The following is a 71,598-nucleotide window of genomic DNA, read 5'->3' as shown; positions in this document are numbered from 1 at the left end:
ATATTTTATCATGCTTCATGCATCATGAATATGCTATAGGGTGAGTGCATTAGTGTACACAAAGATGATGCATTGCATTTATCCTTGTACTTGGCATTGCTCCTTGTACATTGTTTATGTGAGACGGCATGGACTTCGTGAGGATTCATTAGCCCTCAGAGGAAAGACCTGGAACAGCCCTACGGGGACCAGGCACAATACAAAGACCTGGAACAGCCCTACGGGGACCAGGCACATGGTACTTAGGTACCCCAGATGAGATAGAGGGAGTTTTGATCCGTCCGGCCGAGGTGATGTGATTATGTGTTGCATTCCATGAGAGCATGTTTTATCACCTGTTATTTTACTATTCTACTCACTGGGCTATAGTAGCTCATCCCTCTCCCCTAACTCCAGTTGTGCAGGTTCAGAGGTCAGAGAGAACTCAGCAGGGTACAGGAAGAGTACAGAGTATTGTAATAGCTAGTGTGGACATGTAAATGTATAGAGATAATGTATATGTACAGTGTATGTACAATGTATAGAATGGTGCTTGATTTATAAGACTTGTAATCCCTTTGTGGAGTCACATGATCAGTTTATGTATGTTTCTTTATTCTTGTATGGTTATGAGTAAAACCAGGCTTAACATTATGAGTTTGATCCGCCTAGAGCCATGAGGAGCTCTAGTAGGGATTAGTAGAGCACAGAGAGAGTGCATGCACAGGTTAAGCCTTGGAATGAAGAAAAGGTTTATGTTTTCACAGCAAATGTATGATCAGGTATGGGATTTCACAGGTCTATAGACAGGATAGCAGGCTTACTACGGGTCCCGGCGACCTTAAGTCGATCTGGATCCTAGTGCCGGTGGCAGTTCGGTTTCCGGGCTGTTACACATTTGGGTATAAAACCCACATAAACCTAAACATGCATATCTACCCATACTCAACCATCAAAAACTTCATAAAACTTCATGAAAACACTAGGGAAGCAAGGATCTACACTTACCTCTTGAAGATCGAGAGTGGTGTGATCCCTAACTCGGAGGTGTGGAGAATCCAAGCTCCAAAAGCTCCAAGCTCCCAAAACTCCTTTTAAGCTTTAAATCTTCAAACACAAGGGTAGAAATCATGAAAAACTTGAGAGATGGGTAGAGAAAACACGAAAACGACCAAAAGAGCACAAGAACTCACCTGAGCTCGAGAATGGGAAGAAAACTCACCCATTTCCGATCTGAGGGCCCTTTATAGGTGGCCTGGTCGAAGACCTTCGGCAGCCTAACGTGCCCCCTAAACTCATGCATGTTCGGCGGCCGAACTTGACTTTCGGCGGCCGAACCTTGGCTCGTTCAAACAAGACTTTCGGAGGCCAAAGGCGCTCCCGAAGCCTTTCCATGTTCGGCGGCCGAACTTCACTTTCGGCGGCCGAACCTGGCAAACGCCTCCTTGGTCTTTTCCCTTTTCAAAACTCAATTCTTTTCCATTTAAAACCATGAAATCATGTGAAAAACATTTTAGAAGGCACATTTTACCCCTTCTAGAGAGATCCAACACCCTAGATTCCGCCGGAAGGCAGGAATCCCGATGCCGGATTCTAGCCGGGTATTACATTCTTCCCCCCTTACAAAAACATTCGTCCCCGAATGTTAAAACAACAAACACAAGCATGCAAGCAAGCAAGCGAATCCTAAAGCTTCTCTCCAAAGAGAGACACCAAACGCTGGAGTAAGAACTCCCAGGTTCCTAAACTCCACGAGCTTCTGCTGCGCTACTCTGATCCTTCTCTGTCTTCCTCCTTCTCTGCTCTTACTTTTCTCTTCTCATCTTCACTAACTGGCTTCTTCTCACTGCTAACCCAATCTAAGGCTAACTCTCACAGGTAGTACCCAGATTTCAGATCTATCTTGGAAAACAATCAGCTTCTACTAACTGTTCCAATAGATCGTCCATCCTACATGGGAATACCTGCCCTTGGTAGTGACCTTGTTTAACCGCTTACAGTCGTTACAAAGTCTCAAGGATGCATCCTTCGTTTCCCACAACCATACTGGAGCAATCCAGGGTGAGGTACTAGGTCGGACAAAACCCCCTGTCTACCAAGTCTCGCCTCTACTCTACTGCTACCTCTCTCTATGCAGGCGCCATCCTATAGGGAAGAGTAGAAATGGTTCTGCGTCCAGACACCACTCCTATACCGAACTCTAACTCCCTGACAGATGGTAAACCTGACAACTCGCCTGGGAAGACATCTAAGAACCCTCTCTCTAACAACTGGCACTGAGGCTGGTTCCCCGACCTGACTGTTGAACTCTCAACAAGAGCTAGAACCCTCTGACAACCCCTCCTACGCACCCTACGAACCTTACAGGCTGACATTAAACCTCTAGGCATCCCTACTGTGTCCCCTCAGAAGAAAATCTTTGACCCATCCTGTCCTCTGAACCTGACTACCTTGTTTCTGCAGACCAAGATAGCACCACGAGTAGAAAAACCAAATCCATCCCTCGATTGACGTCCAGACAATCAAGTCTAGGACCTCAAAGTCGAGTGGAAGGCATCTACTCCCAACTGACACAGAACTGAACCGGCAGACTGACTCTGCCACAGATGGATCACATTTGAGTCCACTGACCCAAAGAGAACACTCTAGCCTAGAAGCTATCACTCAACCTCTCGACGGCTCCTAGAGCAACTAAAGAAAGAGAAACTCACTAGGGTTCACAAAAACTTACACATCAGAACGTTCAAAAGTGAGCGTACCTGACACCACCATGTTTGATGTGTCTGCCTCCTGCTGAGCTTGGGTGAAGATCCGAGCTGAAGCTGACGGACCTTCTCCATGGGAACCTGAGGAATGAGGGGCTGACCCTCTTCCTCTGCCTCGACCACTAACCTGAAACACGGCTGGAGCTACTGGCTGAGCTGCTCTACCTGAAGCTGCTTGCTGGGACAGAGCCAACCTGGGCGCAGTAGGACACTCACGTGCTATGTGCCCCTCCTGTCTGCACCTGAAACATGCTGTCATTCCCGCGAGACAGACTCTCTTGTGCGGCCTTCCGCACCTCAAACATTTTGAACTGCCTGAGCCAAAGCTTGAGCCACCAAAACCCAAACTAGCCTTCAAATTCTGCCAAAACTTCTTCTTCTTACCCCTAAGGGTTCTGCCCCACTTCACTCTTCTAGTGGCGGCTGTACTCAGAGTGGAGGGATCAATCCCTCCTGAACCTGAAATTCTGGAATCCTGAGTTTGAGCATCCTCCTGAGAATCTCCCATACCTTCTTCTGGCACTCTGATTCCCAAATTGAAATCTCTTCTCTGAACATCCATCTCTACTTCCCTCATACTAGCTGACATCCTTCTTGGAGCCATTGCTTCTCTGCTTACATCAAAAGACCTTCCAGGGTCCCTTGATGTTCCCCATCTGCTAACTCCCCACGACTGCGCTCTAGGCAGAGCAGGGGGAAAGGTGTCCATACCTTCCCTCTCAGATGGAACTCCAGTCGATTCCACAGATCGACGAGCACCTCGCATTCTGGCTCCTCTGAAGAACAACACACGAGCATACAATCAATCATTAGCATCATATGGTTCATATGAAAACACATGAACCTACATACATGTCATACATACATAGCATATCATACATAACATTAATGCACATGCATAAAATCATGGCATTACACATCATCATCAAGACAGGACTCAACATCCTATCCTAGTGGACATGATCTTACTCTGAATCTTTCTTATTGTGCTTGCCCTTCTACGACCTCTAAGCCAACCTCTTTCCGATGTGCAACACACCGTACTCTCGAGGCCCAAGGCTCTGATACCATTCTGTAACGACCCGGAAACCGATACCCCTCTGTAACGGCCCGAACCGCCACCGGCGCTAGGATCCAGATCGGCTTAAGGCCGCCGGGACCCGTAGCAAGCTAACATACATACTGTTACCTGGTAAAATCCCATGCATGAACAAAACTTTAACATAAAACCTGTAAAACTGAACATACACCAAGCTTGATCCGTCTGCTAAAACATAACTGTGAACATAAACTTTCCCATGCTAGAGCCCTTATCAAATACTCTAGCTGGGTCAACATTACATACAACAAGCCTGGTTCTCAACTCAACATAAAAACATTACATAACCATGCATCAACAGGGATTAACCAGTCTATAGGGCCAAGCACACTCTAATCCATAAACATAAACTCTACTATCAGTTACATACATTATCTCAAATTACATTACATCAACTTATATTACATCAACTTATATTACATCAACTTATATTACATGTCCACTTCTAGAACTACTAGACTGCAACATAAACTATTACATATACATACAACTTGACTTTACCCTGCTGCCTCTGGACTCTCTCAAGCCTGCAAAACTGGGATTAGGGGAAAGGGATGAGCTAAAAAGCCCAGTGAGTAGAAACAGAGAAAACAGTTCATTCATTACATGCTTTCATGAAATGCATCATAACACAGAGAAATCACATAATTTTGTCCGCCTCGGGGCTTATGCAATATTTATTCCCCACGGACCCTGGTTTCTGAGAGTCTGTCTTTTTGCATGCATCTTTCCTCTCAGAGGATGGACATGACATCAAAAATCCCTCTGTCGGTGCCCGGCTCCCCCATAGGAGCTCACAAAGGCCTGTAACATACATGACATGGTGTCTGGTCCACAGAGAGCTCACATGGACTTTCCTACATGTACTTGTCCGGCTCTCAAAGGACTAAGACAAGACTCGTGACAGATATGGGCTATTGAAGTCGCCTCGGTCCACCCTTCCTCCATCAACATCAAATAATGCAATGCGTCATATTCGTGAAACTAGTGCAATCAACCTACTACATATAATCATGATGCATGAACATGCTTTAGGCATTAGATTTTGTGCATAAAAGATTAAGTTTAGTTCTACTCACCTCCTGGCAGACGCTGACTGACTCTGCAACTGCTAACACTACTGGCCTCCTCGGTCTCTCGGGTCCGATCCTACACAGGTGGACTCGAATGAGGTGCCAAACATATTCTAACAACTCATAAACAACTCCCCAAAAACCCCTCTAAACATCACTTAAACATGCATGGAAAACACCCAAGAAACGGCTGGACAGGGCACTTTCGGCGGCACCTTCGGCGGCCGAAAGTCCCTTCCAGAGACGAAACTCGGGTAGGTTCGGCGGCAGGTTCGGCGGCCGAAACCCTAGGACAGAAACGAAAGTCCCTCCTTCGGGGGCACATTCGGCAGCCTAAAGACTGCCTCCCATGCAGGTTCGGCGGCCGAAACTCCTTTCGGCGGCCGAACCTGGTCCCCTCTGGACGACAGGTCCGATTCTGCCAAGCCAAAAACCAAACTCAAATATACCCGAATCCTCACATACTCTCTCCCAATCATGCATACTCACTCCCACAAGCATAAAGGAGCATAAACTAACATAAACTCCTCAACACAAACATCACATAACATACATTTGGGTATAAAACCCACATAAACCTAAACATGCATATCTACCCATACTCAACCATCAAAAACTTCTTAAAACTTCATGAAAACACTAGGGAAGCAAGGATCTACACTTACCTCTTGAAGATCGAGAGTGGTGTGATCCCTAACTCGGAGGTGTGGAGAATCCAAGCTCCAAAAGCTCCAAGCTCCCAAAACTCCTTTTAAGCTTTAAATCTTCAAACACAAGGGTAGAAATCATGAAAAACTTGAGAGATGGGTAGAGAAAACACGAAAACGACCAAAAGAGCACAAGAACTCACCTGAGCTCGAGAATGGGAAGAAAACTCACCCATTTCCGATCTGAGGGCCCTTTATAGGTGGCCTGGTCGAAGACCTTCGGCAGCCTAACGTGCCCCCTAAACTCATGCATGTTCGGCGGCCGAACTTGACTTTCGGCAGCCGAACCTTGGCTCGTTCAAACAAGACTTTCGGAGGCCAAAGGCGCTCCCGAAGCCTTTCCATGTTCGGCGGCCGAACTTCACTTTCGGCGGCCGAACCTGGCAAACGCCTCCTTGGTCTTTTCCCTTTTCAAAACTCAATTCTTTTCCATTTAAAACCATGAAATCATGTGAAAAACATTTTAGAAGGCACATTTTACCCCTTCTAGAGAGATCCAACACCCTAGATTCCGCCGGAAGGCAGGAATCCCGATGCCGGATTCTAGCCGGGTATTACACTCCCAGACGCATTTTTCATACAGAGGTGATTCCAAGGGACTTTTACCATCGGGATATCCTTGTTCCTCTACTCTCTACCCTGTGTGTCCGCGATCCGTACTAACTGCTCAACATAGGTGAGATCCCCTGCGATCTCGACCTCTGGTTCCTTAAGACCCTCACTCGGATCCGACATGAACTCACACATCGTAGGAACATGGAAAAACCGAATGGAGCGCTTCCATTGAAGTAGGTAAAGCTAGCTTGTAGACTACATTCCCAATCCTTTACAGGATCTCAAAGGGTCCGATGTATCTTAAAGCTAATTTACCCTTCTACTCCTCCAGCAACTTCTGCTGCACACTCTGCTAAAACTTTTATCCCTTCTGGAACTCTACACACCTTCTACGAACATCTGTCTTACACTTCTGCTGACTCACAGCAGTTCTGATTGTTGCTCTAATCACCGATCTTGTCTCTACTGCAATACAGGATAACCTGTTAAGCGACTTCCGACTGAGGGCAGCTAACATCTCATCTGCCTCACCTAGTAGATACTGAATCTTAAAATCAGAGTCGCTAAGCACTTCTACCCATTACCTCTGCCTCATATTCATCTCTTCTTTTTTTTTTTACTCCAGATGTACCGCAAGCTCCTTTGATCTATAAAGATCGCACATTTGACCCCATATGGGTATTGTCTCCACATCTTACTGCCATTTCTAGATCATGTGTAGGATAATTCAACTCATGCTTCTTCAGCTGCCTAGAAACATAAGTAATTACCCTGCCACTTTGCATTAACACACAATCTAGTCCCACAAGGGATGCATCACATAACACTGTGAAATCCTTATTACGGGTAGACAGAGCCACCACTGGTACTGACGTCACCTTTTCTTAAGCTTTTCACAACTCTTTTTACACTGATCAGACCACACAACTTATGGTCCTTCTTGGTCCATCTGGTTAGAGGAGCTGCAACTTCTACAGAAGTCCTGACTGAACCTCCTATAGTAACCTGCCAGTGGGTTTAGGCTAGTTAGCTACAGCTTCCACCTTCTTGGGGTTCACTTTGATTCCTTTTTCTGATGCAACATACCCCAAGAATGAAATACTCCTCAACCAGCACTCACATCCGAAGAACTTGGCACACAAGCCATGTTCTTTCAAGGTCTGCAACACTATCTTCTGCTAATGGGCACTCTCCTCTGTGTTTTTGGAACTCACCATGGTGTTGCCAATACCGGAGTGATCCAGAATCCCACTAAACACTATGCTTATGAGATCCACAACTGCTATGGGGGCCTTTCTTAACCCGAACTGCATTACTAAGGATCCCTAGTGCCCATATCTCATCATGTACGCTATCTTCAGTTCATCTTCTATTCTTATTCTTAACTGATCGTACCTGGATTTCAGATCTATCTTGGAAAGACAACCGGCTACTGCTAGCTGGTCTCAAATAGATCGTCGATCCAAGGTAACGGATACTTCCTCTTGGTAGTGACTTTGTCCCACGACTTACAGTCGATACAAAGCCTTAAGGATTCATCCTTTGTTCAACTCTAGAGCACTCCAAAGGGAGGTACTCGGTCGGATGAAACCCTTGTCTACCAACTCTTGCAACTACTCTTTCTCTTTCTTTAACTCTACAGGTGCCATCCTGTAGGGAGTGATAAAGACGGGTTTGGTTCCCATCCGCACTTTAATTTCAAACTCTAGCAGGTGGTAAACCTGGCAACTTGTATGGGAAAACATCTAAGAATTCTCTGACTGCAGGCACTGAAACTGGTTCCCCCCCCAAACTGACTACCTGCTATGCTCCCCTACCAGGAGCAATAAACCCCTGACAACCTTTCCTGAACAGTCTACGAGCCTATAGGGCTGATATCAAACCTCTAGGCATCTCTACACTGTCCCCTCAAAAGACCACCTTTGATCCATCCTGATCTCTAAACAAGACTACCCTGCCTCTGCTATCTAAGGCAGTACTATGAGTAGCTAGCCAATCCACCCCTAGAATGACATCAAACAGTCACTCTAGAACCACTAGGTCAGCTGGAAGGCACCTACTCACAACAAACACTGAACTCTACTGGCAGACTGACTCTGCCACTGATGGATCACACTCGGGTCCGCTGACCCAAAGAAGACACTCTAATCCCAGAAGCTATCAAACCCAGACTCTCTATGGCTCTCAAAGCAATAAGGAAAGAGAAACATCAGGGTTCATAAAAGCAGACACATCCAAACATAAGGGAGTGAAAAGTACCTGTCACTGCCATGTCTGATGTATCAGCTTCCTGCTGCGTCATGGTGAAGATCCGTGCTGGAGCTGATGGACCTTCACTTGGAGAACCTGCGGAAGAAGGAACTCTCCCTCTTCCTCTGCCCTGCGCCATGGCTAGAGCTCCTAGCTGAGCCACTCTATCTGAAGCTGTCTGCTGGAACTGTGTTACCACGGTCGCGGTGGGACACTCACGTGCCATGTGCCCCTCCTGTCCGCACCTGAAACATGCAGTTGTCCCCACTAGACAGACTCCCTTGTGCGGCCTACCGCACCTCGAACATCTGGAGTTGGCCATACCAGAGCTCGAACCATCACCTATTCCCAAACCATACTTTATCTAGTTCCAGAACTTGTTCTTCTTTGATCTTCTCAGGCCTCTGTCTCCCTTCTTACTCTTTGTGACAGCCTCGCTCAGAGGGGAGAGATTAACATCACTCATTCCTGGAATTTTCAGACCCAAAGACTGTGCCACAGACTGTTTAATTGTCCCATGAATGATGGCACTAGCCTCCATCTTCCGTGCCATATCTACTATAGCATGGAAACTCTCCCTTTCTGCTGATTCTATCAAGGAGGAATACCTGAAATGGAGCCTCATGGTATACCTCCTAGCTTTCTTCTGGTCTGTATCAAAACCTTGTCCTGCAAACGGTAATAGTTCCAAAAACTTATCTGTAAACTCATCCACACTCATCTCTTCCGTTTGCCTCAACTGTTCAAACTCAATCAGCTTAAGCTCCCTTGAACTGTCTGGAAAAGCCCATCCTGCAAACTCATTGGCAAACTGCTCCCAGGAGAAGCTTTCCAACCTTGGGTCCACATAAGTTTTGAACCATTCTCTTGCCTTCTTGCATTTCAATGTGATGCCATCTGAATGGCTCTACTCTCACTTGCTCCCAACTCATCAGTTATCATCTTTACCGTTTTGAGATACTCAAAAGGGTCATCACCTGTTTCAAACTTTGGGGCATCCAACTTTAAGTAATCCGTCATCTTTACCTTACCCCCAACTGATGAGCTAGATTTGGATATCTGGACATCAGGGACACTTGGTTCTACTGGTGGTGGAGGAGGTGCAACATTCCCTGGGTTAGGGTTTGCTGAACCTGGATAGAATGATGAGGGTGGAAACATGGGATACTATGGGTAAAAGGGAGGATAGGGCATGAAGGTGGGATATGGGTAATAACTGAAGTAATCCGATGTACCTCCCATCGGATATCCTAAGCCCTGAGGATAGGATTGATACTGGGGTGGGTGAACAAAACCCGAGGCCTGAGCGCCTCCTTGGGACACGTCCATACCCTCTGCCGACATACTCATGCCCAAACTACTATCTCTTCTCTGATCCTCCTCTTCTGATTCCCTCTCATCAACTGACATTCTGCCCAGAACTGATCCCTTCCTGCTTGTATCAAAAGACCGCCTAGGGTCCCTTGATGTTCCTTCTCTGCTTGTCCTACAAGACCTTGCCCTTTGCAGAACAGGGGGATGGGCATCCATGCCCTCATTCTCTGGTGGAGCTCCAGTCAATCTAGCAGATTGACGAGTTCCTCTCATCCTGCTTCTGAAAAGCACAACATCACGCATAACATCAAATGATCCATGTGAAAACACATGAATTCACAACACATAGCATCTCATCATGGCATTCACATCATCATGCAAGACAGGACTACACATCCTATCCTAGTGGACATGATTTTTCCTATTGTGCTTGCCCTTCTATAAACTCTATGAGCCCGACACACTCTAGGTCCGACCATATGAACCTAGGGCTCTGATACCAATCTGTAACAGTCCGAAAACCAGACCGCTACCGGCGCTAGGATCCAGGTCGGCTTAAGGCTGCCGGGACCCGTAGCAAGCCTATCCTAAACACTGTGTACCTGATAAATCCCATACATGATCAAACATAAACATAAAAACTGAAAAACTTTTCTTCCCTTTATCAAGCTTGACCTGTATGCACTATGTCTGAACACATAGAACCCCTAGGGTCAGGATAACATAGTTCAGGCTTGGTTCAACAAAGTTCTCATCAAGAAACATAAAACAGGATACATGTACAAAGGGATTATCCACACACTAGGGCAAAGCACAACCCTATTCATCATTAAACATTACATGACTTACAATACATTACGTTAAATTACATCATGTCCACTATTATCTATTACATACACTTTACCCTAGCTGTTATCCCGTGCTAACTCTGATTGGCCCTGCAAAACTGAGAATTTGGGAGAGGGATGAGCTACTAAAGCCCAGTGAGCAGAACAATAATACAAATCCATTTAAAACATATGCTCTCATGAAATGCATCACATCACAAACATATCACATCAAGGATGAACTTGTCACCAATAGCCCTCTACATATCGTAATATGTCCAACTGTACCAGGGGCGATACGGCCTCACCTGGTATTCGCTTAAATAACTCATCTCATAACATGTCCAACTACACCAGGGGCGATACGGCCTCACCTAGTGTTCACTTACATATAACCTAGTGCCAGGGGCGACCTGGTCTTTCTATCTCGTATAATATCATCTCATCTAATATGAAGGGCTAAGGATCATCCAATATTCATCCACATCAACAACATATTATGCAATGCATCATATTCGTGAATACTAGTGCAATACAACTGATCAAGCATAATTTAGCCACATTTTTATTATCTTCTTTATTGCTTATTTACACATTTTTCAGTTTAATTTATAGTTTTTATCTTGTTTTTACAGAAAAGGAAGAATTTGGAAAATGGAAGAAAAAGTGCAGAAAATTTACAAAAGGATGGTTTGCCCAGTGATTTGCCCAAAAATCTGCTCCAATCACTGCCCAGATCAAGCTAAAGCAAATACCCAGAAGCAACAGACAGCAGTGATATGGGCAGGTGATTTGACCAAAACAATCGAAGATCACTGGCCAAAGCACTCGCAAAGGCATAGAGGACTGACTCACAGAGAAGCAATTTGCCCAGTGATTTGCCCAAACACTTGAAGAAACTGGTCAAATCGCCGGGCAAATCACTTTGACAGCAGAAAATTACAGCAGAGCGGGAAAATGGACAACAAACAGAAATCCAAATTTTCAGAAGTCCAAATCCAATCCAATCACTTCCAACACTAATCCAAGAGCCACGAAAGAACTTCTCATCCAAGGAAATCCAATTGCAATCAAATTCAACATCAAAAGAGGAGTCCAACATCAAATCGAAAAGGGATTTCAAAACCCTAGACAATTCTTCAGCTATAAAAGGGGAGTCTCAAAACCAGCAAGAGGAGTAGCTTCTGATCAGGAACTCAGCACCTTCTCCCTCGCCAGAAACTCTTCAGCTGTTCTTTCTTTTCTTTCTTTTCATCTCTTTTGTGTATTTTAGTCACCATGAGTGGCTAAATTCATTATTTTCTAGTTGAAGTTGAGAATATTCAGATTTGTGATGAATTGGGAGGTTTAATACTCCATTGTTGAACTCTTGTTGATTTCAATATTTATGCAATCTGGTCTTTTCAATAAATATTACTTGCTTTTAGAATCAATAAGGGCCCATTGCTTTTAAATTGCTTAAGTAATATTGTTTGAATGGTTTAGGTCCGTAATTGCTTAGGTTGTTCAAATACACTTTTAATCAGGTTGCATAATCTAAACTTGACCACGCGGTTGGCAAGGAGAGAATTGGGTTTCTCTAAGTCTTAATGCAATCAACAGTTGTGCGATGCTACAATGCCCCAAGGACGTTCCTTGGCAACTTGTTGATTAGTGTTTGATTAGCGAACGTTTCCTAATCAAACTAGAACTAAGGAGGAATTTGGTTGTGAGAAGCGTCTTCCATAACCAAAATTAATTTATTGAAATTAAATAGGAGTCTTTAATAAATCAATGATCAATTCTAAACAAACTGAATAAGACTCACACTTCAGCTAGAATCTTTTTCTTATTGAAATTTCTCATCTTTTTAAGTTATTGCTCTCTTTTGCCATTAGTTCACTATCATCAAAACAAAACCCCCCTCTTTTATTTACTTGTTATTTACTTTACCTTGGTCATTATTAGGAAGGTCTTTAGTGTCAATTCCCTGTGGTTCGACCCTATTGCCACTATCTGCAAATTTATTTGTTGATCGTTTAATAGGTTTATTTTTGACGGCTTCGACAACCGCCTATCAAAAATTGGCGCCGTTGCCGGGGAATTGATTTAAACTAACGTATTTTCCCTTTATGACCAGGTCTGGCCGTAAAGACACTCTTCTTTACGACCCGGAGATTGAAAAGACTGCCAAGAGCTTAAGGAAGCAAGTAAATTTGAGGAACCAAGCCTCAAGACCATCTTCATCAACAACACCATCTCACAGACCACCTACTGCACCTACTGCAGAAATTTCTGCACCAGCAGAAACCTTCATCACCGCACCTGCAACTGCTGTAGTTGAACCAGAAACTGAATTTCTGGATATGGCAGAAAATCCAGCAATGGCACAACAACCTGCTGTCCGTGAAGAAGCTGAAATTCAAGCTGGAAATCTGCCCATCCCTGTCCACCCACCACAGCCACAACCACGGGAGAGAACTCTTGGAGAGTTAGCTGAACCAGCTGGAGACCAAGCACCCTTATGCATTGAATATCCCCCATTGACAGCACCCTTTGAGCTAAAAACAGGTCTGATCCATCTCCTTCCCAAATTCAGAGGCCTAGAAAATGAAGATCCTCACAAGCATTTGAAGGCATTCCATGTTGTATGCTCAACCTTGAGACCCCAAGGCATTCCAGAAGAAGATATCAAACTTAGAGCCTTCCCATTTTCCCTTGACGACTATGCCAAAGAATGGTTATCCTACTTGGCACCGGGATCCATCACATCATGGGCTGATATGGTAAGAGCATTCTTGAGAAAATTCTTTCCAACCTCAAAAGCCATAGGCATCCGTCGAGAAATAAGTGGCATAAAGCAAAAGCACTCTGAAGGCTTGTATGAGTACTGGGAGAGGTTCAAAAAGTTGTGCACAAGCTGCCCTCGGCATGATATTTCTGACCAATCTCTCATTGAGTACTTCTATGGAGGTTTGCTACCCTCGGAGAGAAAATTTATTGACGCAGCCTGTGGAGGAACAATTGAAAAAAAATCACCTCGAGAGATGAGGGACTTAATTTCCTCCATGGCTGCAGCTTCTCAACAATTTGGAGACCAAGAGCTGCCAACAAGGAATGTAAATGAGGTGAGTAATTCCATTTTAACATCCCAACTTTCTGAACTCACCAATGCTGTCCGTAGCCTTGTTGTGGGTCAAACCCAACAAGTCCAGCAGATTCAGCAGCCCAAGACATGTGGAATATGTGCCAACAACCACCCAACTGATCTATGTCCTTCCCTTCAAGAGGAGGACCAGCAAGTCAATGCTGTTGGAGGTTTCAATGGGCAAAGAAGGTATGATCCCTATGCAAATACTTATAATCCAGGTTGGAGGGACCATCCAAATTTTAGTTATGCAAGGGGACAGCAATATCCAAGCCACCAGCAAAGAAACCAAGCTCAAGCTGCACCTCAGAATTCTAATGCATCTCTTGAAGAGATTGTGAAAAATTTGGCAAATACTGTGCAGAATCTTGAGAAACAAATGGGGCAAATGGCTTCATCCTTGAACAAAATTGAATCACAAGGAAAGCTACCTTCCCAAACTGAGGTAAATCCAAGACAATATGTTAGTGCCATCACATTGAGGAGTGGAAAGGAGTTGCAAGACAATAGGGTTGAAAAATTGCAAAAACAGACCAGGGAAGAAATTCTGCCAGAAAGTGATCAGGGCAGTGATTTGCCCAATTCTGACCCGATCGCTGGGCAAACTAAGCTGTCCAGCAGTGATCTGCCCAAATCAACAGACCAGGCAGAATCCAGCCAAAGGCAGAAACAGCAACCTATGGAGAAATTCAAGGTACTTCCTCCCTTCCCAAAGAGATTTGCAAGGTCCCAAAAGGAGAAAGAGGAAAAAGAGATATTGGAGACACTTCGCAAGGTAGAAATCAACATACCTCTACTTGATGCTATCAAACAAATTCCAAGGTATGCCAAGTTTCTCAAAGAGCTATGCACCAACTGAAGGAAACTTGCTGAACATGAAAAGGTAAGTGTGGGGGAGTGTGTTTCAGCTGTCATCCAAAGGAAACTACCAGTCAAATGCAAAGATAGAGGAATGTTTGCGGTTTCATGCAAAATAGGCAATGTGGGAATAAAGAAGGCCATGTGTGACCTTGGAGCTTCAATAAATGTCATGCCTCTGTCTATTTTTAACTTGTTAAATGCAGGTACACTCAAAGGCACCAGCATTGTGATCCAATTGGCTGACCGATCCATTGTCTACCCTAAAGGAGTGCTTGAAGATGTGTTGGTGCAAGTGGACCAATTAGTCTTTCCAGCAGATTTTTATGTTATTGACATGGAGGAAGACAAGAGCAACACCACCTCTGATATCCTACTTGGGAGACCATTCTTGAGCACAGCAAGAACAAAAATTGATGTGCATGATGGCACATTGACTATGGAGTTTGAAGGGGAAGTTATCAAATTTAATGTTTATGATGCCATGAAATTCCCCAATGATGTTTCTCATGTTTATGGACTCGATGTTATTGATAATTTAAGTCAAGAAGTTTTTGATTTTGATCAAGAAAACTTACTTTATGAAGGTCTTTGCAGGAAAGGAAAAGTGGACAGCAACATCTCTGAAGAAGACAAAACAGCAGACTGTAGTAACTTGCTGGATGTGGGTGATTTGCCCAGTGATTTGCCCAGAACACCAGAAAATCTGCTCAAATCACAGCTCAAATCAGACAGCAGGCAGACAGAAATCCAGCAGAAAGAAAATGCACCAGAACTGAAACCCTTGCCTAATCACCTCAAATACGCCTACTTGGGAGCTGGAAATACACTTCCAGTAATCATCTCCAACCAGCTCAGCCAAGAAGAAGAGGAAAAGCTCCTGGATGTGTTGAGGAGACACAAGAAGGTAATTGGGTGGACATTGGAGGACATAAAGGGTATCTCACCCTCAACATGCATGCATCGGATACTTATGGAGGATGAGTGCAAACCTGTTCGTGAGGCACAAAGAAGGCTGAATCCACCTATGATGGAGGTTGTAAAGAAGGAGATTGTGAAGCTCCTAGACATTGGGGTAATCTACCCCATTTCTGACAGTAAATGGGTGAGTCCCATCCATGTGGTACCAAAGAAAACCGGGATTACCATTGTCCCTAATTCTGAAGGAGAGCTAGTACCCACTCGTGTACAAAATGGGTGGAGAGTTTGCATGGACTACAGGAAGCTCAACACAGCCACAAGAAAGGACCACTTTCCCTTGCCCTTCATGGACCAAATGCTTGAGAGACTTGCTGGAAAAAGCCATTACTGCCTCCTTGATGGATATTCTGGATTTTATCAAATCCCCGTTGCACCAGAAGACCAAGAGAAGACCACTTTCACATGCCCATTTGGCACATTCGCATTTAGGAGGATGCCCTTCGGTCTTTGCAATGCACCAGCCACTTTCCAAAGGTGCATGATGAGCATTTTTTTCTGACTATGTGGAGAGGATCATTGAAGTCTTCATGGATGACTTTACGGTGTATGGCAACTCATTCCATGAATGCGTAGCCAACTTGGAGAAGATACTTCAAAGGTGTTTGGAGACAAACTTGGTTCTCAACTATGAGAAGTGCCACTTCATGGTCAGCCATGGCTTAATCTTAGGCCATATTGTTTCAGCAAAAGGGATTGAGGTGGACAAAGCCAAAATCGACACCATCAAAAATCTGCCCTACCCAACCAGCATTAGGGAGATTCGATCATTCCTTGGACATGCTGGTTTTTACAGGAGGTTTATCAAGGATTTTTCTAAAATAACTCAGCCTCTTTGCAGATTGTTACAGCAGGATGTACCATTCAACTTTGATGACAGCTGCAAATCAGCCTTTGATTTGATCAAATCACTCCTAATTTCTGCCCCAGTCATCCAGCCACCTGATTGGACCCTTCCATTTGAGATCATGTGTGATGCCAGCAACTTTGCTATAGGTGCAGTATTGGGACAGCGCATAGGTAACTCTCCTCATGTCATTCACTATGCCTCACGCACCCTAGATGCTGCACAATGCAATTATTCCACCACGGAAAAAGAGTTGCTGGCTGTTGTGTTTGCATTGGAGAAGTTTAGACCCTACCTACTTGGTACAAAGGTGATTATATACTCAGATCATGCTGCACTAAGGTATTTAATCAAGAAAAAAGAGTCCAAACCTAGGCTGGTGAGATGGATATTGCTGTTACAAGAGTTTGACTTGGAGATCCGTGACAAGAAAGGCAAGGAGAACCTTGTGGCTGATCACCTTAGCAGAATTCTGACCGAGATGGAGACATGCCCCATTAATGAGACCTTCCCTGATGAGCACCTCTTTGCTGTCCAAGAAGAGGAACCATGGTATGCTGATATTGTTAACTTCCTTGCCATAGGTGATTTGCCCACTGATTTGCCCAAACACATAAGAGACAAGATCAAGAAAGAGGCAAGGTATTATGTGTGGGATGAGCCTTACCTATGGAAGCATTGTGCAGACCAAGTCATAAGGAGATGCATCCCAAACCATGAGATCACATCTGTCCTAACTTTCTGCCACTCTTACAGCTATGGAGGTCACTTTGGGCCACGCAAGACAGCCTTGAAAGTCCTTGAAAGTGGATTATTTTGGCCTAACATATTTAGAGATGCTTATTTATTTTGTAGGTCATGTGCAAGATGCCAACAAACGGGAAACCTTGGCAAAAGAAGTGAAATGCCACAAGCACCCATTATGGTGTGTGAAATCTTTGACATATGGGGCATTGACTTCATGGGACCATTCCCACCTTCCTTTGGCAACACCTACATACTACTTGCTGTGGATTATGTGTCTAAGTGGATTGAGGCCAAAGCAACAAGAGCTGATGATGCAAAAACAGTGGGTGATTTTGTAAAATCCCACATTTTCTCAAGATTTGGACTGCCCAAAGCCATAATCAGTGACCGAGGCACCCATTTTTGCAACAAGGTAGTAGAAACTCTCCTCAAGAAGCACCATGTCATCCATAGAACATCTACTGCCTATCATCCTCAAACAAATGGGCTGGCTGAAGTATCAAATAGGGAGATCAAGTCCATCTTGGAGAAAACGGTCTGCCCAAATCGCAAGGACTGGAGTACACGTCTCAATGATGCCTTATGGGCATATAGGACAGCATATAAAACCCCAATTGGGATGTCTCCATATAGGCTGATTTATGGGAAAGTCTGCCATCTACCGGTGGAACTTGAACATAAAGCCTATTGGGCTGTGAAAAGCTGTAATCTTGATGAAAAAGAGGCTGGAGTTCACAGAAAATTACAGATTCAAGAGCTTGAGGAGATTAGGCGTGATGCATATGAAGCTTCATGGGATTATAAAGCAAGGACCAAAGCCTTCCATGACAAGAACATCTCCAGAAAACACTTCCAGGTTGGTGATAAGGTTTTGCTCTTTGATTCCAGGTTCAAATTATTCCCTGGAAAGCTTCGGTCTAGGTGGATTGGGCCATTTTTGGTTGAGCATGTTTATCCACATGGAGCTGTTGACATTAGAAGCCCACAAACAAGCAAAGTTTTCAAAGTTAATGGGCATCGTTTGAAGAGATTCTATGAAAGTTTTACTGTCCATGTTGTGGAGGAGGTTCCCTTGGATCCCCCTTCCCAAGACTGCTGAGCAAGACACTGAAGTCCAGCCCAAGACAGAAAACAGGGCGCTACTGGGAGGCAGCCCAGAGGCAGTGATTTGCCCAGTGATTTGCCCAATACTTGCCCAAATCGCCGGGCAAATCGACTGAATGTACCATAATCACAAGTGATCGGGGCAGTGATTTGCCCAATTGCCCAGATAATTTGACCAAGATCACCGGTCCAATCGCAAAATCAAGCACATCATCAGAAAAGGGCGTGAACAGTACCAGCCCAGCAACTGCAAAGGAGAAGCGGTCTGGCCAAGTGATTTGCCCACTGCTCACCCAAATCACTGGGCAAATCACCCTGTCAAAAATCCAGAGGGCCAGCATTTAATGATCAGGGCAGATCACATTCCCTAATCACTTTAAGTAGTCTTTTCTTTTATTTTTAATTTTTACGCTAAACTACTGTTTTTTTATCTCTTCTTCTTCTTCAAGCTTTCTTCTCTCCGACCACCACTCACCCACCGGCAAACTCAGGACCACCATGGTAAGAATCAAGATGAGGGCCACCGGCGGACCATTCATGTGGAAGAAATTAGGGTTACCCAGACCACCCAGCCCCTCTGACAGTGACGATGAAGCGTGGGACACACTACCAACAACCACCACCAACACCGAGACACCACCGGCCACAAGTACAGAAACAGGACGCACCGACTCACCGGCCGTCCAGATATATCGCCGGCAAACGAAACGGCAAAGAACGCCGCCATCCACAATAGCCCCGACGGCAGACCCTGAGGGCAAAAAGTTACCCGAAGCCACCACTCCCACCGGCCACAGCCAGAAACGGCCAAGAACTCAGTCGCCACCGAGGTCAGAGCCAGAGTTGGAACCTACCATCGCCAAAGAAACTGATGCACCCACGGATCTGCCATGTGATGTGCCCACCGATTCCACCACTGATGTGCCCATGGACACGACTACTGATGCGCCCAGCAATGTGCAAAGCACTATGCCAAGCTCTATGCCAAGCGCTGATATGCCCACTGATATGACCAAGGATCTGCCAAGTGCTGCGCCCAGCAATGTGCCACACGCTGTGCCCAACGACGTGCCTACTGATTTCACCAGCGCTGTGCCCAGTGATACGCCCACGGACTTACCAGCGACGCACTAAGCGATGTGCCCAGCGACGCACTAAGCGATATGCCCAGCAATTTGCCCAGCGATTTGCCCAGGCCAGCATACCCAGATCACATCGTCAAAGCACTGACATTCAACAAAATTTCTGAGCGCACCAGGTTGCTTAAAATTTCATCTCTGCCATACCACCTAGGTAAGTATATCCACCATGCCACCCTTGGAGCACTGAGACTCCATTCCCAGGTACGTTCTCTGATCTCTGCTATTGGCTGGGACACTTTTTTCCTCCTGCGCATGCCTTCCTTCCTTGAACTCACACAGGAGTTTTTCACCACATTCTATTTTGATAAAAATGCCATGCATAACCTACACACACCTGGCACAATTGGATTTAGGTTATTAAGGAAGCGATTTCGCTTATCCCTGCAGGAATTCGGCATAGCCATGGGCTGTGAATGCCCTCAGTCCACCTGGGACTTCCCTGCTGAGTTTGATCCAAGCTCTGTGTACTTGGAATTAAGTGACAATCCACCAGACTCTTACTCTCCTACTAGGTCCAAGGACCTATACCTCAGTAACCCAAGTCTGAAATACCTTCACAGATTCCTGGCCTACACATTTTCTGGGAGGAAGGATGCTTCCAACATCCTGACCAGAACTGAATTGTATATCCTTTGGTGCATGCACAGAGGCAGAAAAATTCATCTTGGATATTGGGTTGCCACCCAACTATCCAGCATCATACAATATAATAGGCCCTTGATTTTTGGTCCTTTGATCACTGCCATTGCAGTGAATCTCAAACTATTGCACCCCGCACATACTGACCTCTCCCCCACCCCCAAAACAACCCCCTTGGACCTACGCACATTGGATGATATGGGGTTGCTTTGCAAGGTGGGGGATGTTTTTTCCATTGCACCTGCAGGTCCAGTAACGCCACGCCATGAGCGTGTTTTCAGAAGGAAGAAAGTCACCATAAGCACCAGCACACAGCAGCCAGCCTCCACAGCAGAACCAGTAAATGGGACAACCCAGGCAATAGGCCAGGGACCAGCAAATGAGCCACCACCAGCAGCCCCTCAGCAGGATGCTCCTCAGCCACACGAAGACGAAGCCCCCAACCAGACAGTAGAGGCTCGTCTCAGTAGGATTGAGGACCAAATGCAGAGGATGGAGCACTTGTTGAACCTGCTGGTGGACCACTTTCTGCCCCAGCATCGCCACAGATAGCGATTTGCCCAGTGATTTGCCCAGTGCCTGCCCAAGTCACTGGTCAAATCACCCCCAGGCCAGGAAATATCTTTCCTTTTCCCTCTTAATTCTTTCATATATATATGCTTACACATTGAGGACAATGTCTAGAATAGGTGTGGGGGTGTTTAGAGAATATTTTGCACAGATTTCACCATATTTAGTTTTCTTTTACATTCTTTTTGTTGCTTTTTGCATTATTTTTACCCCTTTTTGCACACACACACAGAATTTTGTCTTAGCTTTTGCTCTACTCAAACATAGATAACGAAGTTAAAAGAGTTCCTTATCTCATGACCCCATTGATTGGCCACCCCTCTAAGCCTTAGTTGAATCACTCACAGTATGCTACCTTCGCTTAGGAAGTTCTTTACTTGAATTGAACCCTTAAACTTGTTGTGGTCAAGGGAAATAAAAATAAAAATACATGCAAATAAAAAGCTAGTGTAACTCCCTATGAGCTGATTTGCCCAAACTATCATGACAAACCAGCACAAAGCACAAATCACAAACTTGTTCCAATGGTCTAAGACTATGAACTGAGCCTAATAGCCACTTGGAGAAGTAACTGACTGAGTAACCGGGGGTGTATCACCCATGTACACAATCGCGTAAAAAGGTCAGTAACTTTTTCAAGCAAATAAGTTTCGATGGTCTAGACTATGAACAGAGCTAGTAGCCACTTGAACAAGTGACTAACTGAGTAACCGGGGGTGTATCACCCATGTACACAATCGCGTAAAAAGGTTAGTGACTTTTTCAGGCAAGGATAAGAATAAGTACTGCTGAAAATAAAAATATAAATTAAATAAAAAGGAGAAAAAGAGAAGGTGGCAAGTCACTCCTAGGGGTTACATTAAACCTAACATAAAAGAAGAAGCATGATTGAGATAGAAACCTTTCTCTTGACCATAGGAGGTGAAAGGAAACAAGGAAAGGAGAGGATGACCTTGGTGAATGTACTCTATACTGTGATACTTCAGCTTAAGTGTCTAGGGGGGGCTGATTAAGTGGTACTTAGGCTCTAAGGAAAAAGGGGGCTTGATTAGCTAAGTTATTTGTTGCTTGAGGATAAGCAAAAAGCTAGGTGTGGGGGTATTTGATCAAGCATAATTTAGCCACATTTTTATTATCTTCTTTATTGCTTATTTACACATTTTTCAGTTTAATTTATAGTTTTTATCTTGTTTTTACAGAAAAGGAAGAATTTGGAAAATGGAAGAAAAAGTGCAGAAAATTTACAAAAGGATGGTTTGCCCAGTGATTTGCCCAAAAATCTGCTCCAATCACTGCCCAGATCAAGCTAAAGCAAATACCCAGAAGCAACAGACAGCAGTGATATGGGCATGTGATTTGACCAAAACAATCGAAGATCACTGGCCAAAGCACTCGCAAAGGCATAGAGGACTGACTCACAGAGAAGCAATTTGCCCAGTGATTTGCCCAAACACTTGAAGAAACTGGTCAAATCGCCGGGCAAATCACTTTGACAGCAGAAAATTACAGCAGAGCGGGAAAATGGACAACAAACAGAAATCCGAATTTTCAGAAGTCCAAATCCAATCCAATCACTTCCAACACTAATCCAAGAGCCACGAAAGAACTTCTCATCCAAGGAAATCCAATTGCAATCAAATTCAACATCAAAAGAGGAGTCCAACATCAAATCAAAAAGGGATTTCAAAACCCTAGACAATTCTTCAGCTATAAAAGGGGAGTCTCAAAACCAGCAAGAGGAGTAGCTTCTGATCAGGAACTCAGCACCTTCTCCCTCTCCAGAAACTCTTCAGCTGTTCTTTCTTTTCTTTCTTTTCATCTCTTTTGTGTATTTTAGTCACCATGAGTGGCTAAATTCATTATTTTCTAGTTGAAGTTGAGAATATTCAGATTTGTGATGAATTAGGAGGTTTAATACTCCATTGTTGAACTCTTGTTGATTTCAATATTTATGCAATCTGGTCTTTTCAATAAATATTACTTGCTTTTAGAATCAATAAGGGCCCATTGCTTTTAAATTGCTTAAGTAATATTGTTTGAATGGTTTAGGTCCGTAATTGCTTAGGTTGTTCAAATACACTTTTAATCAGGTTGCATAATCTAAACTTGACCACGCGGTTGGCAAGGAGAGAATTGGGTTTCTCTAAGTCTTAATGCAATCAACAGTTGTGCGATGCTACAATGCCCCAAGGACGTTCCTTGGCAACTTGTTGATTAGTGTTTGATTAGCGAACGTTTCCTAATCAAACTAGAACTAAGGAGGAATTTGGTTGTGAGAAGCGTCTTCCATAACCAAAACTAATTTATTGAAATTAAATAGGAGTCTTTAATAAATCAATGATCAATTCTAAACAAACTGAATAAGACTCACACTTCAGCTAGAATCTTTTTCTTATTGAAATTTCTCATCTTTTTAAGTTATTGCTCTCTTTTGCCATTAGTTCACTATCATCAAAACAAAACCCCCCTTTTTTATTTACTTGTTATTTACTTTACCTTGGTCATTATTAGGAAGGTCTTTAGTGTCAATTCCCTGTGGTTCTACCCTATTGCCACTATCTGCAAATTTATTTGTTGATCGTTTAATAGGTTTATTTTTGACGGCTTCGACAACCGCTTATCAACAACCTAATACATATCATGGCATTTTATGATGCATGGATCATGCTAAAACATTCATTAACTTTAAAACATAGTTCTGTTCCACTCACCTTTAGCAACTGTTGGGCTAACTCAGGACCAACTATCTCTGAATCAGCTAACTCTGCTGACCTCCTCGGTTCCCCAGGTCCGATCCTACACAGGTGGACTCAAAATGAGGGACCAAACAACTCTAACATCATACTAAACATCTCCCCAAAAACCCCTCTAAAACACCTCAAAACATGCATGCAAAACAAGCAAAGGAAGGCTAGACAGGGCACCTTCGGTGGCACATTCGGCGGCCGAATGCTCCCACAGATCCGAAAGTCAGGCACTTTCGGAGGCAGGTTCGGCGGCCGAAAGTCTCCTCCAGAGACGAAAGCCAGGCACTTTCGGCGGCAAGGTTAGGCGGCCAAACCAAGCATTCAAAGGCATGTTCGGCGACCGAAACTACCTGCGGCGGCCGAACCTGAGTTCATCCAGAACTCAGCCTCTCATGCACTCAAGCCTCCCAAACCTTCCAAACACCCAAAACATGCCTCAAACCTCTCCAAAACCTGCATAACTCATACAACAAACATATAGGGGTCTCAAACTAGCCTATACCCCCAACAAAACATCACTTAACATGCAATAACATACGTTTGTCATAAAAGGTATCAAAACCCTAAACATGCATACCATGCAACACATGCATAAAACCCTCTTAACCCTTCATAAAACTCATTTAAAACCTTATAAAAGCTAAGGATCTACACTTACCTCTTGAAGAACAAGAGTTGGTGCAACCTCAAACTTGAAGATATGGAGAATCCAAGCTCCAAAGTCTTCAAACTTCAAAACCTTGCTCAAAACTCACAACTCTTCAAAACAAGGAGAAAACTCATGAAAACTTTGAAAGATTTGAAAAAACATCATGAAAATAGCCAAAGGCGAGCGTGAGCCTACCCTTGCACGAAAAGAGAGTGAATACACACTCCATTGTCGATCAACGGGGCTTTTATAGGTGGCCAACCGCCTCTCCTTCGGCGGCCAAAACTGCATACAAAACCATGCAACGTTCGGCGGCCAAACTTCACCTTCGGAGGCAGCAAAACCAAGCAATGTTCGGCGGCCGAACTATGAAATGGCCTCCTTGCTCTTTTCTCTTCAAAACTCAATTCCTTTGCATTCAAAACTATAAAATCATATTTAAACCAGTTTAGAAAACCCATTTTACCCCCCTAGAAGACTCTGACATCTTTAGAATTCCAGATGCCAACGGAACGTCCGCCGGAAAGTAGGGATTCCGATGCCGGAATCTAGCCGGGTATTACAGATGGGTTCGTCGTCATACCACTCTAACTGCTCATATTTTGGCTAGAAAATATTTAAATTAAATTAATTAATTATTTAACATAAACAAATATATCAATGGCTACTTATATTAACCCAATTAAACAATTATTTATTTATTTGGATTAATTAGTAATATGTTGTCTTTCTAAGAGATTCAAATAATAGAGATGGTGTTTCTAAAAACATAAATTAATTGAAAATAGAAATAAGATGAATAAAAATTAGGAATAAAACCTCATAACTTTAAAAAAAAATCTCAATTTAATTAACATTCAATTGAATAAAAGAGTTTAGGAGAAGAAGAATTCAGCCAAGAGGGAGCCGAAAAAGAGAGAGAGGAGGAGAAGAGATGAGATGTGTAGAGAGATGATTTTCTACTTCTAGAACAGCCTTTATATTGGTTTTTTCAAACAAAAAGATAATTATTCACGATTTAAAAGAAAACGTAGAATAAATCTACTACACTCTTATCCTAATTCTAATCGAATTGTATTTGCATCTATCTGAAACTGATTTGAACTCTACATAGCTAGCAAAAATTAAAATTTTGGAATTTGTCCATCAGCTTGAGTTATAGTTTTGGCCAAGGCTATACCTTCCGGTCAGAAAAAAAAAAAAAACTCTAAAATAGCTTCTTTTAATTCCTTTTCTCACTTTCACTCAAAACCTATTTAAAATCAAATTTAAAGTAAAAGCTAATTATTTATATCAAAATCATATCAAATTTATGGAATTTAATATGAAAAAAAATGGTGAATTTTTCAATTTATCAATAAAGTATCCAACCCATAGATTATTATATATAGATCCTAATCCATGTCTATGTATAATACCGTGTGACTATCATCTGTATCACTAGTCTATAATATAATCACATACATTTAATACAAACTATATTAAAAATTTCACAATCTAGATGTGTACCTTAATACAGAATCAAAATAGTCCACATATTTATTTAACGTGAGTTTTTACGGACCAAATGCTAAAACAATACTCTTTCAAGTAAAATGAATTTTAAACTTTAAAAATATATATATAGTTTAGGGATTATATTAAAAAGATATTACCCTCCATATTTGGCTAAGGATATATTCTTGATGAAGATATATCTTTTCGTAAAAACATACCTCTTCATAAGATCATATCCCTTTATAAAAACACGATTTTTTATAAGATTATATCTAAAATCATGTTTTTTTATAGAATTGGGTTAATTGATGTGGATGACTCATTTTAATTTTTAATATAAATTATAATATATTAGAGTCAAGTTACAAAATATGAAAAAAAATTTTAAATTTTATATAAATTTGAAAATTAATGTAAAGAATAAAATTTAAAATTAATTAATTTTTAATGACCACTTAATTTATATTTTTATTAATGACAATAATCATCATGAACTTTTTTTACAATCGTATTATTCGTACTGTTTTTCGTTTTATATATTATAGATTATATATATATATATATATATTAAATATTTTGATCAATTGATTAGATGAAGATTTTTATTTAAATTTAAATTTTATTATGTTTTTAAAAAGAATTTAATTGTATTAAGAAATATAACTATTAAAAATTCTTCAATTCAATTGAAAATAAGAATTATCTAGTGTCTTTTTTAACGTTAAACACGTTTTGGAGCAAACAAAAACTGAAAATTAAAAATATTTACAAGATAAAAATTATAATCTTATTACATAATGTTAACAAAAATAATATTTTTTTCTCATTTTCTTGATACAAGTTAGGAGATGATAGTGACATTATTGTAAAATAATATTTAATTTTTAAAATAATAAATGATTTTACTATTTAAAAATTTATTTTTTTAAATAGACGATAATTTTATTTTGTAAATAATTTTTAAAGTTAACTAAGGAAATCTCAAAAGAATATATAACAATAAAATAAAATTATTTTTTTTGAAAATATAAAATTATAATTTTAAAACAAGGATATTTTCAAATTAGATGTTAAATTTATTAAGAAAATATAAAAAATATGTGAAAAGCATAATAAAATTAAATTTCAATATAAGTATTATTAAATAATAACTTTCAAATATTAGATAAAAAACTATTAAAGTAATGCACATATAATTTTTAAAGTAAATATTAAAAATAATAAGTTTAAATTTAATTATTGAATATTAAAAAATAACAAACTTTTTGAAGTACCTAAAATCATCACTTCATTTTTTAATAAATTAATAATTCAAAAATCATTTCACTTAAATAAACTTAATGTTTTTAATTTTTTTTCAATTATATTTAAATTTAAAGTTGATGATATTTTATTATTTAATTTAATTTTATATTTATAAAAAATATCAAGGTTTTCATGTAATGTAACAACATTAAAATTTTAAGATGAAAATCGTTAAGTACTCACAGATTTAGTTTAACGATAAATTCATATAAATAAATTTAAGAAATTTTAAGTTTTATTTCTTTAAAGCAGGAAGTTAGTTGTATTAATCGATACAACTGTACTACTTTTTACGTAGTTTTGTTTCTAATACTGTTAAATTATATTTATTAAAAAAAATTACACTGTTGGAAAAAAATTAGTATTATTAATATATAAAAAATATAATAATTATAAAAATTATAAGTATTAATAAAAAATATTTTTAATAATAACATTTATTATTACTAATAACTATTGTTTCTAGTAGCAATCATATATACTTTTATATAAATTAATTACAAAATATAGATAAATATTAAAATGTAAAATCATGTCATAAACTTATTAAAGAAAATAATATATTAACAAATAATAAATTATAACTTATGTAATTAATTTATTAATATAAAAAGTAAATAGAAAATATATGTCATTTTAATTTGTTAACCTGTAGAATATTTATTATTCGAGGTTACAAGAAAAGTAAAATATTTTTTTTTTTTTAAAAAAAGAAAAGTAAAATATTTAATATTTGAGTTAATTTATAAAATAAAAAAAAAAAATCAGAAGGTTTTTAAAACAATAGAACCGTTTTCTTATAAAAATCAATTTAAATGTTTAAAAAAATTAAAAAATTGAAATACTTTTAAGTCCATTAATTATATTTATTGAGGTGAAAAGCACATTAAATATTAATAAGATTTTATAAGATATTTTATTAATTATTAATTTTAATAATTTAGTATTTTTTTTCATTTGTTTTCATTTTATGTTTATGCATTTTTCCCCTTATATGCCATATGACTGTCTCCACTTGGTAATACTCTCCATTATCCAACACGTAAAAAATTGCATGCGAAAGGTTCTACGTGTGAACATGTATTTGATAAGCTGGTTACGTTTCAATGGCAGTGTATGACAAATAGTGGCAGACTGAGGAGCTTCTCTTTGGTAAGGTACCAGCTGTGCTGCTGCGACACCTTCATCCTCTTTTAAAATATTTTTCGATTGCCGGTATGGCACGTGCTCCTTACCGTATCTTCCCTCCCCAAATGACAAAGGTTTTGATTGTGATATTGTTTACTCAAATATCATATTGTAAATTTATTTTATTTTTAAAATTTAATTTTAATTTAATAGTCTAAATATTAGAAGAATGAGAATTACATATGTTGATATTTGACGTGACTGAAAATGGAATTGAGCTTGCCACTGATTAATAAATTTAAAATTTTATGTGAGAGTCCATCGAGAAAATCCTATTTAATTTAAATAATATTAAAAAATTCATTAATTATTTTTTAATTTAAAAAATATATTAAAATATTTATGCAATTTTATTTAAAAATATATAATTGATCTCTTTATTAATTTCAATTATTAAGGGTTTACTATAACAGGGAGAGAGATTGGGAGAAAAAAGAAGAAAGAATGACAGAAAAGGGAAAGGGATGTAAATTTTATGAAGTTGACCTAATTATAAAGATAATAATTTTATGAAGACACCCAAGGACTAGCAAAGATATTAAGCCCACAAACTCAAGGCTCCTTCTCGGCCTACTAAAGTCTCAATTTTAGTCTCGTGCGGTGAAACGCCCAAGGGTAATCAATGGAATCTTCGTCCAGGTTTATTAGGCCGAGGCCTCCATCCCCACACCACCACCACCACCACCACCACTTCTTCTGTCACCGCCACCGCCACCGCCACCGCCACTACCAGCAGTGCCACCACTATTTCTGCATTCCACACAAACAACACCATCACTTCTGCCCTCTACACAACCCCTACCATCACCATCACTATGATTGCCATGCCGTTGTAAGAGGCCCAGAACTTATCGGTTCGTATCCATTGCAAAACGACTTCAACTTGCTGGCTGATGTGCGCGAAGAAACTTCTGCCTCCATCACCCAGTAAGTCTTTTCTGCTCCTCTCAATTTTAGATGAGGAAGTGTTATTTATTTTTCTCGTAGGTTTAATGTCATACACTTGGTATGCCATCAAAGAAATTTGTTTCCAAAGCAATTTTTTTATCCACTTAATTGTATAACTGAAAGCTAGGACTATTCACATACTCACATTTGGCCACTGATTGCCACCAATTGATGGCGACTGTTGAATTAAATCGCCCTTCATATTTGTAACTTGTGGTTGAAGATGAAATGAAATAAACAAAAGGGGTCATTATGCTTCTTGGCTGGGGCGTCTGGTGACCCATGAAAGCAAAAGCTTGGTAGTGGTTAGTGGACTAATGGAAATTTGTTTATGTGATTTCATGATAGCCTCCATCTCCCCTTTAGTTTCTGATGCCAAATTTCTGTGCTCCTAACCAGTGGAGCGTTAATCCATTATCTGTCTTATTCATTCTTCTTATTCTTAATATTAATATCATCTCAACTATTAGGGTGTTGCAAGAGCCAGGGCATAATGCATTAGAAGAGGAAGAGGAAGAGGAAGAGGAGGATCCAATTTTTGTTCTAACAGATGAATGGAGGGAGTTCTTTGCCAAATCTGAAGCTAAGAGAAAATTAGGTTGAAGCTGAACAATTCCAGGTTCTTATATTTTAAAATTCTTTAATTTTCTTGGTTTTGATAATGTTATCTATGATTTGTGTATACAGAGAAACAGCAGGCAAAGAAAAAAAGACAAACACTAATGGGAAAAGCTGGGCATGCTCAAGCATGACTATGGTAGGTGGAAAATTCTTGGCCTCACAGAGTATTTATACACTCAGACCAATAAAAAAATCACCCATATAAGTGAAATCTATCAGCATATATGGAGTTTTTGAATCGATAAAGTAGATACAGTCGTGTGTGAATGAGTCCTACCTCTAAGTAATGCTTCTTGAGATATAGGTTAGCAGGTTTCTGTATGGAGTGATTAGGCATCATTTTTTCTCATTCTTATGGTGGATTTGGACCATCTCTGTCTCTAAGGTCAATCATAATATTGCATTTAGTATGATTTTTTGAGAGTTATTATGCTTATGGGAAGTTCTTTAAAAAGACAGTTTTAGAGTTTTGTAGGTGATGATATTTTATTTTATGTTTAGATTATATTATCTTTTTAATATTTATTAATTGTACAACTTTTGACTTCATATTGATAAATTATTTATAATTTATAATAAATAAATATAAAATATTTATAAGCAATAATTAAATTAATATACAATATTATATAGTATGTATATTTTAATAATAAATAAATAATATGGCAGTATACATTTCTATTTTCATTTGGATCATTGATCATCTTACCGATTCAAAAGGGTAATTTTTTTAAAAAAAAAATAATAATAAATATATAAACAATAATATCTGTAATGGAGTCTTTTGGTCGCAGGGAAGTACTGGATTCAGTAAGAAGCCTCCGGGGGCGTCTCTACGCAAATTCAACTTATAAGTCCGCTTGATTTTATGAACAGTTTTTACTTGATTTAGGGCCAACACATTTTGAACTTATTGTTGATTTCTTCACAATTCATTTTGTATCAATAAAATCGTTTAATTCTTATTCTACTTTCAGTAAAGTTATTATTGCTGGATTTGATGGAGTTAATAAGAAAGCAAACTTGAGTGATTATTGTTCAATTTTTATACTACACGTTATTTCAGAAAAAAATTATCTAAAACTGGTTACTTGGATGCCATGATTTTTTTTTTCCCCCAAAGAAGCTTTGCTCACATTGACAATTGTTTGATACTATTGCTACATGAAGCATAAAAATGAGATGGAAACAAACAAATATGAGGAAGATGTTATCTTCAAGTTTCAGAATTTAAAGTTTAAAAATGATATCCATGACAAGGGGGTCAGAGCTAGCAACCATGCTTGCTATCATTTTTCTACCTCAGTTAATGCTTACATATGGATCTGAATAGAGAAGCACATCAAGACGTTGTCCCAAGTAAATGGACAACTACTGTATATGATCATGATCTCTCTCGTCTATGATGGCTGAAACATAGCAGTCCTGCAAAAGATGTCTACTGCATCCACCAGGGCCATTCCGACACATTTCTTCTAAAAGAACAAACATGTTTTACTCGATGGATGAAGATTTCACTTCACGGGAATCACCAAACAATTTAGGGCTTCAATGCTAGTTTGCTGAAGGCAATGTTAATTCTCTCATCCGTGATAAGCCTGTGGCTTTCATAGAAATCGAGTATCTCCATTGAAATATTTTTCACCTGCCAAATTATATGAGATTGGATGTTAATTATAAGAAACAGAACTCTAGTTATGAACTCGGTGGAGCTTCAAGACCAGAACTACTGCACATGTTTTTCTACAGGCAATCCTAGACACCATGTCATACATTATGCATCTCCCTACAGTTTATATATACATCATTTGCTCGAATAATCAGATAATCCCACATGCAACATCATTCTAGGACATGGTGGATCAAATTTAAATTTTTTTATTCGAACTTTCCTTTCTTACCAAACTGCCAACCACCACAAGTTTCAGTGTAGATCTGATCATAATCAGAGACAAGGATAATATAAACTCACCACATTCATATCAACACGAAGCTCCTCAAACCACGCTGTTATATCTTTCTCTCTATATACACTAGCAATGTATATGCAAGCTAAAGCAATTAGATGTGGGGGGTGAATAAGTATTAGGTCCATCTTGTAGGTGTCATTGACAAGTCCCCTGTAAATTTAAGCATATCTATGTTATTTTAAATCAATCAAGATACAGATAATAACAGAGATTTACAATAAAAATAATTTCCGCAAATTAAGAGCAAGCACGTGGGTAGGATATACCCACATAGAGAGAATAAAGGGGTACTCAGCTAAAAAGGTTAAGCTCATAAATGTTGAAGCTATTTGATAATATTATTCTCCTTCACATGAGGAATACAATTCAAAAAAGAGATTTACTTGATATCAAAGAAAGGATATCTTGCTTACTCTGGTTTCCCAAATTATTTTCACAACATACGATGTGGCTTTTCTCACATGGTCTTCACATTAGTTTTTTCTTTTTCTTTTTCAGTTTCACAAAGCTCTGCAATTCAACTAGCAATGGCAAAAGACATGCACAGGCTCAGAGAATCAATCAATCAATACAACAGCTAGAAGGAACAAGCTTTTTTGAGCCTTCTAAACAGATGATGATGATACAATAACAGCTGGGAATGGTGTGACACCAAATTTTAGACGTTAGAAAAAAAAATGTAAAGTATTTAATACAACTCTCCTAAACCTGCTCATAATTGAATACTCAATTTACAATTACATGAAATTTGGGATTCCAACTTGAAGGGCTTAAGGTTGGACCACTGAAATGGACAGTATGGAGGTTTATGGAAGACTGAAAATTTTATCTACATCCTACCTAATAATGGTGAGATCCGGCGAGGCATCCAGACGAAGACACCTAGGCAAAAGTCTGATTCGCTGGGTTGATCATCGCTCTGTGATCAGTCCATTAGATCCCTCTATGCTTGGCTTTAAGGAATGGGACCTGTAAGATGAAGAAACGGTTAGGGGACTACCGAGAAAGTTCTCGGTGGAGACCCTCCGACACTCAAGTCAAATCTGAAAACTCCATGGAGTTAAGGGAAGTAAAACAGAGAAGAGAAGAGAATGGTGGTTCTGGATTCTCCGTGTGATCGCGCGAGAGATAGATAAATCCCTTTTCAAAGAAGGAGAAATCCCTTTTTCAAGATTAGTCCGATGCATAAATACCTTTGAATAAAGTTGATGCCCCCTAGTGTCATGTCTCTTTATGATGGGACAAGGATATTTTTGTGCAAGCGTGTCAGGCAGTACATTAATGATGGGCTATAAGACAATAAATGCGAAGCTGGCCGGTTCGTACCCTCTACATGTGTGCTTACAATCCCTGTGTTGAACCAAGGAAGCGACCAACTCATAGGAGGTCAGCATCTTTACCCAAGCTTCATCAGGTTGTGTTGGGCTCATCCGACCTACATAGAAATGAGCTCATTATGGTTACTGCGGTCGGCCACGTCGGTGTTCAAAGCCTTATTGTAGTACGGGTTTTTGAGGAGGTCGATATGTCCGTCCCTTCTGGTATTTGAGAAGGTCGGTCTATCCATTTCGAATTTGGATAAACTCAGGAGTGTTGTTGATATGATTCTTTGTACTCAATAAGTCAGGCTTTTTACTACCCGGTCCGACCAGATGGAAAGACTTTCGATTCACATGTACACGTGTCACGATCTTGGAGGATCCTATTTTTTATACGTTATTAGTTGCTCTTTCGCTTCTCTGACGGTTATTTATGACCGTCGAAAAAGGAAACTCGTCCTACTAATTTGACGTCAACCATTCGTTTGGTTGACACTTATGAATTTCGAAAGGAAGTGCGATTGATGGAATTGGTCAACTTAACATAGACCAAATCGAGAGAGCAAATTTTATATCTTGATAATCATCCCTTCGGGAGTTCTGATCTTAGTGATCTTTTTCATGGAAAGTCTGACCTTGGTAGTTTTTTCTTTTGGAAGGTTCGACTTGGGTGCAGCCTTCTAGCCTTATCTTTCCAACTTGACCTTAATGGTTTGTCCTTTTGAGTCTTCTTCTGAGCACTTTACTTTGGAGTATTTTTCGGGCTTTAAGCCTTGGATCTTTTAATAAGTGTTTCAGCCGATTGGTTTCACGAATGGTTTAGCTCTTTGCTGGGCTATCTAGCCCTGAACCCGAGCTCTTTGGTTTTCTATATCATTCTGAACTCTTTAGCCCTGATTATTTTTATGAGCATTTTAGCTCTTTAACCTTGATTTTTCACCCGATTCCGGACTTTTTAGTACTAATTCTTTCTTTTGATCTCTTTGGCTCTTTGTAACTTTCGGACATTTTTGCCCTCAAGCGCTTCTTGGGCTATTTTCGTCCTTATTCGCTTTCCGGGCTATTTGTCCTCAAGTTTCTTCCGAGCTATCTGCCCTTAAGCATTTTGGGCCTCAAAACCCTGATTCTTCATTCTGAGTTCCTTGCTCTTTACGTTCTTTATCTGAACCCTTTTGCTCTTTTGGGCTCTTAACCCTAACTCCTTTCTTTGAGCCTTTCGCTCTTTTGCGTCTTCTGAGTACTCAACCCTGAGTACGCTTCCAAGCTTTTTTGCCCTTTGTCTGCTTGTCAGCATTTCTGCTTTTTGTATATTTCGTGCTCATATCCTTGATTTTTCTGTTCGAACTCTTCTTACTTTTGTAGCGTTCCAGACTCTTCTAGCCCTGGACCATAATCCGAACACTTACTGCTCTACGTTTTCTTGTGGGCTTTCAGGCTAAGTCTTCGTCCGAAATGTTTAGCTTTTTGTCCTTCCGGGCTCTTTAGCTCAGCTCTTTGTCCGAACACTTTTACTTTGTCATTTTCTGGGCTCTCTGCCCTTAAGCACTTTCTGGACCATTTGCCCTCAAGCGTCTCCCGAGCGTTTTGGCTCTTTGCCACACTCTTTAGCCCTAATTACTCATCCGAGCTCTTTAACTCTTTGCGTTCTCCAGGCTATCTGCCCTTAAGCACTTTCTAGGCTATTTGCCTTTAAGCTTTTTTCGAGCGTTTTTGCTCTTCCGAGCTATCTGTCCTTAAACACTTTCGAGCAATTTTGCTCTTGATCGTCCGAGCTCTTTGGCTCATTAGTCTGCTTCCGAACTTTTTCCTTAACTCCGCTTTTTGGTGCCGAATTCAATTTTCAAGACCGGTCATCTGCCTCATTAGGCTTCTTTGTTTCCTCAACTCGGCTTTTCGATGCCAAGTCTTATTTTAAGGTCAGCATTGCGCCTCTGTTTCATTTCTTTTGGCCTACAACCTTGCTAGGGTGGGTCTTCAGCATTATCTCTGTCTCCTCAACCGGTTTTGTAATGCCGGTGGTCTTATTTTCGAAACTGGTCACCCACCTTATTGAGGTCTTCGTTTTTCCAACCGATTTTGTGGTGCCGATGGTCTTATTTTCAAGACGATAACCCACTTCATTGGGGTCTTCATCTCCTCAACTGGCTTTGTGGTGCCGACGATTTTATTTCAGAGACCAATCACCTACCTTATTGAAACCTTCATCTTCCCAACCGATTTTGTGGTGTCGGCGGTCTTATTTCCAAAACCAGTCACCCACCTCATTGGGGTTTTCCTCTCCTCAATCGGTTTTGTGGTGCCGGTGGTCTTATTTCCGAGACCAGTCACCTACCTCATTGAAGTCTTCATCTTCCCAACCGGTTTTGTGATGCCGGCGGTCTTATTTCCAAAATCGATCACCCACCTCATTGGGGTCTTCATCTCCTCAACCGATTTTGTGGTGCTGGCAGTCTTATTTCCGAGACCGATCACCTACCTCATTGAGAGCTTCATCTTCCCAACAGGTTTTATGGTGTCGGCGGTCTTATTTCCAAAACCGGTCACCCACCTTGTTAAGGTCTTCATCTCCTCAACCGGTTTTGTGATACCGGCGGTCTTATTTCCGAGACTAGTCATCCACCTCATTGAGGGCTTCATCTTCCCAAACGGTTTTGTGGTGCCGGCAGTCTTATTTCCGAGGCCGGTCACCCACCTCATTGAGGTCTTCATCTCCTCAACTAGTTTTGTAGTGCCGACGGTCTTATTTCCGAGACCGGTCACCTATCTCATCGAGATTTTGTGGTGCTGGCAGTCGGTCTTATTTCTGAGATCGGTCACCTACCTCATTGAGGTCTTTATCTTCCCAACCGATTTTGTGGTGCCGGCAATCTTATTTCCAAGACTGGTCACTTACCTCATTAGGGTCTTCATCTCCTCAACTGATTTTGTGGTGCCAGCGGTCTTATTTCTGAGACTGGTCACCTACCTCATTAAGGATTTCATCTTCCCAACCAATTTTGTGACCAGGACTTCTAGGTTTATTAGCCTTGTTCTTGCTTTTAAAATTTATCTGCAAAATAACAATTTGCATAGAATATATATAACAAGAATGCTCATTAATTTAAACAGCAAGATATTTCGCTTCATATTACAGTTGAATGCAAATATTAATTTTGTCCAACTATATCATCTCATATAATTCTAAAGAATCTAATAAATAATTTTTCTCATGCATAAATCATTTTGCAATTTTTACTTCTCATAACAGCATGCTTAAGCAAATAATCCCTTTCTTAAGGAATTCATACTAATATTAATCACCGATAAGAACTTTTTAAACTGTTTCTAAAATACTATCATGCTCAAGCATATATTCAGAAGAATTAATATTTGAAAGTAGTCATGATGACAAAAATGCTTTGAATTAAAGAGATAACTGTGTAGTTTGGCTAACTCGCGCATGTCACCTCTCTTCCACGCCTGGCGGATTGCCCTTGTGTCGCATTCCCTTCTCACATCGGCGTCTGCCTTTTTCTGACTTTCACCGTGTGGATTTTAGATGTCCTTAATGATTCTCAAATCTTTTCCCTCTCTCTCTCTCTCTTTCGGTTTCCCTTGTTGTTTGGCTATTAGCTTTTCTCGATTTACCATGTGAATCTCAATGGGTTTTGTTTGAAAACTCCAGCGACAGTACAGTCTCCTTTGTTCCCACAGACGACACTACTTGATAATAATGAGATCTGGCAAGGCGTCCAGATGAGGACACCTAGGCAGAGGTCTAATTCGTTGGGTTGATCATCGTTCTGTGATAGATCCGTTAAATCCCTCTATATTTGGTTTTAAGGAATGGGACCTGTAAGATGAAGAAAATGGTCAAGAGACTACCGAGAAAGTTCTTAGTGGAGACCTTTCGACGCTCAAGACAAATCTGGAAACTCCATGGAGTTAAGGAAGTAAAACAGAGCAGAGAAGAGAAGAGGATGGTGGTTATAGATTCTCTCTGTGTGACTGCGAGAGATAGATAGGTCCCTTTCCAGAAAAAGAGACCCTGTTTTTCAAGGTTAGTCTAGTGCATAAATACTTTTAAATAAAGTTGATGCCCCTGATGCCATGTCCCTTTCTGATGGGGCAATGATACTTTTGTGCAGGTGTGTCAGGCAGTACATTAATAATGGGCTATAAGACAATAAATGCGGAGCTGGCCGGTTCGTACCCTCTACATGCGCGCTTATGCTCCCTGTGCTAAACCAAGAAGGCGACCAGCTCATAGGAGGTCGGCATCTTTAACCTGGCTTCATCAGGTCGTGCCGGGCTCATTCAACCTACATAGAAATGAGCTCATCACGGTTACTAAGGTCGGCCACATCGGCGTTCAAAGCCTTGTAGTACGGGCTTTTGGGGAGGTCGGTCTGTCCGTTCTAAGCTTGGATAAACTCAGGAGTGATGCTGGTCTGATTCTTTGTACTCAATAGGTCGGGCTTTTTACTGCCCGATCCGACTAAATGAAAAAGCTTTCGATTCACATGTACACGTGTCACGATCTTCGGGAGTCCTAATTTTTATAGGTTATCACTACCAAATTTCCCAGGACTCGAGAAGAATGTGCTTTTGGGTGCTTTCGGGTTATAAGAGATGGCATTAATATTTCATCTTGTATTTTCTCCATATAGATTATGAATTTAAAGTGAACCAAACCATAGTTCTCTACCTTAGATAGCTTGAATCATCTGCCTAATATTGCAGTTTTAACAATACATAACATCATTTTGCTTAACATCCTATGAAAAAATGAAAAATAAAAAACCTACTACACATTGCTTTCAATAATCAATACTTAAACCTGGATAGCCAAGAAATAGACGTAATACTAGTGCCTAGGCACCTAATGTCATGGATCAAAATAACCATGGGTGTAAGTTGTCCGTGCAAGCTTTCTCCCAACTCATAAGTCTCCCTGAATGTAAACATTATGCTACTTTTTATTCTGCCTCAGTTCTATCAATGTTTATTTCTGCAGAAAAGCTATGATTTGAGTAGACTACAGCAGGGTGTTCAAATCATTCAACAGTCAGCTTGATGCATAAATCCCCTACCAAATCCAATTGATAAAAATATGAATGAAAAAATGTTTCTAGCAGCTTCTTATAAAAGAACCAGTTAAATAGGAACTCTTATACAATCAAATAAATAAACACGAGAATTAAAAAAAAAATTGAATAAGCATGCAACCTGTTTGTCCCCATCTCCAGCAATAACTTCAAAAAATTAGAAGTTGTATATGTTGGAAGCTTACCAAGATAATTGAATCATACTTGTGTCATTAATGCCAGCATCCTGCAACAACCTGTCAAGACCAAGAAAAACCAGGAGAATGTTTCTGCTAAATAAGATATTTCATTGAGATTAAAGATATTTATTGTGAGGACTAACTAGAATAGAAGGCAAGAGAAAATAACTTCGTTAACAACAATGATACTTGAGGTAGTTCAGAACTTTTACTAAGCCAAAATTGTGTTACTTGTTTTCTGATGAAGGTATTAAAGACCATTTCCAGGAGATTCAATGATCAGTCAATTTCAGTATCCTTACTTGATCTAGAAGTTGAATCTTTAAAATATACCACTAGAAGTCATGTATCAACTAGTGGTTAAAAAAGAATGACTCAATAAGAATTGAAGTTGCCACGGAGCACCGGGCAACAGTACCCCTAAGATCGCCTCCCCAACAACAGCAATAATAATGATTCACAGGCTCTCCTAACTAGTATCATGTTTATTTTACCCCCTTAACCTGTATATATCAAGGGCTGTGGAAGAGACCTTCTCAAGCATTACTCAAGCTACAGTGAGAGGTTTGGCACCATTATGTTGCCATTGGAACAAAAGATCTCTACTCCTAACCTATTTTGAGTTTGATTTCATTATAATAATAAAAATAATCTTAGCAATTCAGTAGTCATCCTTACTTTCTACAATTACATCCTTACTTTCTACAATTACTTTATATATATATATATACTTTTCTGGTTATTTTGAGATGAGGGTATCTATCATCTAATACCCATGAACACCTATATTTCAAAGCAGGAGCTTGACTATGGGCTACTAACCAAACGGCACAAGGTCACACTATGATATTTCACTAGTTTCAGAATCACAAGTGAAACGAAAGATTCCCCCCTTCAGGCTTCATCGCTTTTAAGTTTAAAAAATAGAATATACCAGTTACCTCCCCAAGACAACAACATAAAAATAAAAGTAAAAAAAAAAAAATTGTATCAAAGCATAAGAAGAAGCCAACAATTGACCATGCTATAAGAGGCAGAGAAAACAAGGTAAGATAAAAAAGAACTTAAAACAAAAGAAATTAACTTACTGTGACAATGATCGATAAGGATGGAACACAACCAGATAATAGTTAAGTGCTTCCAAAATCTTCATTTCCATCTCCAGTATGTCTTTGATTTCATACCTGTACTTTTCATCAGAATCTATGGGACAGAAAGTGACAGTGAGCACATTTAGTACAAAACAGAAGGCCAAGGCCAACAACCAAAGTACATGAAAGTTGAATGACCGTTGCATTAAGTCATTAGCAATTGCTTACATAATTTTTTTATGTAAAAAACAAGAAGTCTAGCCTGCACAGTGCTTTCTTCAGCCTTTGCTGCCAAGTACAAGCAGGTTGGAGCAACTAGTCGTGGATCATATTCTGACATACTCTTTCTGAGAGCACAAAGAGAAATCAAGACTAGCAAGTGAGATTACATTCCCTGTAAAAGCATTGAGATACTCAATTATTTAAAGCAACAAGTTATGATATAACTACAACTTGGAATAAATGATTGGAAATAAAAAGAATATAATAAAGGAAGAAGATTGATACATGGACAAGGCTTATGATGACCAAAGCTTCCAGCAAGATATTTAGTAAGGCTTAATACACTTCATTTTCATTTCAAGGAAAAAAGATCATACAAAAATTGCACAAGAAGTGATTGTAAACATGATTGGATTAGGTATAAATAAATAAATATAAGATAAGATAAAATAAATTTGTCTCGAAGTACAATTTGGCACCCTATTATTTCAGAATAAGAAAATTTTCTCCTTCTATCATCAATTATAAGTACAAGAATTTCACATACTAATAATATGTTTTAAAATATAATAATCTAGGAATGAAAGTAGATTCAAACTGTAAAACCTTAAAGATAAAGTATTATTTAGTTTAAAATTTCAATAATTGAGGACTAAATGTTGAGTAAAATCTCAATGACCAAAATCAATATTAGAGAAAGCCTCAGGGATTTTTTCCTTAATTAATTCAAAATGACTTAAAGATTTTAGAGAACCTAGATCATTAAAAAGTACTAGAGCACAATGACAATGCACTTTATCAAATATCATACAGGAGTTCAAAGCAAAAATTCTTTAACTTCTGGTTGATGGCTATACTTTTCTAATCCTTCAGAAATTATCGAAGTACCTGGTATATACACGTCTCATGTATGTAACTGCAGTGGCCACAACCCTGAAAGGTTAATCAGTACATTAGAGATGGGTATTAATTAATCACTGATGCCTCACAAAAGAAGAACAAAGGACACAATCAATTTTTTAAAATTTAATTTCTGCATAAGTATGTGTCAGATGGAATTGTATATTTGCTCCCTGAACTTGTCATCAAAATACCCCAAAATTGACTTTGCACGAAAAATAGCCCATAAGTTTTATTTGGGACAATGTTATCAACACGAAAAGCGACACTAAGGCGGCGAGAGGCAAGAGTGGCGCAATGCTTTTTTGAAGTGAAGCGCCATACTTATATATATACATATATGTGCGTGTATTATGTATGTATATATGTATAGATATATATGAATATTGTATTAATTTCTTCTTAATTAGTTCGCACAATTATGAGGATATATATTCCTAATTAGTTAGCTGAACTATAGCATACTTATATATGCATTTGTAATTTTTTATTAATGTTGGAATATACATGAACATTGGAAGTTAACCATGTAGGTATTATATTATTTCTTTTCTAATTAGGTAGTATAATTATAGATATATATATCCTTATAAATATACTAACTAATTAGGAATATGTCCCTAATTAGTTAGCATAATATATATCCCTATAAATATACTAATTAATTAGGAATATATCCCTAATTAGTTAGCATAATTATAGGGATATACATCTCTTATTAATTATCCTAATTACAGGGTATAAATCTCTAATAAATTAGCATAATCATGGGGACATGTCCTTTAATTAGTACCTAAGAAAGTGCTTGTCTTAACTTGTGAAAATTAACTTATAAGTACTAATTGTTTATAAGCTATTTCAAACTTATAGACACTTAAAATTTTAAAACATGCTTACAAGTTATTGACAAGCAGTTGACATATTTGGTAATAAGTAGCATATAATTACATTTATGATTAAAATGACTAAAAAGGATACTAAAAAAGATATATAAAGAAGTTTTAAAATTAAATGAGGACAATATAATAATTTACTCAGTCAAATTAATTTATAAGTTTAATACTTATAAGCACCAAAATGAAAAGCAGACTGTCAAGCATTATTGAAGGAATAAGAAAAGAAGTAATTGAATGAGTAGAGTGGAGGAAAATTCTGTTGCAAAAAGCATGGGAGGCTGTTTAGTTGAGAAAAGTTAGTTAGCAACCTAACTGATTTCTGTATAAATACTAGATAAGGACCTTTATCAGCTATGATGAATAAGAATTCAAGGTTTCTCTCTCCTCAATTCTATTTTCACTCTCCCTCACCTATTCTGTTTCTTTCTCTTTTCATCCCTATTTTCTCTATTCTCTCCTCATCTAACTCTCTGTTACTCTCGCCTACTCAAGTTCAATGAGATTTTTGACACAGATCAACCCCAACTTTTTTTTTAGTTTATAAACTGAACTTATAAGCACATAAAATGTTATAAAGAAACAAGTCAACCTATTTTTAGAGCTTATAAGTTAGTTTAATCACCTTATAAGCTAAGACAAACATCCCATTTAGTCTCCAATCAGTTGTTTCAAAAGGCAATGTGGATTAGGGTTTGGTTTTTAAAAGAAAGAAAGGAAAAAAGTCATGCATATTATTTTCAAAAGGCGACGCCTTGCCCGGTGCCTTAAATAACACTGATTTGAGGCAATAAGTTCTGACTAAATTGAATGCATGTACTCGTGTCCACAAAGTTAATTTTAATGTGATTTGCCCCTTGATGACACATTTAAAGGATTTCAAGTTGAAAATGTTGAAGTAAGCCAAATAAAACAGGACAAGGAAATCAATACAGCCAACATGAGATTGAATTTAATTCCAAATTTACAAAAATATTTGATAATGACAAATTCCAAAAAGAAAATGTTAAAATAAATGACAGGTATAAGAGCATACCTTTGCCTAACTTTAACATTTTGAGCCAATTTCCATATGTCTGAAAAAAAAAAGAAACAGAAAACAAAGGGGATGATGGAGAAAGAAAAGAAACAAATTGAATGCAACAATGAGGAATGCATACTAAACTATTAACAGAGGCACCTCAGAAGTTCATAGTAGTTTTCAGGTAAAACAATGGTGCAAGTTCAATTCTCCAAAAGGAAAATATATTGAGTTCAAGAACCTTCATTTCGCCAAAAATCAAGGAGACCAAAACCACATACCAATCTCTAATGGAAACTGATTTCTAGTGTAAGAGCAAATTCACATGCATGAATGCTTAATGAACTACAACTACTTGTATGACATAACTTCCTTTGCAAAATGGTATTTATCTATCATCAATCTGGTTTTATCATCAAGTACTTCCAGAACACAACAATAGCAACAGCTAGGCTAAAAAAATAAATATCAGCTTGACATGCTCAAATTTATGAATTTCTTGAAATATTTTTCATGATTTCAAATATACAGTAAACACCAAATTAATTATCAATTACCCCATATAACTACTCAGCCCCAGACAATAACTACAAATTCTGAACTGTTGATACTCATTTTTTCAGTCATCTGGCTTTCAGTTACAGATAAAAAATCAAGAGAAAACGAAAACGCAGACCAATAAGAAAGTTTCGAGAAAAGAAAAAGCAATAAACCAGTAAGAAAAAATTTCAGAAGGAAGAAAATTCAATATGGAGATCAGTATTCAGCATGAAACAAATGATATAAATAAAAATAAAAAACCCAGATGAGAGAATTCCATAACAATCCCAAATAAAGACAAACCAAATAATTTCTTGAATGCAATCTACCGAAACAATAAAAATATTGAATAAGACCGTACAATTGGCCATATTCATCTTAATAAGCTTGAAATCTTCAAGAGTCATGCCCTTGTCTTTGTCCAGTGGCTGCACCACATCTACCTCTTCCGGGTCCAAAAGCTGCTTGCTACACGCAGACAACCGAAAAATAAAACCAAAAAATTAGATTAAACAAGCAGAAATATAAACCAGAAGATCAGTTAAGGGGGACTCAAAAAACAATTACTAGTGAGAAGAAGTCCAGAAATTGGCTGCCATTTTTGGGGAAGATGTGAAGCTGCGCCTGTGCGAGCATCCTTTGCGTCTGAGTAGTTAATTGCTTTATTGATTTCAGAGATTCTTCATGGTCCTTTCAGAGTTAGGCCCATATTAGCGGTTCTTTTTGATAAATTTGGGCCTCTTTTCGGAACGCTTTCTCACATCTTTATATATGGCAACGGATCCTGTATTCTTATTACTCAATCTGACCCGACTCTAATTGAACAAATTTAATAATTATAATTAGATTTGATGTATTTCAAATTTAAAAAAAAATATCTTATTGCAATTTCAAATGTTATAATTATAAACACCGACTCACATATTAAATCCGTTTATATAAATAACTAATTTAATATAAAAAATATATTTTATAATAATATTTATAAAATTTTTTATATATTTTTATTTAAAATTTAAATTTAAATATTTTTAAAAATATTAGATATTTTAAATAAAAAATATTAATAAAAAATATTTTTATATAAATTATTAATTAAAATATATAACATTAAAAAAATTTAAATTTTTTTAAATAATAATAATCAGATTTAAAATAAATTTAAACTAATATAAATTGAATTTACATTAAAATAATTTAATTTTCACAAATACTCTACCTACCCGTTATTTTAGATTTTTTTTTTTCAAAATTTAAGGCGATATTAGTATCACTAAATTTGGATTCGGATAGGTACTCTACATTTGGGCCATATTTTTTTTTTCAAAAATTTGAGGCCACGTTAGTATGTGAAGGACGACAGGTGAAATTTAAATTTTAACTCTATGAAATTAAATTCTTACTCTTATTGAATTTTTGTTTAAATGAAAGAATTTTTTTTTTAATTTAATAAATTTTCATTTTATATGAAATTAAAATTTTACATGATTTTATAACAATTTATTTAAATTATTTTCTTGTAAAATGAATAATATCAAACAAAAAATTTATAAAAATCATAAAAAAATTCTCAAATTTAATGAAATTAAAATACATGAATTAAATTATTGAATTTTAAAAATATAAAGTGTTAATCTTGACATATTTTAAGAATATAAAAGTAATTTATTTTTTTTATGGTTTATCAATTAAACTCTACATTTTTATACGTGTTTCAATTACATTTTACTGTTAATTTTTTCTTTAAAAAAATTAACAGAATTCTCACATTATCTTATATGTTATTATAATGTCAACAAATTTCAATACAATTGGTTATAATTTAAAATATCAAAATTTAATTGGAAAATTTTTAAAATTTTTTTAAAATTAAAATTTATAATATTAAAAAAATAATTTTTAGTATTATTATAAATTTTTTAATTTTAATAATAATTTAATATATCAATTTATTTTAATTTAAATTAATTTATAATTTAATTTTTTTAATTTATACTAATTATTTTTATAATTTAAAAAATATATAATCAATAATATATATTAATTATATTTTATAATGTGTTATCGAAAAATAAAATTAAATTGTAATTAGTTAAATCAAAAAAACAATGTGAAATGATGTCGGGCGTAGGCTCAAGTTCATATAGAGGAGAAAAAAAGTGAATACAATTAATTATTTAAAATTTTAGAATATAAAATTAATTTAAAATTATATTTCAAATAATTTATTTTTAAGAATATAAAATAATAAAATAATTATAATTATTTTTAATATATTTTTTAAAATAATATTTTTTAATTATATTATTAATTATATATTTTTTAAAATTACAATAATAATTAGTGTGGCTTAATTCAGAATTAAATTAAAATAAAATTAATATATTAAATCATTGATAAAAATAAAAAAATTATAATAATACTAAAAATTTTTTTTAATATTATAAAATTTAATTTTAAAATAAATAATTAAAAAATCCTTATTTCCATTTTTTTTCTCCGAATTGAAATTAATATCGCAGGTGAGGTTGATGACAGGTGGACCAATGCCTTATCATCTGCCGACAAATTAACCCATCTCTAACATGTATGAGGAACTAGGTTATTTGATAAATAATTAAATGTTTTAATAAACTAATTGTTAACCTAACTAACTAAGTTGCTTGATGATGAAAACGAAGTCTAACTTCTGGTTTTAAGGAAAACCACTGCTTATGTTGTTTTACAGTTTGCAGTTACGTTGAAGTTCAAAACAAAATATTTTATTAAGTTATAAAGAAATGGTTTCTGTTCCGTTTGCGGTTGGGCAACGTGGGGCGGTTGCTGATGAGGCATTGTCGCGTTTGATATTCGCCGCTGTTGTAATAAAAAAATTTTATAAAAACTTAATTGAATTTTTTATTTTATTTTATTTTTTTATTTAAAATTAAAAAAAATTATTTTTTAATTTAAAATTTATTTGTTTATTTTTAGAGTTAACATGACACTACTAGATTTGGATAACTTAGTTCATTGTTCAAAAGGAGTCAGTGTCTGTACCCTCCTTTACGCTAAGCAAAAATATAATAGTTTATTGCTGAAGTAAGTGGATAAGACGAAAGTAACCCACGACCCCCAAACTCTTTCTTTTATTTTTTTTAAATATTATTTTAATCTCTATAAAAAATACACGGATTAATCTTTTAATTTTAAATAATATATTAAAATATTTTAAAAATATATTAATTATTTTTTTATTAATTTTATCATTAAATATTTTATTATTTAATTTTTATAATTTTAAAAATTTATTTATTAATTTATTAAATTTTATAAAAAATGTTAATTATTTTTTGAGTGTTTTAATTTTTTTATAATATTTAATGATTAAAATTAATAAAAAAATTAATTAAATTTTTTAAAATATTAAAGATATTTTTTTATTAATTAAATCTCTTAATTTTTTTAAAAAATAAATAAGTTTTGATTTAATATAATATTTTTTAAAATAATAAAATATTATTTTTAAAATAAAATTTTATTTTTATAATTTTAAAAAAATTATTTACTATTTCTATAATTTTTTAAAAAATTTTATATATTAACTAGCATACTAAATATTTCATATTTTAAATTAAAAATAATATTTTATTATTAAATAATATTATATTAAATTATAATTTATTTAATAAAAAATATAAAGTTAAATAAATTGAAATAGACTTATTGGTCCTTTATCAAAATTATAAGAGCTTAATTAAATTTGTTTTCGTAGGAGAGGGAAAGTGAAGAATTTAACCTAAAACTACTAGGTGATTCTTCAATGCTGGTGCCACTCGATTAACAAGTATTTGGCAAAGATGTTTATTCCCAAAGCTTTTTTATTCAATTTTATAGGGAAAGTTTTTATATGCATCCAATGTATATAATTCAATGTAGGTTTATTATATTATTTATTAGACAGGTGCATCCATATTAAGGTATATATAAAAATTTTCATTACTATAAATAAAAATTAATATAGACTATTCAATAATAATTTTAAAAATAATATTTAATATTTTAATTGAGTTAAAACATTAGTATTTAGTGGTTGATTACATAAATTATAAAATTAACTCTAGTAACGTTTAATTGACTATTAACTGAACATTTATATGCTATTAAAATAACTAATTAATATCGTACCAGTTAGAATTACTGAACAACGTCTTAATTATTAGATGGTAGTAATCTAAGTTGAGAGATTTTTTTTTTTCTATCTTGAAAGGTGTAAATTGAGTGCGAATGAATGTAGTGAGGGTTTTAATTGTCGGGGAGGCAGCTCTGGTCATTGCTCTCTTTTCCGATTGGTCGTGTATAGTTTTATTTTCGTTTGGTTGATTCAATTTTGATATTGATCTTAATCTTATTACATGTCGATCTTTTGAGGTTGATTAGTAGGGAGGGGTTTTATTCTCTCCATCTTTGACCTGGTCTGCTTCTAAATTTTGGGAGAAACTTGAGTGTCGACAATGACAACTTCGAACGCGTCACTATATCCTATTATTATCGCTCCCCTTAGCTCTATCACGTCGCCTCCCCTTTATGGTGTTTGAGTTGTCGGCGAATTAAGCCTGCCTTGAGTTTTGGGTTGGTTTTGGTGTAATGGTAGTGATAGTGATGGTGTTTGCATAATAAAAGTCCTCTTGTGATAACTGTCTGTGTATTTTGAAATTTCATCTGGTTGCATGTAGTGTTTGTTTTGTTGCTTTTTTTTGTGGCATGCGCTATTCTCTTTCTGTTTGTGTAAACATTCATGGCAGAAATAGTGGTGGCCTTGGGTGATATTTTGATGGTTCAAGCGGTTATGATCAAGATTTTTTTGAATTTGTGAATAGTTAATTAGGATTTGAGGGTTTTGGGTTGATTTAGCTCCTATCTAGACTTGTTTCTCCTTTCGCCTACTGAACTTTTAATGCAATTTACTTTAGGTAAAAAAAATTAAGACACTAATTATTTACACAAATTAACTTAAAATTTTAAATTCTATTTTATTTTAACTCAGATATCAATATATACAAAGTTAAATTTCTTAAGTTATTGATTAGATTAAAACCCAAGAAATTCGAATTCTCTATTTTTGTACCAAGTTTCTTAGTTTTTGAGTTAAATCCAGAGATTAAAAAACTTTAGCTCATAAATAGAGAAATTGAACTTCTTCAGTTTTAATCTAATCAATAACTTTAGAAATTTAGTAAGCAAAATTGTTATTGGATAAATTTAAGGTTAAATTGAAACTTTTACAATAAATTTAAATAAAAAGTTAAAATCGATCTAAATTAAAATGTCATCCACTTAAATTTAGGGAAGGTGCTTTTTTTTTCCTGGGATCGTTTTGTAGCAGAGAACATCGTATGCAAGTCCAGACCTCCTGCCATGTCTCTGTCATACAAAGCTCTGCTTTTGGGATCAGACAAAGTCTCATAAGCTTCCTGAACTTGAAGAAACCTCTTCGTGTACTCTTCTGCACGGCCAGGGGGAGAAACGTCGGGATGGTACTTCCGAGCAAGTTGTTTATAAGCTTTCTTAATCTCCGACAGAGTTCCACTCTTGGGGATGCGCAACAAATCGTAGAAACTCTGTTTGTTGAGATAAACGCCGGGAACCGCTGCGACTTTAACAGGACTGTTTCTGATGGATTTGGAACGAGTTCTTAAGGGAAAACTTGGTTTTGGAAAATGGGTATTGAAGCTAAAGTGAGACGATAGCTCAAGAAACGATTTTTGAGTTGAGAGATTGGGTTTCGAGATGGTGTGGAAGCTACCACAGCTTCCAGTAGAGATCATTGTGCTGGTCATGTTTCTGTGTGTTTCTCTGTTGCTTTCTCGATTTAGACCGTTGAGAGAAGTAGATGGCGTGAAGCCTATATATAAAGAAAGAGGGAAAGAACCCAAGGAGAGCTAAGATATAATAATAGTAAAATTACTATTTATTTAGGAAAACTTATTAATCAGTTATTCAATTTAAAAAATATATTTAAATATTTTTAATATTTTAAAAAATTTATTAATTATTTTTTTATTAATTTTAATTATTTAATTTTTATATTTAATAAAAAATATTCAATAGTATTTTTTTAAAAGGTAAATAGCAATTCATTAATATAAGATAAACAAATCGAAAAATAAAGTTGAAATAAAATAAAAAGTCCTGATAAATGAATCCAATTGGGCTCAAGCCCGTAACTCGAACCAAGCTAGGAATATTAAAACCATAAATATCTCATATTTTTCTGGATCTTACTTTATTTTTTATTTATATATTCCGAAATGCTTTAAAATAAAGTTTAATTTTTTAGATTTCAAAATATTCACAATAAATATTTATTTTATTTATAAAATTAAAATTTTCAACATCATAAAATAGATAAAAATTAAGATAAAATCTTTTGTTAATATGAAAGAGTGATTCTATTTTCCCAACTTCCGATCCCATTTAAAAAAAAATATTTTTATTAATAATATAAATTAAAATATTTCCTTTTCAAATTTTTTTTAATAAAAATACTCTTCATTTAAAAATTAAAAATAAAGACCTTTCTTAAACTTAAGCATTAAACTCTTTTTTTTTATAGAGTATATTATTTTTATGATAATAAATTAATTTTTCATGTAATTTTTAATTATAAGTATTAATAGTAATATAATTTTTAATATACTTTTGAATGTATTACTGATTCAGTATAATTGTAAGAAAATTTTAATAATATTTTTTTATTTATTTTATATATTGAAAAAAAAAGGAATGAATTGCAAGTAACTCTTCATCTCATGGCATCTAGAATTAAACAAAAAATCTGTCATTGTTGATATTTTGCATTAAATATGGTAAAAATTTTATTACTGATATCATCATTCTAATAATTAAAAATAAAAAATTGTAATATTCTTAATTTAATTTTTAATTTTAATTCATTTTATTTATAATTTTCAGATGACATATTTTTAAATACTGATAATTTATTTTTTTTATATTATCAAGTGTAATTTTTAACATAAATGGTGTGATAACATTAACTTAATAAATTAAAAAATATGATTCTCACTACTTGAAAATTTTATTATATTTGTTATATTAATCTAATTAGGTTAAAAATCAATAATTATTTTAGTATATTCAAATGACTAAATCTATTATATAAAATATAAATTGTAATAATAAATTAAATTAAATTTAATATTTTTTATTAAGTATATTGATATTTAATTTTATTAAAGTGAATACAATAAGTATAATTAATTTTTTAAGAGAATCATAATTCTTAATTTTTTTAGTTATTTTATTATTATAATTTTTATAATGGATAATTATGTAAAAAAATTATATTTATCAATATCTAAAATTATAAATAAAATGAATTAAAATTAAAAATTAAATAAATAAAAAATTGATTTGGATATATTTATTAAAAATAATTTGAAGGTATAATCGTTAAAATTAATAAAATTTATTTTTTTATAATTATTTATTAAAATTATATTAAAATATTAAATTTTTACATTAATTTTTTGTAAAAATATAATATTTTTATTAGATTTAACGATTAAATTTAATAATAGAATATAAAAATATTTAATGGATTAATTTAGGATATAATGATTGATTTTTATAATTTAGGTTATATTTATTTTATTAAAATGTGAAATAGTTTAAAAATTTTTTAGTTATGGTTTCAATAAAAAATATGAAATATATTATTTTAAAAAATTATATATTTTTTTATGATGAGTGTGAAATTTGAAGAGCACCACGCACGTTCCATTCAGATACAAGGAGCTCCACGTATGAAATTCCGGTGGGCATAGGCGTCTGGCTAAGCCATGTGGCCAAGCTAATTGACCCATTTCTTTTATTCTTCTTCCTTGAAAATGCGGCAGTTATTCTTGAACAAAGAGTCTCTCTCGCCACCTTAAACGCCGAATAATGCTCTCCACAAGCAGCGATGTCCTTACGCCTAAGTGACCAAAATTTGCTTATTTGTATTTGTAAAGTAAGTATCAATTTTCGTAAAATCATATTTAAAATAAAAAATTCTTAAAAAATAAGTCAATTAAATTGAAAATTTTCTAAACTTCTTAATTAATAGCAATCGTTATATTATTTAACAGAAATAAGTCTAGTTAAGTTATTATATTTTTATTTAAAAATTAAATAAATTCAATTTATTTTTTTTATTAACTAGATTTATATAATATTATTTTTAATAATAATAAATTTTTATGTTTTTATGTTTTAAAAAATGTATTAAATAATAAATAACTTTTAAAATTAAAAAAATAAATTTTATTATAAAAATTATTATTAAAAAATATTATATTAAATTAAAATTTATTTATTATAAAAAACTATATTTGTTAATTGGAGGAAACCATAAAATCATTTATTACAAAAATCTTAGAGAAAAAAGTTTCTTATATTATTTATTTTTTCCCTCTTCCTTTCCCTCCTCCCTCTATATATACGACTTCGATGCTTCGTCCTCTCAATGCAATTCATACCTTCAAAACAAGTAACAGAGTTCAATCAAAAACAGAGAATTAGAGAATTATGATTAGTGGAATGATCTCTACTGGAAGCCATGCCAGGTTCCACACCATCTCCAAATCCAAACTCTCAACCCAAACATCTTCTCACCTTAGCATCAATACCCATTTCTCAAAACCAAGCTTTTCATTGAGAACTCGTTCCAAGTCAATCAGAACCACCATGATTAAGGCCTCTGCCACCTCTACAGAAGCCGCTGTTGATAACATTTATACCAGTACTCAGACTTTTTATGATCTGCTTGGCATCTCGGAGGGTGGAACGCTCTCAGAGATCAAGAAAGCTTATAAGCAACTTGCCAGGAAGTACCACCCTGATGTGTCACCGCCGGGATGCACAGCGGAGTACACTAAGAGATTTATTCAGGTGCAGGAGGCTTATGAGACCTTGTCTGACCCAAAAAGTAAAGCCTTGTATGACAGGGACATAGCTGGAGGCCTAGACTTGCACATGATTTTCTCCTCTAGAAAGCGATCCTGCTCTGGCGAGGTAAATTGCTTTTCCCTGAAAACCCAGATTTCTGGTACAAGCAGCTGAATTTTTTCTGGATTTTTGATTCAATTTAAAACTTGTGATGATCACTCAGGGATTGGATGAAGATACAAGTGAGTGGAAAGAGAGGTGGCAATCTCAGCTTACAGAGCTAATCAGGATGAGTAATTACAATGATATGCAGAGCATCAGCTGGGGAGCTAAAATGCGAAGCCAAAAGATTTGCAGAAATTAGAAAGCAATTTTTCCTTCCATAGACTAGGAAAGCAATGTATATATTATCTTTGTCGTTTTCTTTTTCTCTCTGTTTCTCAGGAATCCTTTTTAATCCTGATGAGAAGAAGAAGAAGAAGAAGAAGAAGAAGAAAAGCTGTTAACATGATGACTCTGTGGTGTTAATTTTCCGGCCAAATTATTAAGTACATAAAACAGAGTTGTTGGAACGCCTGTTTGGTTGTTCTTTCTCGGAAAATTTGAAGCTTATGGTTCCCTTTACTTTTTCATATCTGAACTAGATTGAGAATAAAGCTTAGATGTATTTTAGTTAGACTATTGACTTGAGATAGTTTGGACCTCTTAGTTAAGTTTTTTGCTTTTGTCTTACTTTAAAAGAAAATACATAAAATCAAATTTGAGTACGCAGGTCTCATTCAGATACAAGGAGCTCCCCACATGAAATTTCTGTGGGCATAGGCATATGGCGAAGCTAAGCCTCGTAGCTAAGTCAATTGAGACCCATTTCTTTTATTCTTTCATCTTCCTTGAAAATGCAGCTTTTCAATTCTTGAGTCCAGAGTTTCCCTCACCACCTGAAACGCCGAATGATGCTCTCCAGAAGCAGCGATGTCCCTACGCCTAGAAATTTTTATTTTATTTTATTTTATTTTCCAGCTTCCTATTAAATAAAATAAAAACCAATTAATTAAATAAATGTCAGTTATAATGATATGGAGAGCATGAGCTGGTGAGCTAAAATGCGAAGCCAAAAGAGCAGAATTTGGAGACCAATCTATGCTTCCATAGATTAGGACAGCAATGTTTATATTCTTTTTATCGTTTTCTTTTTCTCTCTGTTTCTTAGGAATCTTTTTCAATCCTGATGAGAAGAAGAAGAAGAACGCTTGTTTGGTTGTTCCTTCCTGGAAAATTTGAAGCTTATACTGATCTTTAGTTGATAATTAGCAAACAAGACACTGCAGCAATTGATCTTGTTTTTGTGCATGTAATTAAGGGAAAACAACAAGTGATTTTAATTTTAGTTTATAAATTTATTTATATTTATCTAATTTTACAAACAAATTATATATTTATTTTGTAAAGTTATATATTTTATTTTATAATAATTATACATTTATTTATAAATTTATTTATATATATTTAATTTTATAATGAATTACAAGTTTATTTATATTTATTTAATTTTATAAGTAAATTATAAATCAGTTTTAGAAACTATCTATATTCATTTAATTTTAAGAATATATTACACATGCGAGTATGAATTAATTTATATTTATTTAATTTTATAAATAAATTATGATCATATGACAAATTATTTATATTTATTTAATTTTATAAATAAATTTTATATTCATTTATAAATGGGTTTGTGTTTATTTTAATTTTATAAAATCTATTTATAAAAAATGATTTATAATAAATAAAAATTTAAAAATAATTTTTTTAAAATGAAAATTAAAGAAATAAAATTTAAAACTTCTCATATTTATTCAAATACACTTATTATCTAAATAAACCTGTGAGTGTAAATTAAAAATAAATTTATAATTATAAAATAGAGAGAGTATTAAAATTTGTCCCCTTTAAATTAAAATTTTAGTTATTATCATATATTCTTTATTTATAAAAGTAATCCTCAACTTCACTTAAAATTTATTTTTATAATAGTATTAACTTCAATGTGCAAAAATTCTTTAATGTCAATGAACTTTTTATTTCATTAATAATTAAATTATCAAGAGCTTACTAATAACATACCTAATTTATTTTATACGTTATGAAATAAATAAGTCTAACAATTATTGAATAATTATAAATGCTTCAACTAAATTATGCAATCATTATTTGCAGATAATTAAAATAAAGAGCATGCCAGCTACCTAAATAATTCATATTTAACTAAGAATTTTTTTTCTTTAATTTCAATTTGATAATTTATACATAGAGTTCTAACTCATGCTTTTCTAATTAAGTTAACCTAACAGGAGATAAGCTAAAGAAAATTTGTGACAGATAGGTAAATTGGATCGGATAAATTTATTGAAAGAATAAAATATTTTTTTTCAAATTTATATATTGTTTAATTAGTTATAATTGTAAAAATAAAAAATATTAATAAATTCATAAATCCAGATACAAGGAGCTCCACAGATGAAATTGAGACCCATTTCTTTAATTCTTTCATCTTCCTTGAAAATGCAGTAATTGTTCTTAAATCCAGAGTTTCCCTCACCACCTCAATCGCCGAATAATGCTCTTCAGATGCAGCGATGTGCCTTCGCCTATAAAATTTTATTTAATTTTCCAGCTTCCTTTTAAATAAAATTAAAATTAATTTCATAATAAAATTTAATCTAATAATAAATTTATCTCAATAAATTTCAAAAATTTTAAATTCTACTCCTTTAATTTTTATTTTTTAAAAAAAACTTATTAAGAATCCAAATTTATTTATTATTGCTTTATTATAATAACAGACAAGAAAAGAGTAGAACAAAAGGCAATAAGAAAACTTTCTCCTTGAAACTTGGTGTTTAATATTTATAAGCCTGGGTGACATGTCAGAAACTGTTAAATCCTTAACGGTTTTGTTAAACAAAATGATTAGTTAAAAACTAAACAAATGGCAGTTAAATCCTTAGATCCGACGAAACAGAATCTGTTCTTTCCTTCTTTTTTTTTTATTTATTTATATATTTTATTTTCTTTAAGAGTGGGACTTCTAGAAGAACATTTAAGAAATGGGCAACAGCAGGTGAAGTGTCTGAGACGATGTCTTTTGTCCCTACGATGGGAACGTGATGAGACTCACTTATAGATAAGCTCGCTATCCATCATCATTATTATTATTATTTTTAAGGGCTAAATCAGGATATCAGCTGGAAAAAAAAAAATAAAATAATTGGGTTCTTCTTTAATGAAAATTTACAATTTTGTCTTCGTATTAAGCAGAAATAATTCATCGATTTGATTTTAACAAATATATTAAAATATTTTTAATATTTTAAAATAAAATAATTAATTATTAAATTTTCTTTTATTTACAAAATTAGAAAGTCAAAAAAACTTAAATTTGAGTCTACCAATAATTTTTTTTATTATTATCTTTAATTAATATTTAAATTCAAAAATTTTTAAATTCTAGATCTATTGATAGGTATAATGTATTATTGTGTTTGAATAGAGGATGAAATATAAAATTAAACGTAATAAACTTTAGAGCTATGTATTATTTAATTGAAGGCAGCATGCGAAGCTGAGAAGAAAGATGAGCACGTGTATGACGGTGGAATGGCTAAGGCTTTACAAAGTTTTGATCTACAAAACCTGAGTTGGATCTCCGTCATTGCACTTAACCTGTGGTCGGATTTTTCTAAACACACGCTTCACCCGATTTTATAATTAAGCTTAAAGGACTATCTTATAAAATTCTCTCCTTAATTTTTTCTTTTCAGTAATCACAAATATAATTCTATTAAAATATTTTTAACGAATATTTATTTATTTTATTTATAAAAATTTAATTTAATTTTACTTAAATATTGAGTTTATTTCAGCACTAATTAATAAATTATCTCTTTAATTTAATATAAATTGAATTATGAAAACAACAATTATATGAATAATTTTTTCTCTTGGACTTTATCAATTTATATTATTTTTTTATTCTCTTTTCCCTTCGCTCTCCCTATATATGACTTCGATGCATGCATCTCTCAATGCAAATGCAATTCATATCCTCGAAACAAGTTACAGAGCTTCAGGAGAATTAGAGAAATATGACTACTGGAGTGATCTCTACTGGAAGCCATGCGAGCTTCCACACCATTTCCAAATCCAAACTCTCAACCCAACCATCTTCTCACCTTAGCTTCAATACCCATTTCTCAAAACCAAGCTTTTCCTTGAGAACTCATTCCAAATCTATCAGAACCACCCCGATTAAGGCCTCTGCCACCACTACAGCGGCCGCTGTTGATAACATTTATACCAATACTCAGACTTTTTACGATCTGCTTGGCATCTCGGAGGGCGGAACACTTTCAGAGATCAAGAAAGCTTATAAGCAACTTGCCAGGAAGTACCACCCCGATGTGTCACCGCCGGGCTGCACGGCGGAGTACACTAAGAGATTTATTCAGGTGCAGGAGGCTTATGAGACATTGTCTGACCCACAAAGCAGAGCCTTGTATGACAGGGACATAGCTGGAGGCCTAGACTTGCACATGATTTTCTCCTCTAGAAAGCGATCCTGCTCCGGCGAGGTAAATTGCTTTTCCCTGAAAACCAAGGTTTCTGGTACAAGCAACTGGATTTTTTCTGGATTTTTTATTCAATTTAAAACTTGTGATGATCACTCAGGGATTGGATGAAGATACAAGTGAGTGGAAAGAGAGGTGGCAGTCTCAGCTTACAGAGCTAATCAGGATGAGTAATTATAATGATATGGAAAGCATGAGCTGGGGAGCTAAAATGCGAAGCCAAAGGAGTTGCAGAATTTAGATAGCAATCTATGCTTTCATGATTAGGACAGCAATGTATATATTCTTTTTATTGTTTGCTTTTTCTCTCTGTTTCTCAGGAATCTTTTTCAATCCTGATGAGATAAAAAAGACAAAAAGAAGAAGAAGAAGAAGAATGGCTGTTACCATATAGCAAATTGGATGATCTTGTGTTGATAATTTTCCAGCCAAAGTTTATAAAACAGAGTTGTTGGGACGCCTGTTTGAAATAGTAAGGATAAAAATTATGAAATTAGGAAACATATAAATTTTTTTAAAAAAATTAAGACCAAATTATTAGAAGGTATAATTTAAACATTAACTATTTTTTAAAGAAAATTGAATAATTAAATAGATTATACTTCATTATAAGAGTTTCCTATTTTTTTAATGAATGAAAATATTATATAGAAAAATTAATAAAAATTCAGGAAAGAAATTTATCCTTATTTAATAAATATGATAAATATATTTTTTTTCTTCATCGTGTTACATATAATTTTCCACCCTTCGCCACTTTATTTACACATATATCGATAATTACCAATATATTTCTATAATTTTTAGATTTAATTAGTTAAAATGTTTATATATTTTTTAAATTATATTAAAATATTTTTATATTTTAATTTCGTCAATTAAATATAATAACTGTTGCTTTTTATTCATTCTTACTGTTAATCTATTCATTTTATTTTTTCTGATCAAAAGTTTATATGCCCAAATTATCCTCTAATTTATATAATTTTAATATTGATCAACTTATTTAATCTTAAATATTTATATTGATTAATTCATATAATTTTAATAATATATGTTATTGAGTTTCTATATTATTAAATATTTATATTTTTTTATCAAAACTAAAATAAGTTAATGAATATTTACGTGATATAATAATTAAATAATTAGATTTTATAAAATATAATAATATTTTAATTGAGTGATTTAAAAATAGAAATTCAATAATCAATTTAATAAAGTATAGGGATCTAATAGTAATTTAATATTCAGCTTATATCCTAAGAATGGTAAAGTGTCGTTTTGGAGATTTTACCTTGGCTGTAAGGTCATTTTAGATAGGAGAAGTCTTCTGGTTGAGGAGACAACAAAAAGAGGAAATAAGCAGCAAAACCGATGGTCTGAAAAGCTAGGAAAATAGGACAAATGTGTATGCCTAATTAATGATAATTTATTAATATATTTTTATAAATTCCACCTACTATAAATTTAACATGATATAATTTAATTAATTAGATAAATATCTCTCAGTGCAGAATAGAATTTTCTCATCCTTTAAAGGTTGTTAAGCGGGTAATATTTGATTTAAATTAAAAAAATTAATTAAACTAAATTAATTTAAAATTTTAATTTAATTTTTTATTTATTTTAATTTAATTTGAATTTAACTTTTAAAAATTTTAATTATTTTATTTTGATTTAATTTTAATAAAAAATTAAAAAATTAAACCAAATCAATAATAATATATTATTTTTAATAATTTAAAGAGATTAAATTATATTAAAATTAAAATATTTTAATTAAAATTTAAAATATTATATTATTTTTAATAATAAAGAGAAATTAGATTATATTAAAGTTAAAATATTTCAATTAAATTTTAAAATATTAAAGATAAAAAATAAAAATTTATTAAAAATTTAAAATTAATAAAATCGAATCGAATCAAATTAAATTAGATTTGTTAAATTTAATTTAATTTCTAATTAAAATCAATTTAATTTAATTTATTTAAATATTAAAATTTTAATTTTTTATTTATTCCATTCGAATTTGAATTGAATTCACCGAACGTGCATCCTAAATTCCTGATTGGCATAGCTACTGGATTCATTCTCTTGTTTGGGCCTTAGCTTCCTATTGTTTTGTGCTAATTATGCTAATGGCCTTTGAGCCTTTTTTATGTATTCCTTAAGCCCATTTTGGACTTTTTCTAATGAAGCTTTATGTCTTTTTTTTTTAAAAAAAAAAAAGAAAGGAAAAAGAGATATTGCGTGGCGTACGGGCGTTAAACACATGCAAGGATCACGTGGGTCAGGAAAGAACAACACGAAGAGATGGGAACCTTGCAGCCCATCCCTTTCTCCGAGAGTCATCAAAGATTCTAGTGTCTTTTTCATTTTAAATTCTATTTTCAGATGGCTCTATTGTTTATTTTTTAAAAAATAAAGATACACAGCAGCACCACAATATTTATTAAAATTTATATATATATAATTATTAATATATTTCATTTTAAAATTAAAAGTTAATAATAAAAACTAAATTATTTTATTAAACAATATTTTTAAATATAAATTATTTTTTATAAAGAAATGAAATTTTAATAAAAAAAAAAAAAAGAGAGCTAAGCTCGCAGCATCGCGCGAGCATTGCAGCTTGTGTGTTACTTGAATCCAATGTGAACGGGGGGCAAGAATTTTAATGTGAAAAGATAATGAATGACCTGAGGACATTCTCTCAATAATGCAAAATATGAATTGGACTGAAGCCTGTCGAGTTCAATAAATGTGGGCCCATCCCGACAGTAAAGCTAGTGGCTCACGATGCATTTACCATTTGTGTGGTTTCTGTGCTATCGGGGTCTCAAACTTGTTGTTTCGCAGTGGAGATTGTGATTGATTGTATGGCGGGTTTGTTACGAGTTCTTTGGCTTTTTGCTTCCCTTGCTCCTGTCGCCGTCTAGGTCTAAGCCAAGGCTCCAGTAGGTAAGACTGAGTTGTGCCGTACATAAGACTTAGTTGTGGTTTTAGGGCGATCCGTAGTAGATTTAAATTGAAAAAATTAATTAAATTAAATTAATTTAAAATTTTAGTTTAATTTTTTAATATTTTTTAATTTGATTTTTAATTTTAAAAATTTTAATTATTTTAATTCGATTCGATTTTAATAAAAAAAATCAAAAAAATTAAATCGAATTAATTAGTAATAATAATATATTTTTTAAATAATATAGAGAAATTAAATTATATTAAAATTAAAATATTTTAATTTAATTTTAAAATAATGTAAAAAATTATTAAAAATAAAAATTGATTAAATCGATTCGATTCAGTTTAATTTTTAATTAAAATCAATTCGGTTCACTCTAATTTTCATAAACACTAAAATTTTAAATTTTAATTTATTTAATTCAATTTAATTTTAAACCAAAACGACCGAATGATTCCCTTCCTCTTCTTCCCGCTTCTGTCCACGGTAAAAGTGGATGGCGGTTTTTAAGACTGCACATTCAGCAGCATTCGATAATCTAACAAAATAAATTAAAAATTAAAATTTTAATATTTAAAAATATTATATTAATTTAATTAAAAATTAAATTAAATTGAATAAATTTAATTTTTTAATAAATTTTTTATATTTTACTTTTATTATTTTAAAATTTAATTAAAATATTTTAATTTTAATTATAATTTAATTTTTATATTATTAAAAATAATATATTATTAATATTATTAATCAATTTAATTTGATTTTTTAATTTTTTATTAAAATTAATTCAAATTAAAATTTTTAAAATTAAAAATTAAATTAAAATAAAATAAATTAAAATTAAATTAAAATATTAAATTAATTTAATTTTTAATTAATTTTTTTAATTTAAACTGAATATTTATTCATAAATAATACATTACAATCTCCGTACGACATAAATTCAAATTGAAAATAAATTGATAGTTTAAATAGTTTAAATTATATTAATTTTATATTGATTTGAGATTCGATTAATTTATCGTTTATAAAACATTTAGCCAAACTTCCCTTTGAATTACCTCAATTGAGTTAATCTTAATTGAAATTTAACATTTGAAAAAAAAAAAACAAAGATGCCCAAGTAGAAGACCTTGATCACAAATATGACAAACCTCTCTCTTCTGGCCGCCCTCAAGCCAATCAAAGTGGAATGAGCAGTTGGGTTGTCCTGACTTAAGTGATATTTTTTTAGAGCGTTAAACACGTGAGGCGCACATGGTCGAGAAACACGAGGAGATATTATAGAAGGAAGCATTTATTGTACTTCAATAATTATTTTTAGTATTTAATTAATTTAAATTCATGCAAAATAAATTTACTAAAATATAATATATTGATTTTAAATTTTAAAAATATTTCATATTAAATATTTATCTGAATTCAAAATTATTAATTTTAAATTTTAAAAATATTTCATATTACATATTTCAGGATTTATACTCTAATTTTATTTATTTAAATGTATATACAATTAAATTCGTCATTTTCTATTTATTAATATTATCAATAAATAATCGTTAAAGTAAGTGTGTTTAATTTAATAAAATATATATTAAATAACATTGTTAAGATTTTATTTAAATAATATAATATATTTAGATAAGTTTACTTTACGATAATTAAAATATATAATTATGTAATTTAAAATAAATAATTCTTTAAATATAAAATTTAGACAGATTGAAATTTATAGTCCAAAAGTAAAGGTTTGTGATAATTATAAATTTATGATATATTGAAATTTTCTCTTATAAATACCTATCTAAACTTCAGGTAAGATTGCAGCAAACACTCCCAAGATCACCATGGATTTCTTTCCTTCTATCCAAACAATTCTATTTGCTCTGGCTTTGCTATTTCTCTGTGGTTTTTGGCGAACTATGTCCATAGGCCGCAGGAAGAGCAAAAGCAAGAAAAACGGAGTACCTGAACCATCTGGTGCGTGGCCTTTGATTGGTCACCTACATCTCCTAGGTGATAAAGCACCAGCCTGTAAAATCCTTGGAGCCCTTGCTGATAAAGCTGGCCCTATTTACTCACTCAGGTTGGGCATGAACCGAATATTGGTGGTGAGTGGTCGGGAAATGGTAAAGGAATGCTTGACTACAAACGACAAAATTTTTGCCACCAGAGCGAGCATAGCAGCCGGAAAATACATCGGTTACAATAATGCAATCATTGCATTAGCCCCTTATGGAGAATACTGGAGGGAAATTAGAAAGCTGGCTACTCTTCAGCTTCTATCGAACCACCGGCTTGAAGTTCTTAAGCATGTCAGGTTATCAGAAGTGGACATGTTCTTGAAAGATTTGTACAATATTTACGTAGAGAATGTGAGAAATCCTTCCAAGGTGACGATAAGCAAGTTGTTTGAGCAAGTTACGTTCAATATAAGCCTGAGAATGATCGTGGGGAAGAGATTTTCAAGCAGTAAATATGGGGAAGAGAACAGCGAAGCCTGCAGGTACAAGAAGGCCATTGCAGAAGCTCTATATCTGGCTGGGACGTTTGTGGCGTCGGATGCGATTCCATGGGTGGAATGGATGGATCTTAAAGGGCATATCGCTGCAATGAAGAGGACTGGCAAGGAACTTGACGCAGTCATTGAGACTTGGCTAGAGGAACATGTGAATAAAAGATTGGTCAAAGATGAGAAGAATGGTGAAGGCGACTTGATGGACATTATGCTTGAAAACCTTGAAGAAGATGTTGTGATGTCTGGTCATACACGTGATATTGTCATCAAGGCAACTACTTTGGTAGGTTTCTGCAATCGTTGTCTAAATACGGTTCATCATCATTGTCAATTGAATTCATAATTATATTTCCACTATGTATCAATTAAAAGCAATTCACTTTACAATCTCTCTTAATTTGTACTCTTCATGTGCTTACTTCAGATTCTTACCCTCACCGGAGCTGGAAGCACAGCAGTGACATTGACATGGGCACTATCATTGCTACTAAACAACCCAAACGTGCTAAAAGCAGCCCAAGAAGAGTTAGACGTCCATGTTGGGAAACAAAAATGGGTGCAAGAATCAGACATTCCGCAACTCAAATATCTGCAGGCCATTGTTAAAGAAACCCTACGCTTGTACCCACCTGGCCCTCTAACAGGAATACGAGAGGCCATGGACGACTGCTACGTGGGTGGCTATCATGTCTCCAAGGGGACACGACTAGTTGTTAACATATGGAAGCTACATCGAGACCCTCTTGTCTGGAAAGATCCAAACTTGTTTCAACCCGAGAGATTTCTGACCACTCATGCTCATCTTGATGTTAGAGGTCAAAATTTTGAATATATTCCTTTCAGTTCAGGGAGAAGATCATGTCCTGCTATTAATTTTGGCTTGCAAGTGGTTCAATTGACTCTTGCTAGGCTTCTTCAGGGATTTGATTTGACGACAATTGGAGGCTTGCCTGTGGATATGAAGGAAGGCTTGGGAATTGCCTTGCCAAAGGTAGATCCCGTTGAAGTTATCATCGAACCACGCCTCGCTTTGGAGCTCTATCAATGTCTTTGAATCAATTACTTATCATGTTATAGGTCTAAAACATTGAAAAAGATAAGCTTGTTTAGATCGAGTCCACATGGACGTGTAGAATAAAATAATAGTGAAATTTATATGAAATTCTATGCAGTTATGCTACGATTCATATAAATTCGATTTAAGTAAGAATTAGTCTGTATTAATGTTGTCCCAGTGTAATAAATAAAGACATCACAGCAATAAAGGTCTATGCCACTTTTTTTTTTTTTTTTTTTGAAATAGAGCTATGCCACTATTATAAGTTTTAAATATAAAATATATTTACTTCAAACGAGATTATATAAATCCATTCTCTTAATAAGTTATTTAAAGTGTATATATTAACTTATTTCTTTATTAATTTAAAAAACATGAGAAAATAAAAATAAAAAATTTTAAAAATCTTGCTTTGGTCCATAAACTTTGGTAGAGCTTGATGATACTAAAAGTTAATAAATTGTGTGTATCTAACTATTTTCGGTATTAAAAATAGAGTATATGAAAAGTATCACAGAATTAAAGAAATTCTCTATATACAAAAAAAAAACTTTTAAGTCAAGATGAATCAAAGAAGTTAAGTATTTTTAAGATTTATTGTAATTGAGTGAGTGAGTTGATATGTCCATGATACAATCTTTTACTCTCATTTTGTTTAGAAAACACAAAAAGTGTTTTCTAAGAGAAGAAATTTTATTCAAAAATATTTTTAAAAAGCAAAAATTTGAAAGTTACTCCTTTAACTTATTAAAATTTTTAGAAGATTAAAATTAGATATATAATTTTAAATACAGTTTAAATTTAGGTATTTCATTTTTACTTTCATTTAAACTTCAGCCTGCGAATTTAATTAATTTCGGTTTGCATGATTTTAATATTATAACGGCTAGTATTTTTAAAATTTACTACAATAAAATTATTTCTGCAACTAAGAAAAAAAATTTTCAAACACCTATTTAGAGATTAATTTTCTTCATAAATGAATAATGAAAACACTAATTTTTAAGAGTATCAAAACTCTTATATTAAAAACTTTTCATTCAAATATCTAATCTTCGTTAACAAATTTTTTTTTTCTCTTAAAATTATTCTATTATAATCGTTGAGAGTATTTATTTCTGAAGTTGATTAAGTGTTCACATAATAGAGATTTTAAGCCCATATTAAAATTTAGATAAACGTTTAAGTGGTGTATCAAACGTATAAAGGTTTATAAATAAGTAAAAATTTTATTATTGTATATAAGGCTATTCTTTTCTTTGGCAAAAGATGTTTAGTGGACATAAGTAGTATTGACCAAACCATTATAAATTATCTGAATTTAATTTTCTTATCTTTAAAACTCTTGTTTTAATTTTTATTATTTATCTGTTTACGAGTTAAATTAATATTATGAAAATATGCTAAAATTAGCATGTTAATTTATTTTTACTTTATTTTATCTGCATTTATTTAATACTTATTTATCTGTAATAAGTTAATTTCTTAATTTTTTAAAAAAATCTTTGAAATATCTATTACCGGTCACTCTCTTACAATGAGAATTAGTAATCACAAATTTTCACTAAAATTTAAAGCAACTGTTGAAAAATTTTGTCTCTTAATCTAGAAGGAGAGAACGCAAGTCATGGCAATATCCAATCACATTGAGCATTCGTCATCTGAACAATAAATAAAATAGATTTGAAAAGTCAACACTTTCTCTGGTTAAGAACCGGCACACGCTTCTTCCTTCTGCCTTTACTTTTTTTGCTGATTTAGCCTTAAACAGCTCAAAATCCACAGCTGAAGATGGATGTTTCTTGTCATCTTCTGGCGATTACTGGGGTTTTAACTTTAGTTTTACTGTATAGATTCAATCTATGGAGGTTAAGAGATCAGAGTCATAAGGGCAAATTATTAGCTCCAGAACCATCAGGAACCTTGCCAATCATAGGTCACCTACATCAATTGGGTGCTGAGAAAACACTGGCTCGAACCTTGGCTCGCCTGGCTGATAACTATGGTCCTATCTTCACTATATGGCTCGGGGTTCACCGCACGGTTGTTGTATGCAATCATGATACAATCAAGGAGTGCTTCACGACAAATGACAAGGTTTTGGCATCCAGGCCAAGATCAAGCCATGGACAGTACCTTAGTTACAATTACGCAGCCTTTGCTTTCACATCTTATGGCCCTTTTTGGCGTAACATGCGTAAGATGGTGTTGGTTGAACTCTTGTCGAGCCACAGGCTCAAGTCACTTAAGCACGTTCAGGTCTCTGAGGTTAACAATCTGATGAATGATCTATATTTGCTCTGCAAGCAAGAGCAAGGCTCAGCCAAGATAGTGATCAGCGAATGTTTCGATCATCTGACATTGAATATGATTACGAGAATGATTGCAGGGAAGAGATACTTCAACTCTGCTAATGGTGGAGATGAACAAGGGAGACGAATAGGGAAACTTATGAAGGAGTACATGTATATTTCTGGTGTTTTTGTTCCATCTGATTTAATCCCATTTCTATGGTGGATGAATTTTCTTGGACCAGTGAAAGCTATGAAGCGTTTGTCAAAGGAATTTGATTCATTGATGGAAAGTTGGATTGATGAACATAAATTAAAGAGAATGAAGATGAGCGATGACTCCATGAACATGGAGGAGGACTTCATTGATGTGATGCTATCTTTACTGGAGGATGATTTCTTTGGTCATTCTCGGGAAGACATTATCAAGGGCACTGCAATGGTATGTTTTAAATTTCCAACTTTTTTATTTGTGTAATTGAATAATTAAAATCATGCATAATTTTTTCAAGAATTCGTTTAAATATTTTTCTTGTAAAATAAATCATTATAAACGGAAGATGGTATGTAAGTATTCCTACATTTAATTATAGATCCCACCTATAATTATATATTAATAAATTTTGGTGCTGAGTTAGAATTTTCGATGATCATAATGCACATGGAGAAAAATTGGAGTTTGACTAGTTCAAATGAAGAAAAGAATCTTGTATCTTCAATGTTTATTACTTGAAAGGTACTTGTATGGTGAGGAATTATCACTCTGAATTATATTATTTGGACATAAAATAAATCCAATTATCAGTCAACTCCTATTACATATTCATCTTTCAATATAATAGAGATACAAAAATACTAAATCTGTGATTAATTGGAAGTAATTTAACTAAAAAACTCCAAGTTTTCAGAAATGCTAAAACTCTGTAAGTGAGATTTATGGTTCGATTTTCATGGGTAAAACAAATACTTGTTAAGATTACGTTTAGCTTTGATATATGGAGATCAAAATTGGATTTGTGCTGTTGAGTATGTGCTTTGATTTTGGTTTTCTTTATGTGTTTGTATTAAGATTTTTCAGGATTTTTGCTTAGTATGCACACGCTTAGGTTAAGTTTTATTCAGGATATGAGTTTTAGTGGTGTGTCTGCTAAATCTTTCCTGGTCTTTAATAAATTTTTTCCTTTTTTTTAAAAAAAAGAGCACTTTAGCCCTTAGTACTGATGCTCTGTATTTTGTTGCAGACCCTTATCATAGCTGGTGCTGATACAACATCTATCACCCTAACATGGATCTTGTCCAATTTGTTAAACAATAGACGGACACTAGAGCTTGCCGTAGAAGAACTAGACCACAAGGTTGGCAAGGAACGATGTGTAGAAAATTCTGACATTGAAAACCTAGTATACATCCACGCCATTGTTAAAGAAACACTGCGTCTGTATCCGCCAGGTCCACTGGCAGTTCCACACGAGGCTACAGAAGATTGTCGCATTGCAGGATATCACATACCAAAGGGCACTCGTGTATTTGCCAATTTGTGGAAATTGCATCGAGATCCAAAAATCTGGACGAATCCTGACGAGTTCATGCCTGAAAGATTCCTTACAGATCATGCGAAGTTGGATGTTTCAGGTCAGAATTTCGAGTATATACCATTTGGGTCTGGAAGACGAGCGTGTCCTGGGCTTAATTTTGCAATACAAGCTATACACTTGACCCTTGCTAGGTTGCTTCAGGGGTTTAGCTTGACAACGCCGTTGAATGAGCCAGTGGACATGAGTGAAGGCTTGGGGATTACCTTGCCCAAGGCTACTCCCCTGGAGATTAAGATAACACCACGCCTCCGTCCTGAACTATATGGATGTTAGACAACTGTTTGTGAAATTGACAAGCTGAAAATAATTCTGAAGTATATATGTTATTTCTTGAGCTAAATCTGTGAATTTTGCATTCTAATTGTATACCTTAGAATACCAGTCTTATAAGCTATTCAATCATAGCCCTTTTGCAGCTGGATTTCAGCATTTAAAACAAACAGAATATTTAAACCAAAATTCTTGAAACATTGTAGAAAATTTTGGAGTTTGAACCAAAATATCACTTGCTTCAACACAATGTGGACAAATTTTGATATGGTTGGGTATCACGGCTCCTTCCACACCCTCTTGTCTTGAAAATTCCAAGCCAGTTTCAACCTAAGAGATTTATCACCACTCATATTCATATTTATATTTGTCCATTGACCCTTGCTAGGCTTCTTCAGGGATTTGATTTGACGAGAATTGGAGGCTTGCTTGTGGACATGAAGGCCGGCCAGGGAATTGCCTTGCCAAAAGCTAGATGCAGTAGAAGTGATCATCCAAGCACACCTCTCTTTGGAGCTCTCTAGATGTCTTTGAATAAACTACGTGTCGTTTTAGATCTGAAAGATAATAGGTTAATTTGTAAATGTCAAGTCTACTATACATAGGTATTTTTCACATATAAAATATTTTTCACAAATAAATAAATCTTTAATCCATATTGTTTTGACACTCTTAATTCTTCAAGATTGGATTCTTTAGCGTTTTAGGTATATTATCTCATCATGCTGATAATCCTTGTTAGGAAATTTTCTTTTAACTAAAATAATTATTATTTTTTAATATATATAAAAAAGTAAAATACATAAAATTTATGAGAGAAAAAATACTTGTTATGTAAATATATGACAGTAAAATTTTATTACATAATGTAATCCTTAATTAAAATATTATTATATGAACTAAATGTGCAATAATATATGTAATAAAAAAAATATTCAATGGGAAAAAAGCAAATAAAAAATATTAGAGATAGAGGTTTTTTACTATCGATGTTTGCTCTTCTAGCGATACAATTTATCGGTGACAGTCGATGAAACAGTTAGAAAGTAAATATCGATCGGTTGATATATTTAATAGTTGCTGCTACATAATTTTGCAACATACAGAAGGAAGAAGAGTTGTCTCCTTCCGGATAGGAAGAGACAGCGAAAAAGCAAAAAAATTTAGCGAAAATTGATGGCCGTTGAATTTTACCGTTTCGGTACGAGGTCAGGTCTTAAAAGGCAATCTAGACTCAAAGCTCCGAAGAAGATCCACAAGACAAACCGGGTCATTCATAAACCCATATCCACTCACTACATATTCAATACGGTATTGTAACAAAATTCTGAATAGGATTAACGAGAATCCACCTCACAGCCAGTATCTTGGAAGTCTTGAAGAGGGTTTTGCGGCCTTTGAATTGAAATTTGAATTTACTAATAATATTTCTAACAAAAGCAAAGACTTTGACTTCTTTTAATTATTTCAAATAATCATAAAATTTAATGAACCAATCATAGGCTGTTCTGGCTTTTGGGAAAATAAATAGTAAAATTTAGCTGACATGTTTGAATTGTGCATTGCCAAAAAAAAAAAACTATTAATAAAGGCTTGTCTTTCTTACATTAAATAATTAAAATTAAAATTAATTTAAATTGAATATGTTCAAGTGAAAACAACCCATACTATTTTTTTTCACTAAAAAATGAATCAATTTCCATTTTTTTTAGAAAATAAATTAATTTCAAGTTTTTTATTATCACAATTTTGACTTGTAGCTTAAACGTTTTTCGAGGTCCATTTCTGCCGCTGGATACCAAAATTAAATGATTCCATTTATTTCACAAAGTAAAAGACAAAGTTATAGCAACATGCTTCATTATCATACGACTGCAATTGAGAAAATCTCTGCTTTGAATTTGAAATAGAAATAAATTAATAAAATTTTTAAAAATTTAAGTATTTAATATTCTTTTCGTTTCATAATATTTATTTATTATATTTTTTATATATATTTAAAAACATAATTTTTATAATTTAAAAAAATATATAATAATTTTAAAATAATTTAAAATTAAAAAATTAAAAAAATTATGAAATAAAGAATAATAATTTAATCATCAAATTTTAAGTGGTCCACCACCTTCCTGGTAGGTTTTAGAATCGCCAAGAAATCCAATATTAGCTAGCTTGTCAACTACCCGATTGGACTTCCCATAGCAATGAGAAATCAAATTATTATAAAAAAATATTATTACCATATAATAACTATTTTTATAGTTTTTTTTAATTTTATTTTGTTATTTTTTTCTTTTAATTATCTATTTTTAAGTAATAGATTGCAATTGTTAATATTAAAATAATTTGATGAGATAAAGATTATTTAATTAAATTAAGTAACATTTTTGTTATAATTTATGTAATTTAATTATATTTAATGAATTTTAGTAAGTATAAACTTGCACCATTACAAAAATTTGGAAGAAAAAGAGAAAGTAAAGAATATTGTATTCAAGACAACTTGTCTATATTAACTGGACTAAAGACTATAGCATACAATTAAAATTAAAAAAATCTAAATATAATTATTTATTGCTAAATAATTATTAATATATATATATTTGAATTATAATAACACCACCAAATTTGACTGGCCCCACATACATCACACGTGACTACTATTATTAGCTAGTCCAAATAAGCCAACTATATTTTAATATTTACTACCAAAGTGATCTTAAATAAATAAAAAATAGTAAATCATTTATTTAAATTATACAGTAGTGTTATGAAAATGACAATATTTTTTTTTAAATAAGTTAGAAAATAAAAAAGTAAAAAAAAATTATAATAATTGAATTTGATTTAATCCAATAGTTAGAAAGCATATTAATCATTTGAAAAATTCAAACTCAAATCCCGTACTCTTAATTTTATATTAAATAAAGTTATAATATGAAAAAATAGAAAAAATCAGAATTTATATTTTTTTACTACACCTTAAACTTTTTGTAATAATTATACTTCGTAGTTAACAGTGATTAACGATCATTAATTTTAGGGTAAACTGTAATTTAGTCCCTCTGATTTAGTGAAATATAACTTTTTGTCCCTCTGTTTTAAAAAATCTTCAATTTAATCACTGTGATTTTTAAAAACTATGATATTAGTCCCTCCGTTAGATTTTCAGTTAAATCACCGTTAATTTTAGTTAAAAAAACTAAAATATTCATTCTCTCTCTTTCCTCTTCCTCCTCCTCTTCTTCTTCTTCTCCTTCCCGATCTCCTTCTTCATATACCCAGATGAAGCTCTCCGAGGCTAAATATCATTTCGAAGAGAAAAATGCAGCAGTGGAGAGGCTAAGAAATGAGCTTGAGTCATACCTCAAAGAAAAAGTACTAGGCAAAGAAAATGGTCATGACTCTCCAAATTATGATAGAATTAAAGAGCTTGAGACTTATTTGAAGGAAACACAAAATGGGTTATGGCAAAGGACCGAGAAAGTGGAGAGCGAAGGGGTTATAGAAAATGGAGAAGTTCATGATGGAGATGATTCAGCAGACAGTGATCTTCACTCCATTGAATTAAACATGGACAACAACAGCAAAAGCTACAAGTGGAGTTATGCTTGTGATAGTGATGCTTTAGATAATCTGAAGCGGGTCTCAGTAGATAGAGATTTCATGGGGAGAAAGTCTATCTCAGAGAATATTCAATGTGGAAGCATCTGTTTGCAAAGAAGAAATTCCAACAGCATTGACGTTCTTGATTGGGATTTCATTACTAAAAATCAGGAAAAATCAGAGAATGGGTATATGAAGAAGGAGATCAGGAAGGAGAAGAAGAAGAAGAGGAGGAGGAAGAGGAAGGAGTGAGAATGGGTATTTTAGTCTTTTTAACTAAAATTAACTGTGATTTAACTGAAAATCTAACGGGAGGGACTAATGTCATAGTTTTTAAAAATCACAGTGACTAAATTGAAGATTTTTTAAAACAAAGGGACAAAAAGTTGCATTTCACTAAATTAGAGGGATTAAATTACAGTTTACCCTTAATTTTAACAGCTGTATGTAATAATACAGTATAATTATTTCACTTACTGTAGTTTATGATATAAGCATTAAGAAAAGAATTTTATATATAATTGTTAAAACTGAGAATTTATTATTATTATTTTATCCACTAAAAGGAAAGTAACAAATAGTATAATATATTTTTAAGTATATATATATATAAAATGAAATTCTGAGGGATTAGATATGAACACCTCAATAATAGTTTGATTTAGTGAGGAAATCAATTGACCGAGATTAGTTTAATGTATAGTAAATGCAGAAAATAAATGAGAGTTAATAAACCAGTGCTCAATTTAAAAAAGTTAAAGGTTTTTTTTAGGAAGATAAAATGGTGGATTCAGTGAAGGTTAGGGAGTTAGGAATGTCCCCTTTTCGGGTTATGTCAGGGGTATATATACCCCTAGCCGCACTAACTTTCCCTGGGACACGTCCCGTCTAATAGGACGGGTAGGTTTTCCATTAGGTTTATCAAGCAATTCATTTAATGGTAAACAATTGACTAATAAATGCAGAGCTG

At 34.5% G+C, this 71,598-nt stretch overlaps 8 protein-coding genes across 8 annotated transcripts; 6 read left to right on the top strand and 2 right to left on the bottom strand.

Moving 5' to 3' along the window:
• Positions 1 to 18,767: 18,767 nt before the first annotated feature.
• Positions 18,768 to 19,364, top strand: LOC122721585 (cell surface glycoprotein 1-like). Its single transcript, XM_043949781.1, has one exon. It carries the CDS (start codon positions 18,768 to 18,770, stop codon positions 19,362 to 19,364), a length of 597 nt encoding a protein of 198 aa, XP_043805716.1.
• A 9,153-nt stretch (positions 19,365 to 28,517) lies between these two features.
• On the top strand, positions 28,518 to 30,506 carry LOC110629781 (SKI/DACH domain-containing protein 1). Its single transcript, XM_021776890.2, has 4 exons — positions 28,518 to 28,894; positions 29,386 to 29,513; positions 29,603 to 29,672; positions 30,331 to 30,506. The coding sequence occupies exons 1-3, from the start codon at positions 28,590 to 28,592 to the stop codon at positions 29,665 to 29,667; spliced, it is 498 nt and encodes a 165-aa protein (XP_021632582.1). The 5' UTR covers positions 28,518 to 28,589; the 3' UTR covers positions 29,668 to 29,672; positions 30,331 to 30,506.
• A 229-nt stretch (positions 30,507 to 30,735) lies between these two features.
• Positions 30,736 to 43,485, bottom strand: LOC110629780 (cyclin-C1-2). Its single transcript, XM_021776889.2, has 9 exons — positions 43,326 to 43,485; positions 43,120 to 43,226; positions 42,234 to 42,273; positions 40,293 to 40,337; positions 39,411 to 39,529; positions 39,180 to 39,294; positions 38,098 to 38,148; positions 31,509 to 31,656; positions 30,736 to 31,181 (listed from the first exon to the last, which is right to left on the bottom strand). Exons 1-9 carry the CDS (start codon positions 43,355 to 43,357, stop codon positions 31,077 to 31,079), a joined length of 762 nt encoding a protein of 253 aa, XP_021632581.1. The 5' UTR covers positions 43,358 to 43,485; the 3' UTR covers positions 30,736 to 31,076.
• A 4,513-nt stretch (positions 43,486 to 47,998) lies between these two features.
• On the bottom strand, positions 47,999 to 48,602 carry LOC110630457 (chaperone protein dnaJ 20, chloroplastic). Its single transcript, XM_021777967.2, has one exon. It carries the CDS (start codon positions 48,575 to 48,577, stop codon positions 48,059 to 48,061), a length of 519 nt encoding a protein of 172 aa, XP_021633659.1. The 5' UTR covers positions 48,578 to 48,602; the 3' UTR covers positions 47,999 to 48,058.
• A 2,667-nt stretch (positions 48,603 to 51,269) lies between these two features.
• Positions 51,270 to 52,382, top strand: LOC110630456 (chaperone protein dnaJ 20, chloroplastic). Its single transcript, XM_021777966.2, has 2 exons — positions 51,270 to 51,812; positions 51,910 to 52,382. Exons 1-2 carry the CDS (start codon positions 51,327 to 51,329, stop codon positions 52,048 to 52,050), a joined length of 627 nt encoding a protein of 208 aa, XP_021633658.1. The 5' UTR covers positions 51,270 to 51,326; the 3' UTR covers positions 52,051 to 52,382.
• A 3,383-nt stretch (positions 52,383 to 55,765) lies between these two features.
• On the top strand, positions 55,766 to 56,703 carry LOC110630453 (chaperone protein dnaJ 20, chloroplastic). The gene is made up of 2 exons (XM_021777961.2): positions 55,766 to 56,320; positions 56,418 to 56,703. Exons 1-2 carry the CDS (start codon positions 55,835 to 55,837, stop codon positions 56,556 to 56,558), a joined length of 627 nt encoding a protein of 208 aa, XP_021633653.1. The 5' UTR covers positions 55,766 to 55,834; the 3' UTR covers positions 56,559 to 56,703.
• Positions 56,704 to 61,102: 4,399 nt separating this feature from the next.
• On the top strand, positions 61,103 to 63,104 carry LOC110629096 (dimethylnonatriene synthase). The gene is made up of 2 exons (XM_021775970.2): positions 61,103 to 62,092; positions 62,234 to 63,104. The coding sequence occupies exons 1-2, from the start codon at positions 61,139 to 61,141 to the stop codon at positions 62,861 to 62,863; spliced, it is 1,584 nt and encodes a 527-aa protein (XP_021631662.1). The 5' UTR covers positions 61,103 to 61,138; the 3' UTR covers positions 62,864 to 63,104.
• A 1,467-nt stretch (positions 63,105 to 64,571) lies between these two features.
• Positions 64,572 to 67,151, top strand: LOC110629136 (cytochrome P450 CYP82D47). The gene is made up of 2 exons (XM_021776047.2): positions 64,572 to 65,599; positions 66,399 to 67,151. The coding sequence occupies exons 1-2, from the start codon at positions 64,658 to 64,660 to the stop codon at positions 67,023 to 67,025; spliced, it is 1,569 nt and encodes a 522-aa protein (XP_021631739.1). The 5' UTR covers positions 64,572 to 64,657; the 3' UTR covers positions 67,026 to 67,151.
• The last annotated feature ends 4,447 nt before the right edge of the window (positions 67,152 to 71,598 follow it).

This window comes from Manihot esculenta, chromosome 13 (genome assembly GCF_001659605.2).
Source record: "Manihot esculenta cultivar AM560-2 chromosome 13, M.esculenta_v8, whole genome shotgun sequence".
NCBI classification, from domain to species: domain Eukaryota; kingdom Viridiplantae; phylum Streptophyta; class Magnoliopsida; order Malpighiales; family Euphorbiaceae; genus Manihot; species Manihot esculenta.
The sequence above is the reverse complement of the archived record's forward strand: the minus strand, read 5'-3'. Positions and strand labels throughout refer to the sequence as shown.

What these genes read in the sequence shown, in the direction of transcription:
- LOC122721585 (XM_043949781.1), top strand. Translation starts at nt 18,768, where the DNA reads ATGTGGAAGAAATTAGGGTTACCCAGACCACCCAGCCCCTCTGACAGT.
- LOC110629781 (XM_021776890.2), top strand. Translation starts at nt 28,590, where the DNA reads ATGGAATCTTCGTCCAGGTTTATTAGGCCGAGGCCTCCATCCCCACAC. An exon ending in ACTTCTGCCTCCATCACCCA is followed by an intron (nt 28,895 to 29,385) that starts GTAAGTCTTTTC and finishes CTCAACTATTAG; the next exon opens with GGTGTTGCAAGAGCCAGGGC. An exon ending in TGAAGCTAAGAGAAAATTAG is followed by an intron (nt 29,514 to 29,602) that starts GTTGAAGCTGAA and finishes TTGTGTATACAG; the next exon opens with AGAAACAGCAGGCAAAGAAA.
- LOC110629780 (XM_021776889.2), bottom strand. Translation starts at nt 43,357, where the DNA reads ATGGCAGCCAATTTCTGGACTTCTTCTCACTA. An exon ending in TTCTGGACTTCTTCTCACTA is followed by an intron (nt 43,227 to 43,325) that starts GTAATTGTTTTT and finishes GTCTGCGTGTAG; the next exon opens with CAAGCAGCTTTTGGACCCGG. An exon ending in TTTTTACATAAAAAAATTAT is followed by an intron (nt 39,295 to 39,410) that starts GTAAGCAATTGC and finishes TCTGTCCCATAG; the next exon opens with ATTCTGATGAAAAGTACAGG.
- LOC110630457 (XM_021777967.2), bottom strand. Translation starts at nt 48,577, where the DNA reads ATGACCAGCACAATGATCTCTACTGGAAGCTGTGGTAGCTTCCACACC.
- LOC110630456 (XM_021777966.2), top strand. Translation starts at nt 51,327, where the DNA reads ATGATTAGTGGAATGATCTCTACTGGAAGCCATGCCAGGTTCCACACC. An exon ending in AGCGATCCTGCTCTGGCGAG is followed by an intron (nt 51,813 to 51,909) that starts GTAAATTGCTTT and finishes ATGATCACTCAG; the next exon opens with GGATTGGATGAAGATACAAG.
- LOC110630453 (XM_021777961.2), top strand. Translation starts at nt 55,835, where the DNA reads ATGACTACTGGAGTGATCTCTACTGGAAGCCATGCGAGCTTCCACACC. An exon ending in AGCGATCCTGCTCCGGCGAG is followed by an intron (nt 56,321 to 56,417) that starts GTAAATTGCTTT and finishes ATGATCACTCAG; the next exon opens with GGATTGGATGAAGATACAAG.
- LOC110629096 (XM_021775970.2), top strand. Translation starts at nt 61,139, where the DNA reads ATGGATTTCTTTCCTTCTATCCAAACAATTCTATTTGCTCTGGCTTTG. An exon ending in TCATCAAGGCAACTACTTTG is followed by an intron (nt 62,093 to 62,233) that starts GTAGGTTTCTGC and finishes TGCTTACTTCAG; the next exon opens with ATTCTTACCCTCACCGGAGC.
- LOC110629136 (XM_021776047.2), top strand. Translation starts at nt 64,658, where the DNA reads ATGGATGTTTCTTGTCATCTTCTGGCGATTACTGGGGTTTTAACTTTA. An exon ending in TTATCAAGGGCACTGCAATG is followed by an intron (nt 65,600 to 66,398) that starts GTATGTTTTAAA and finishes ATTTTGTTGCAG; the next exon opens with ACCCTTATCATAGCTGGTGC.